The sequence below is a fragment of the Cupressus sempervirens genome, chromosome 4 (assembly GCF_028749045.1).
Source record: "Cupressus sempervirens isolate cs-2001-9-10 chromosome 4, ASM2874904v1, whole genome shotgun sequence".
Taxonomy (NCBI): Eukaryota; Viridiplantae; Streptophyta; class Pinopsida; order Cupressales; family Cupressaceae; genus Cupressus; species Cupressus sempervirens.
The window spans coordinates 697,751,311-697,823,399 of record NC_143121.1 but is presented as its reverse complement, the minus strand read 5'-3'; positions in this window follow the sequence as shown (position 1 = coordinate 697,823,399).

The following is a 72,089-nucleotide window of genomic DNA, read 5'->3' as shown; positions in this document are numbered from 1 at the left end:
AAACTTTCCCTAATGGACCAGCATAAGCCAATAGCATCCTTGCTTTATAGTTCCTAAAAATCCCTCCCCCTGCCTATCGCTCCTTTCTAGTAGCACCATCGGAAATAAGTTTGACCTAGTTATCTAGCGGGGGTTTTCATCAAGTTCTCTTTCTAGCCATAAGATTAGAGTTGTCAATCTCCATAATCCCATCCATCAACAACCAACACTTTGCAACATATTTTGACCAAAATTCATGCTTATCTTCAATTAATTCATGCTTCTAAAATTGTACCAAAAACTCATAACCTATGGTCATTTCAAATTTTTTTTTTAAACATAATTTCCCATTTTATTCCTATTTTATGATTGGTTTTAACTAATTTTATCAATCCGTTTAATTTTTAGTTGATAAATTAGAAAAATTAAAGAAATAGTAGAGATCATAGATAGATGGGATCATTATAATAGTTCACCTAGCTCCATGCATGTTGGTGTTATGTGGAAACCTTCATTTATATGATTTGGACTTTGTAATTATACAATCATGATAAATTTATATTAGGTTCAAACATTTTGACTTCATTGATTTTGTAGCGAAAACAACAAAGTTTGTTCTTGGATATTGGATAGGATTTGAACCTTGCCCATCTAGATCATCAATACCAAATGTAGAATGAGTGGGAACACACTGAGCAGTATATGGAATGAATGAAAACACACCAAGGAGTATATGAAGATGAAACTTTCATTCCACAACATGTCATTAATGGGTGGATTTCATTCATTATTTTTTTGAGGAACTAAGACTTCTTTCATTATTTCACTAATACATTTTGGAGGCATATGACATTGCTACAAGCTATTCTCTAAATCATCTAAAAGGCTAAAGATTACTAAATGGTTAGATTAAATAGAGGAGTGATGGAGGATTTTTATTTAGATTAAATAGAAGGCTTTTTCTTTTATGCAATGTCCTAGATGTGCTACAAGGGTCATTTACTTATATGTTTCTACTGCAATTAATATCTTGGCATAGTTGTAATCACATAGGTATGGGTTTATTAGTATATTGTGCTTTCTAGGTGTTGAATCAAATGCTTTTTGACCTATTTGTAGAGCATCCACAAGGTCTCTATTGAGAATTGTGTCTCAACCTTGCAAAACTTTTCTGGAAAGCTCTAGAAAATTTTAGCCAAAAAAGTCTAGAATTCTTTTAGAAAATTCTAGAATTTGTTTGTGGTAGTTTTCCACATCTTTATGAGTTGGAAAAAGGTGAATATTTTGTTAGAAATGTGTCTAGTCTCTGGAACAATGTAGAAGGACTATTTTCAGAGTGTAAACAACTCATATAAATTTTATGGGGGTTTAAACTAGAGGACAAAATTATGGATGAAAATGGTATTCTTCGAGTTAAAAATTACAAGTGGGTAATATGTGGCATGGTTGTTTTGCCCATGGTTTTGTAAAACCAAAAATAGTTTCTAAGTGGAAAAACACTATAAAAGGAAGGCTTGGGGAGTTGTTTGAATTGTTGAGTTCAGTTTGCAAGAATGGTGCTAGAAGGAGTGTCTTTGAGTTTGAGTCCAAGTTTGAGTTGTGGTGAAGACTCATGTAAGAAATTGCATTGTAAGTGTATCCTAATCTTCCAAATTTAAGAATACATTGTGTAGGTTTTGAAGGGTGGGGCTTTTCTCCTAGAAAGGTTTCCCCATGGTAATCAATGTGTTATGAATTCATTGTTATTTTGATTATGTTATTATGCATTTCTTGAGATCTTTGCAATAGTTAGTCAAATTTTCATAATCATCCTCTCAAAGATTAGTGTAGGACGTGATTAGGTGCACCTTTGCTTCCTCACAAGTGGTATCAAAGCTTGGCTAGTTTTGGTTCTATTTGTTGGGTACAATTTTTTTTGAGCTAATCAAGGTTTGAATAGGAGCTTGTGTAGAGGTTTTTATTTCTATGTTGCAATATTTCAAAGATGGAAAGCACGTTAGGGAGGATTGATGTAAAGAAGTTTTATGGCACAAACTTTGAAATGTGGAAGCTAAAGATGGAAGATCTATTGATTGATTAGAATCTGTGGGATGTAGTCGATGGAAAGAAGGCTAAGGTCCATAGATCTAACTTTAGCCATAGAGCATGATTTGAGAGATAATAAAGCTAAAAGTCTCATCATATTATCTTTTGAATACTCTATACTAATTAATGTCTAAAGAACCTACAACAAGGAAGCTTTGGAAGGAGCTAAGTGAGATCTATGAAGTGAAATCACTCGTGAACAAGATTTTCTTGAGGAAGAAATTGTATTCTTTGAGAATGGAAGAAGGTGGACAACTTTCTAAGCATCTTGAAAGTTTTAATATGTTGGTGACTCAATTGACCTCAGTTGGGGTGTGGATAGATGAAGAAGAAAGGTACCAAATGTTGTTATGTTCATTGCCAAACTCATGGGATAGCATTCTCATGGCCATAGGGAGAATTTTAGTTGTCTTGAAAATGGAGGACGTTGGTAGTTTTCTACTTTCTGAAAAGGTGAGAAGGAAGGTCTCTCTGAATGCCAAAGAGCCTCTGAGTGTTCAAGGAAGACTAGAGGAAAGAGGCAAGAATAAGAACTGACATATTTGTTCTATGTCCAAGGATAAGGGGAGATCAAAATCTTGTGGTAAGCCTAAGATGATTTGTTGGAATTATGACAAATTTTGACACTTCTAAAAGGACTGCAAAGAGGAAAAGAAAAAGAAGAAGCAAGATTTTGATTCTGAGACTGAGAAGGAAGATGGAGATGCTTTCATCACATCCTTGGCTACTCATGCAAGTAATAATGCATGGTTGATAGACTTAGGTACATCTTTTTACATTACCCCTAATAGAAATTGGTTTAATAAATATGAAAAGTTTGATGGTGGTAAGGTGTATTTGGGTAATAACTTAGTTCTTGATATTGTTAGTCATTGAAGTTTTCATGTAAAATTTTTTTATAGTAGAATTATAAGATTTCATGGTGTCTTGGCTATCCCAGGACTAGCAAGGAATTTGTTATATGTTACCAAACTAATAGATGTGGGTGTACATGTACAATTTTCTAAAGCAGGTGTGAAAATGGTGACATAATGTAGGGCACTACCCTTAATACCATGAACTCATAATAGAAACATAGAAACAATAGAAAATGTGAGAACATAATATGGACTTCGTATTTGCACTGTAAATGTAGAATTACAAAATTCATAAGTACAATGTGCTAACCCACATGGGTTACTTTAGTACAATAATCTACAAGATAGGCTGCAATCTATCACCGAGAGCTATCCTAGGCAATGTTTAGTTCTTTATTAAATAGGTAATTTTATGCCACCCAGGAAGGTTCTAGAAGCTCAAACATAATACTTAGTGCTGACAGACCCTAACAATACACATAGAGTTGGCCAAATACATCTTTGACCAATTATTTTAGAAATTTTGGTAGCCCAACTTCTAAAGCCCATAACTCATGAACAATTACTCTGATTGGATATTATAAACACTTTTTGAAAATTCCAACTCCTAATTTACAGGCTCAAAAACTATGCTAGCACCCTTCCATCAAGTTTTTGGACATCATTCGGGCACTCTTAGGCCTCCAACAATGAGCTTGAAGATTTTTCTGCAAACTTTTCCACCAAAAATCTATAATAACTTCTCTGATACTAATGCTTGAGAAATAAGATTTTTATAGTAGGTTTAAAACACTAAAATGAACCTTCCTATAGAAATTGAGAACATTTTGATATCATACGACAAGTATACTGAAAATGGCATGTTCCCATCAAAAGTAACCACCCTATCTACTAGTCCCTATTAAAATAGAAAAGACTGAAATATAATTTAAATTTTTTTGGGGCGATGCAAGATTGCTGTTACACCCAAGATGTTCCTACGTCATGAGGGTTTCTATGGTAATAGCAATAGGAAGTAGATTGGGTACACTATACTAGCTTGATGCATGCACAGTTGATTGCAATAGTACTTTTGATAAGATTGTGAAGAGAACTACTTTATTGGAGAAGGAGAAGGCTTCTCTTTCAACACATGGTCATGGTTTCTGGGTACCCAAGGGTGCTCTATCTATTGAATCAAAGTTACCTGCATAGAAGACTATGTTATGGCACTAGAGACTCAGCCACATAGGTGAGAAAGGTCTACAAACCTTAAAGAATAAAAATCTTGTTGATGGGTTTAATGACTGCAATCTTGATTTTTATTTTTGTGACCATTGTATCTATGTTAAAATAAACCACATTTAGTTTTACTCAAGTTCTCATAAGTCCTCATGTATTTTGGATCTAATCCATTTAGATGTATTTGGACTAGTAGATGTTCCTTCTATTAGTAGATCAGTTTATTATGTTTCCTTCATTGATGATTTTAATAGAAGAACATTGGTTTATTTTCTTAGAAGTAAAGCTAAAGTTTTTAGTCGCTTCAAAGAATTTAAAGCAATAGTTGAGTTGTAGACTAGAAAGAAGATAAAGCATTTGAGAACTAAAAATGGCAGTGAATATTGCTCTAATTATTTTGACACATTTTATAAAGATTTTGGTATTAAAAGAAACAAGACAACTCCATATTTTCCATAGCAGAATGGAGTTTTAGAAAGAATGAATAAGACCTTGATGGAGAAGGCTAGGAGCATGTTAAGTGGAGCTAGATTCGAACAAAATTTTTGGGCCAAAGCTATAACAATTGTCTGCTACCTGATAAGTAGGTCTCCCACATTAGCTCTTGTTGACAAAACATGTAATGATCCCATCTTTTAGCTCTCACATTCTCCAAAGTCTAAGTGGAGGATAAGAAGAAATTAAATTAATTTCTTATAATTTCATTCAATTAAAAATTAAAAGGTGACTTTGTATTTAATTAATTTAATTATTATTTACAAGGGAGTAGTTTCTAGGGTATGTATTAATTATTGGAAGGATGGAAGCCTCTCGTGATTTAATTAATTATTACCATGGAGGAATTTTGGGGGTATTCATTAATTATTGGAAGGAGAAGCTTCTAGCTCTTGCAATTAATTAATGTTTAGTTCCTTCCAAAAGGATGAAGAAAAGGATAAATAGGGCTGAAAGTTTCATTGTCGATCATGGGATGTTTATGACTTGCATTTGATAAGAGCTTGGATGTGTGAATCACACTCTTTTTTTGGCAATAGAGGACGTTCATTCTCTATTGTAACATTCTAGACGTCATTCCCTTAGGGTTTGGCCTTTGGATTACATCTCTTTGTAAGTGATTGCAACATTCTTAGCATTAATATAATTTCAGCCTTGGTTTAGCTCATGGGCAGTCCTGGGTGTCCATTACAGTGGTATTAGAGCTTTCTTGCAAAGTCTTTCATGAAGTTATAACTAGTGGCTGCCCATTATAGTGGTATGAGAGCTTTTTTTAGGGTAACCATTACAAAACACCGATGGAAGCATGTTCAAGCCATAAGCCTTCAATTAGACATCTAAGAGTTTTTGGTTAGGAGGTATATGTTCATGTGTCAAAGGAGAAGTGAACAAAACTAGAGAGCAAAGTTTTCAAATAAACCTTCATCAGATATAGTTATGCTGTGAAAGGATAAGAGCTTTGGGATCCTATTGCATAATACGTATACTCCAGAAGTGTTGTTTTTAAAGAAACTAAACCTTCTTCTATTACAGTGCAACATAAATAGATAAAAGAAAAGAAAGATGTGATTCAACTTCCTACTACACCTAGAAATTTAAATCAAGGCCCTTAGAAAGACAAGTTATTGAATAGAGCTCTATGAGTTCTTTGTCAACAAAGGAAGAGGGATAACTTGGTCATGAACCTAAACCGAAACCTAAACTAGATCTTGTTCGAAGGTTTAGTAGAAAGAGGAAAGCACTAGAAAGGTATGGATATTCTCTTGATAATTTGAGGTGTATATTTTATTTGAATACTAATATTGATGAACTGAAATCAGTAGAGAGGCTCTTTGTATGAATGACTGAAAGTCTTAGAAGATAGCCATAGAAGAAGAGTTGGCAACTCTTAAGAGGAATGACACATGGGATCTTGTACCATTGCCTAAAGGAAAAAAACCTATTATTTGCAAATTGGTGTTCAAGAGGAAGATTGGTTCAGATGGAAGCATTGAGAAGTATAAAGTATGTTTGATTGCAAAGGTTACTCCCAGGTTGTAGGAATTGATTATGGTGAAATTTTTTCTCCGGGAGCAAAACTGACATCCTTTCAATTTTTACCTTCTATTTTAGTAGCTTATGATCTAGAAGTTGAGCAAATGGATGTGAAGACAACTTTCCTTCATGGAGATTTGGATGAAAAAATTTATATGACATAGCCAAAGCACTTTGTGGTGAAAGGTAAAAGTCATTTGGTTTTTAAATTAAATAAATCCTTGTATGGTGTAAAATAAAGTCCTAGGATGTGGTACCAAAATTTTGATACATATATATCAAGTTTGGGACTTGTGTGATCCAAATATAATCATTGTATATACTACAAGTCTAATGGTTATTATTTCTTGGTTATCACCTTATATGTTGATGACATGTTGTCTATTAGTAAAGGAAACAGTTTGACTGCAGAATTAAAATCTCAGCTCTTAGCAAGGTTTGAACTGAAAGATCTTGGTACAATAAGGTACATGCTAGGAATGGAGGTTATAAGAGATAGGAAAAATGTAAAGCTTTGGTTAGGCTAGAGTAAGTATGTTTGTAGTATTCCAAGAAGATTCAATATGCAAGATTCCAAACCATTCATTGTTCTTTCTACTATATGAACAAAGCTTTCTAGCAAACTGTGTCCTTCATCCTCATTGGAGATGGAAGAGACTAGTCGAGTACCATATTAGAGTGTTATTAGAAGTTTGATGCATGTTATGGTCTGTACAAGACCAGACATTATTGTCTGAGAAGTGTGAGTACTTTCCCATTATATGTCTAATTCAGGAACATCACATTGGGATGTAGTAAAAAGAGTGTTTAGATACTTGCGGGGTACCTCAGAGTACTCTATGTATTTTTATGGAATATGAAATTAGCATTCCCTAGATATTCAAGGCTATGTGGATTTAGAATAGGCTAGTGATGTTGATAGTAGAAGATCCACTAGTGCATATGAGTTTTCATTATTCGTTGGTGCAATCAGTTGGATGAGCAAGTGACAAGTTGTGGTATTTTTGTCCACTATAGAGGTAGAGCATATGGTAGCTACGGATGCCTGTAAGGAAGCTATCTAGCTAAAGAGACTATGTTTAAATATAAAATTCAAATAGGGTACAGTGAAAATTTATAGTGATAGTTAGAGTATAATCTACCTCGTGAAGAACCTGCATGCTAGGACCAAGCACATTGATGTACAATATCATTTTGTGAGAGATGATTGAGGATGGCAAGATGAAGCTTGAAAAGGTGGAGACTTTGCTAAATGTTGTTGATACATTAACTACGCCTATGAGCACAGAGAAGTTCAAATGGTGTTTGAAGTCTGTGGGTCTCTCAGCCTGTAGCAATTAACTTCATGAAATTGTAGATCCCTTGACTCTTGCAAGGTGTTGAACAAGTGGAAGAATGTTGAGAATTGTGTCTCAATTGTGCAAGATTTTTTCAGAAAGCTCTAGATAATTTAGCTAGAAAACTCTAGAGAAAATTTAGAAAATTCTAGAATTTGTTTGTAGTAGTTATCCACGTGTTTATGAGTTGGAAAAAGGCGTATGAGTTGTTAAAAATTTGTCTAGTTTAGAGTGTAAACAACTCATTATATGACTTTTATGGGGGTCTAAACTAGAGGACAAAATTATGGATGAAAATGGTATTCTTGGAGTTATAAATTACAAGTGGGTAACATGTGACATTTGTTTTTGCTCATGGTTTTGTAAAATCACAAATATTTTCCAAGTGGCAAATCACTATAAAATGAGAGGTTGGGGAGGTGTTTGAATCATCAAGTTCAGTTTGCAAGATCAATGCTAGAAGGAGTCCCTAAGTCTGAGTCTGACTTTGAGTTGTGGTGATGTGCTCCTATATGAACTTTCATTATAAGTGTATTGTAATCTTCTAGATTTGAGAATACATTATGTGGGTTTTGGAGGGTGGGGTTTTTCTCCCAAAAGGATTTTCCCACAGTAATCATTGTGTTATGAGTTCATTTTTATTTTAATTATGTTATTATGTTTTTCTTCAAATCTCTGCAATAGTTAGTCAAATTTGCATAATCATCCTCTCAAAAGTTAGTGTAGGAAGTGATTCTGCACACCTTTACTTCCTTATAGTCTCTTTATGAGCCTCGTAAAAATTTTCTATATGTATAAACGTGTAAAAGAAACCACCGATCAAGGGAAATTACTCCACCTCATGTTATATTTTGATTTCTTGTACAACATAATGTCAAAAGTTTATAATGACTAATTAATCTTCAATGTAAATGCTAGATAGGAGAAAGATTTAAAATTAAAAGATCATAAATCTAACAAGGAAAGTTGCATTATGTTAATTTAGTGTAAAGTTTACAAAATGAAGGCTTCATATTTTTTTCTTTCTATTGAAAAAAACATTGCTTCACTCAAAAAAAAATTGGATCAAAAGGCTTCAAATTTAAGTGCATATGAAGTCTCTAAATTTAGTTTGAGCATGATGGAAGGCTACCATCTACAAAGGAATAATATGCACAAACCAGTCTTGTTGGATTCATCTTCATTTTGTTTAAAAAAACGTAGTGAAAATCTATATATTAATTCATCTATTCCCTTCCTTACCATTACTTTGATGTGCAAGACATAATAGCCGAGTGTGACTAATCAGTCGACTTGAAATATTGTTTATAGGTTTATGTCATGTAAATGTTCCCCTCCATTAGTGTTGAGTTTGGTGTTTACAAGGTGAAAGAAATAGGTTTCAGATTTGAAGGAAAATCATAGACATTTCGTAAGCAAAAATAAAAAGGAAGGATATATTCTTAGAGGAAGTTTCTAGCAGAGATGAATAGTTGCCATGAAATAGAGGATGTAAAGAACATGGAACCATTGTAAAGTGTCCAAGAAAATTTGATTATAACTAAACCACCTAATAGTAGACCAAGGGGGATGTACAAGAAAAAGAAAAATCTCATTTGATCGCTGCCCTTCCGTTATGGGTAATCCCAACACAAATTCTCGCCCTAGGATCATTGCACTTGGATACTTCTTAGCATGCTTAGGAGAATACACATTAAAATGATAATTTAACCAAGTGCCAAGCTTGCTTTATATCATCTAGCCCCACACCGTTAGATACACCGAGAAAATTATACAAGCTCTAAGATGGGTGCTCGCCATAGTTTATCTAGCAGGGGAACTTAAGTAATCTGATAAATAACTTTATGGAAATCAACAATGCAGTTCAGGCTGTATAACATGTTCGAAAGTTTGAATGCTTTTAATGCACCTTAGCGAATTCCCACTACCATTTCAGAAAATCGAAACCTATTTCTAGTGGCATCAAAATAGTTTCTCCTCCACCCATACATATTAATCATGCTGCAGGTACATACAGTTGTCAGGTGATTTGAAATGAAGGCAAAATAATGACATTCTAATTTGAGAGTGACAGAAAAATTATACTCTTCATTATTTTTGTCTTTAGTACTTCCCGATGCATGCACAAAATTTTCATTATTATTTCCTCACATAACCAAAAATAAGAAGAGGAGATTTAATTGGGCATTAATTTGTCACACTCGTGTATTGGGAAAATGTGTTAGCACACCCTTTGATTACAACTAGCTATATATACCTCTATATATATTACGCCGAGAGTAATCGTTCTCGAGGCGCCTATTTTTATTTAATCCCAAAGTTATTTTAATCGAAGTTGGGATTAATGAAAATAAAAATAGGCGCCTTAAGAACGATTACTCTCAGCGTAATATATATAGAGGTATATATAGCTAGTGGCAGTCGCGGCGCAATAAGAAAAATATTTACTTTTTATTTTTTATTTTGATAAGGTTACTATAAAATTGTTAATTAATTTTTAATTAGAGTTGTATGAAGTTAGTATAAAATTATGCTTCAAAATATTTTTAAAAATTTAATATAAGGAGTTTAATATAGATTAAAAATATATATTTTATTTTTGGGATATTGTAATGTAAAATGTTATAGTCATACATAGATATATGGTTAGGGACAAAGTTACCATTATAGTTAATGTTAACCTTAGGGATAGAATTAGGGTTAGGGTTAGCATTAGAGTTAGGGTTGGAGTTAGGGTTAGGGTTTGAGCTATGGTTAAGGTTAGGGATAGAGTTATGGTTATGGTTATTGTAAGAGTTATGGTTATGGTTTAGATTAGAGTTATGTTTATGGTTAAGGTTAGGGTTAATGTTATGGTCATGGTTAAGGTTAGGGTTAGAGTTATGGTTATGGTTATGATTAGGGTTAGTGTTAGGGTTATAGTAAGGCTAACGTTAGAGTTATGCTCATGGTTAAGGCTAGGGTTAGAGTTATGCTTATAGTTAGGGTTAGGGATAGGATTAGAGTCCAATTATGGTAGAGTTAGAATTAGGGTTAGAGTTAGGTGTAGAGTTATGTTTATGGTTAAGGTTAGGGTTAGAGTAATGCTCATGGTTAAGGTTATGGTTATGGTTAAGCTTTGAGTCAAATATTATTTTAAATTTAATATAAGGAGTTTAATTTAGATAAAAATATATTTTTTATTTTTGGGATATTGTAATGTAAAATGTTATAGTCATACGTAGATATATGGTTAGGGACAAAGTTAGGGTAAGGGTTTGAGCTAGGGTTAAGGTTAGGGTTAGGGTTAGATTCTAATTATGGTAGAGTTAGATTTATGGTTAGAGTTAGGGGTAGGGTTAAGGTTAGTGTTAGGATTAGAATTAGGGTTAAGATTAGGATTAGAGTTAGGGTTAGGATTAGGGTTATAGATAGGGTTAGGGTTAGGGTTAGGGTAAGGTTCTAGGTTAGGGTTAGGGCTAGGGTCAGGTTTAGGGTTAGAGTATGAGTTAGGGTTAGAGTTTGAGTTAGGGTTAGGGTTATAGTTTGAGTTAGGGGTAGACAGAGCATTATAATTTGGGTTAGGATTAGGGTTAGGTTTAGGGTTTGAGTTTGAGTTATGGTTAGAGTTAGGGTTAGAGCTAGAGCTAGAGTTAGAGTTAGGGTTAGAATTAGGGTTAGTTTTAGGGTTTGAGTTACCAATAGAATTAATTTTACAGTTGGGTTAATGTTAGAGTTAGGGTTAGGGTTAGAGTTTTGAGTCAAGGTTAGGGTTAGAGTTAGGGTTAGGGTTAAAATTAAAATCCAATTATGGTAGAGTTAGATTTACAGTTAGAGTTATGGGTAGGGGTAGGGTTACGCTTACAGTTAGGGTTAGAGTTAGATTTAGGGTTAGGGTTAGGGTTAGGGTTAGGTTTATATTTAGAGTTAGGGTTATATATAGAGAGAGTTATATCAATGTTAAGGTTAGGGTAAGGGGATTGAGTCAGGGTTAAGGTTAGAGTTAGGGTCAGGGTTAGGGATTCAGTCAGGATTAAAGTTAGGGTTAGGGTTAGAGTCTAATTATGGTAGAGTTAGATTTATAGAAAGAGTTAGATTTAGGGTTAGAGTTAGGGGTAGGGTTAGGGTTAGGGTTAGGGTTAAAGATAGGGGTAGACAAAGGGTTAGGCTTAGGCTTAGGGTTAGGGTTAGGGTCAAGGTTAGGGTTAGGTTTAGGGTTAGAATATGAGTTACGGTTAGAGTTTGAGGTATAGTTAGGGCTATAGTTTGAGTTAGGGGTAGACAGAGTATTAGAATCCTAGCTACAATTAGGGTTAGGTTTTGGGTTACGGTTATGGTTACGGTTAAGGTTAGAGTTAGGTTTAGGGTTATAGTTGTAGTTAGGGTTAAAGTCCAATTATGGTAGAGTTAGATTCAGGGTTACAGTTAGTGGTAGGGATAGGGTTACAATTATAGTTAGGGTTAGGGTTAGGATTAGAGTTAGAGGAAGGGTTATATTTAGAAGTTTTCTTATGGTCACAGTTATAGTTAGGAGGGGAGTAAGGGTTGGGATTTTAGATTATATTTATTATTATATAACGTGCCCTATATAATAATATGTATATTCCCACGCTCATGGATAAGGTTAGGGAAAGAAGTAGGACTGTGGTTATTAGTGTTACATTTAGAATTTCATTTAGGAGGGAATTGTGTGCTATTTTTTCCCCCTATTCAACCCATCACTGATGTCTGATCTGAGAGACCTTAAATGGGATAGGTTCTTTGCAGAGGGTTAACATCGCTAAAGTTGGTAGCTAACATTTTGTGTTGGCTCGATTTCTTCATTGACCACGCTAGATCATTTTTTCTTGGTCGGGTTGATTCATGCTGCGAGATTCGATAACTCTTATTTCTTCGCGAGCTATCTTCCCATCTTCCCAAAAGTGCAAGATGTTGCCATGCATTCCCATTCTAACGTTTCTTTATATGCTAGTGTCTTTGAAACACTCTAAAGCCTAGAATTGCACAAGATGTTGCCATGCATCTCCATTCTGATGCATCATCATGCTACATTGTTTCTTCAATTCTCTGAAGCCCAAAATTGCATCATGCTACCACGCATTGCCTTTCCAACATTTCCTCACTCCACAATGCTTTCATGAGTCTTTAAGACCCAAAATTGTGCCACATGGAGGGGGTTCACACCTTTTGTGCTATCTACTTCATTTGTTGGGAGGAATCTCTTCACTACATCTTAGTCATCCATTGGAAATAAAGCCAATCTTGATCGACGAATGTGACTTAATCCTTCATTGGGAGGAGTTTCCTCATTGCATCTCAGTCATCCTTTTTGAGGGGAGAATCTACATCGACGTTTGTGACTTAATCCTTCATTGGTGAGGATTCACGATGCATCTATGCCGTCTATTTCGAGAGGAAGACCTTCATCAATGACCATCATTCATTTTTGGGGAAACCAAATTCCCCTTTGGGATCAACCTTACATTTTTTGTGGGAGGTTAAGACATAATGTTATCTCTTTTCATAGTTTTTTGCCAGCGACATGAATGTCTTTCCTCTTCTTTCCATGAGTCTCCATTCTAGCGCCTCCTTAAGTTGCATTGTTTCTGCAATGCTCTAAAGCCCAAAATTGCATCATGCTACTACATGTCACCTTTATGACATTTCCTCACTCTATAGTGATTTTGCAAGGCTCCAAGACCTAGAATTGTGCCATGTAGCGGGGGTCCCCACCTTTCATGCTATGGTTACAATTTAGATTTAAGGGTTATGGTTAGAATCAAGGTCAATTCTAGAGTTTATAGAATATTTAGAGTTAAGATTAGGGATTAAATATACATGAGGGTTAGCATTGGGTTGTATGATAATTACAGTTAGGATTATAGTTAGATATATCATTTAGATTAGGTTTTAGTCAAGGTTTAATTAGACTTAAGATTAGGGTGAGGATCATGGTGAAGTCTATATTAGGGTTCATATCATGGTAGGATTCAAACTAATGTTAGGGTTAACATTGAAATTATGATTAAGGGTAAGGTGAAGATTTATATTTGGTCATGATTGTGGTTTGTGCTAGGATTAGGGTCTAAGCTATGATTAATTTTATGATTGTACCTTTAGGGTTAGGGTTTTGTTCAAGTTTATGATTATGGTTACAACTATGGTTTAAAGTTGGGAATGTGATTAGGATCAGGGATTAGTAAATTTTTTAAGAGTTCGGTTATAGGTTTACACCATGGTTAGGACCTTGGGACTGGATTTAGAGTTTAATATCATGGTTATCCATATAGGTAGGTTTAGGATTTTGATCAATATTTTGGAGTTTTTTTTTACATTATGGTTAAGGGTTAGATTTTAGGGTTAGGACTATAACCAATATTAGTGTGTAGGTTTTTGGTTTAGATTATGGTTTGGACTGAGATTTTCGTTATATCAATAGGGATATGTTTTAGTGCTATAATTATAGTTTAATGTTGGATTATAGTTATATTGTACATCATTGTTGGGGCTAGGGCTAAGGTAGGGGTTGTTGTTAGGGTTAACTAAGGATGACAATTAGGATGGTTTATCTTTTCAAGTAGAAAAAAAAACTCATATTGATTCAAAAACAAAGAAATTATACTTCGAAAATATTTTTCTATGTCATAATAGATTCATTTATTTTAATTATTGTATTACTTAATTAGTTGTTTGATGTTTCAAAGTAAACATGGCTTATTTTATTTAAATTTAAATAATATTATTGTTTTGAATTGAATTTAGCTTAATTGTTAATGATCATATTTATATTTCTAATATTAACTCCAATTTGATCAAAGACCAAATATATTTTTGGTATTTTTGTAAACGAACTTGCTTAACACTTCCCTATTTCAAAGTTAATAAAATATCATTTCTATTGTCTTAGATTTGACAGTAAGTATATTAAATAAGTAATAATAAATGAACATTACGATTAATATATTTCTAAAATAAAAATATATTACTTAAAAACTTGTTTACTTTAAATGAATAAAGTACTCATTTACTTGTAAATTTTAAAAATAGAAATTAATCTACATATATATAAAATATTTATTCTTTTTCCTATTTGCATACAAATTAATTAAAATCTAAACTTTAAACTACATCAATATTTTTAAAATATATATCCATCAATAATTAGTTTAGAATAAAGTAAAATCTAAAAATTAGACACATATAGAATCTTTTTAATTTCTAGATACATGTTTTTCTAATTTATTTCTACAAACATGCAACTGATATTTCTATTATCCATTTTTTTCCATTCTAAAAAAATCTAGATGTAAATAGAATTTTTTTAGATGCATGCAATCTTTCTAATTTTTTCTACATACATATATTAACATTTCTATTTTATATTTTGTTTTTACATTATGGTTATTTCAATCAAAATATCTAGATGTAAATAGAATTCTTTTCAATAAATCTAGATGTATATAGAATTCTTTTAATTTTTTACATACATAAAATCTTTCTAATTTTTTTCTACATACATAAAAGAATAATTTCTATTTTCTATTTTAAAAAAAAAGCTATCATAACGATTGATAAAAAAATTGATTGCATATGCATTCTTTAGTTTGTGCACTAAATGCACAAAATAAATTGTATAGATTAAAACTTCCCGTGCTGGGCACGGGAATATACAATAGAAATATCAGTTACCAAGAATAGTCGGCCATAAGCAATCAAATCTTAAACTCTGCAAAATATCTTGCAAGCAATCTTTGTTCTGTCTTCGGCTAAAAAGGAAAAAAAGAATTTCAGATCTGAGATTGTTTAGATTGCCCTATTCGATTCAAAAAGCCATGGAAGTCACCACAATTACATCTCCAAGAGGCCTAATGTGCCTTGATTTAGTACCCACATGCTTATCTCCACGAAAAACTCTGCACAGGTCCTCTAGTGGCCTCAATTTCGGTCATATGAACAGAATTCTAAATCTAAATGAAATTAATTAAAATTGAAATATAAATCAAAGTAGAATATTATAACTAATTTTGAATTTCAATTTACTTCTACATCTAAATCTAAATGAAAATGTAAATAAAAAATAGAAATCTCACCTGCAAAAATGTTACTCCAAAACTTCAATTTATTCTTATTCAAAAACTCCAATCTAATCCTCCAATAACCTCCACCTCTTCCTTCCTGCAAAAATATAAAATGAAAATGAAATGAGGAGCCTTGGTTTTATAACTTCTGAGAGGCTCCTCATATCCCCCAACAGACGTCTCTTCACATTCCACAAATTTTTTTCAAATTCCCCCACTCCCCACAAAAAAAAAGCATGAATGTGCATGCAAAATTATATTTAACAAAAAGAAAATCATATTGAAATTATTTCGCCCCTATTTTTTCGGGCCCTATTTTTTCGGGTCCTACTTTTTTGGGCCCTACTTTTTCGAGCCTATTATTTCGGCCTCCATTTGGCTTCCTATTATTTCGGCCAGCTATTATTTCGAGAATTCTTTTTTAATATTTAATTTGGAAGTTTGTAACTGCTCCCAATTCTTTTTTATTGACAAGGAATCTTGGCATATTCCCGTGCTGGGCATTTGTGCTGCCATTGTATAGAACGCCTCTCGGCGTAACAAGGCTTCAAGGCTGGCAAACATATGTACTATGTTTTTCATGACAATTTTCATATCATTAAAATGAATGCAAACTATCTGAATGCAGAATGACCCAAAATTTTGAATGCATGTGGATTTGTGTTGCTACGTGTTCAACTTGATCTGAGATTTTTTTTAATAAAAGACTTATAATGCAACAAATAATAAGTTATATAAATAATTTTTTTTCAAATTATATAAAGGCAATAATATTCCTCATAAGTCTTTTTTTACAGAATTTGTCAACTGAAAATTGTAATTCATGTGGATGATGTTTTATTTATTTTAAACAAATTAATCTTTGTTGGTTCCGATTGTCCCCGTCTCAGTCTTTTGGGGTTATTATTTGTGAGTGAACAAACCTTACAATTGAATTTTTTATTGTTTTGCATATTAAAGTTGCCATGATTATGATTAATGTTTCATACATATTTTATGTTTTAATTATAGATGATTATGTTCAATACTTTTGAATTTGTAGCAATATATTTTATTCTTTAATTAAAAAAATTTAAGTTTCTCTTCAAATTCTATTAGTTTTATCCAATCAAATATATTTAATTTTGAAGAAAAATTTTTTCTAAAGTTTTTAATTTAACTATATATTTTATATACCATCGAAATTATATGATTGGTTTAATAGTTTTAGTGTTATAAGAGCTTTCTTCGAAAGTATTTTAAATGGTGAGATTTTTGTTATATAGAGATTGTAATAAATAGTAATGAAATTAATCTATTATTCATTCTAATAAAAATTAAAATGTTTATTATTTATTATTTATTCAAAATTTTACTATAATTTTATTATAAAACATTAAATCTTAACAAACAATACTATTGAATGTATTGAACATCCTTCCACTCACTTTTTTTCTTATTCCCTTACTTATAAGGATCAAGATCTAGTGAGTCTTGATTACTCCCCTCTTAAAATGTGTCTTATTCAATGTTGACATTAAAAATAAATTTCTTCACTTGTGCAGATCCTACATGTTCTCACTAAGGTATGCAAGTATACCCTGACCACTCATTGCACTTTGATGACTATTTTTAAGAGTAGCACACTACAAAGAGATTGATTTTCAATACAAACTAGGGCACATTGCTCAAAAATAAATTTTAAGATATACAATACAAACTAGGGTAGGAAACTAATGGAATAATGAGGTTCCATATTAGTTACATAATCTAAAAATTTTAAGATATGCTACTGTTTGCAAAAGCAATATTAATTTACATGTTTTTTAGGAATTGAAAAATACGATTTTTAAAAAATTGTATTGGCTCATGATGAAAAAGGCAATAAAAAAATTCAATTTTCTTCTACAAAAATACAAATATTTTTTCTAGCACCTCTATTAATGAATGCATTAATTGCAACTTCATCTTTTCTACATTTGTGACAATTGGATAAATTTAAAAAAAAAACAATTATTTTTCTAACACCCCTATTAACGACTGCATTAATTGTACCTTTACCTTTTTCACATCTGTGACAAGTGGATAAACTTTAAAAAAGAATCAGTTTTATCTTCCATCTCACAAATATGTTTAATCAATATTAATTATTCCTATTTATTTTCTTTACTAAGTTCAAATACAAACTTCAATAATTTATATTTCTTATTTTTGTTGAGAAACATGTGTCTCAACCTTGCAATCTTTTCTTGGAAAATTCCAGAATTAGTTTGTGGGAGTTTTTCACTTGTTTATGGATTGGAAAGTGGTTAGTGAGTTGTTAAATGAGTCTTGTCCTTAGTAGAATATAGGTAGGCTATTTTTAGAGCCTTGATGACTCATTTTGTGACTTTTATGGGGGTCTAGACTAAGAGACAAAATTGTGGACGGGATTACTATTTTTTAACCTGGTTGTTTTTCCATATTGGAAATGTAAATGTCAAAAATGGGTGACATGTCGCATGGTAGTTTTGCTCATGGTTTTGTAAAACCATAAGTAGTTTCCAGGTTGTAAAATCACTATAAAAGGAGGGCTTGGGGAGGTGTTTGTGTAATTGAGTTTAGTTTGCAAGACTTGTGCTAGAAGGAGTCTCTCTAAGTTCAAGTTGTGGTGATGCACTCCTATAAGAACTTCATTGCAAGTGTATTGTAATCATCTTGGTTTGATAATACATTGTGTGAGTTTTGGAGGGTGGGGTTTTTCTCCCGAAAGGGCTTCCCCATGGTAATCATTGTGTTGTTTATTTTTTGTTATTTTGATTATGTTATTATACATTTCTTGAGATCTTTGCAATAGTTAATTGAATTTGCATAATCATCCTCTCAAAGATTAGTGTAGGAAGCGATTTCATGCACCTTTGCTTCCTAACAAGTGGTAGCAGAGCCTGGCCATTTTTGGTTCTATTTGTGGGTACATGGTTTTTTGAGCTAATCAAGATTTGAGTGGGCGCTTGTGCAGAGCATTTCATTTCTGTGTTGCAGGATTGAAATGATGGCAAGCATGTCAGGGAGAATTGATGTTGAAAAGTTGTTTGGCACAAACTTTGAGATGTGGAAGCTGAAGATGGAAGATCTATTGATTGATCGGGATCTATGGGATGCGAATGATGAGAACAAGCCGAGGCCCACAGATCCAACATTAGCTGCACAATATGATGTGAATGATAGAAAAGCTAAAGGTCTCATTAGATTGTGTCTTGCAGACTTGATTTTGATTAATGTCCATGAAGAACCTATCGCGAAGAAACTTTGGAAAAAGCTTAGTGAGATCTATCAAGCGAAATCACTTGTGAATAAGATTTTCTTGAGGAAGAAGTTGTGTTCCTTGAGAATGGAAGAAGGTGGACAAATTTTTGAGCATCTGGAAAGGTTTAATATGTTGGTGACTCAGTTGACCTCAGTAGGGGTGCCAATGGATGAAGAAGAAAGGTGTCAAATCTTCTTATGTTCATTGCCAGACTCATGGGATAGTCTTGTGATGGCTATAGGGAGCACTTCAGTTGTCTTGAAGATAGAGGACGTTGTTGGTTCTCTACTTTCTGAGGAGATGAGAAGGAAGGTCTCTCTGAATGCCAAAGAGGCTTTGAGTGTTCATGGAAGACCAAAAGAAAGAGACAAGAATGAAAAGTAGCATGGCCATTCTAAGTCCAAAATTAAGGGGAGATCAAAATCCCCTAGTAAGTCCAAGGCAATTTGTTGGAATTGCGAAAAACCTGGACACTTCTGAAAGGACTGCAAAGAGGAGGAGAAGAAGAAGAAGAAGAAGAAGCAAGATTTTTATTCTGAGTCCGAGAAGGAAGATGGAGATGCTTTCATTACAGCTTTGGCCACTCATGTAGGTGAAAATGCATGGTTAATAGATTCAGGTGCATCTTTCCACATGACTCCTAATAGGAACTGGTTTAGTAAGTATGAAAATTTTGATGGTGGTAAGGTGTATTTGGGTGATAATTTAGTACTTGATATTGTTGGTCATGGAAGTATTCATGTGAAATTTTTTGATGGTAGAATTAGAAGATTTGATGGTGTCTTGTATATCCCTGGACTAGCAAGGAATTTGTTATCTGTTAGTAAGCTAATAGATGCAGGTGTGCATGTACAATTTTCTGAAGCACGTGTAAAAATGGTGAGAGGCGCTATGGTAATAGCAAGAGGAAGTAGATTGGGTACATTGTACCAACTTGATGCATGCACAGTCGAGTGTAATAGTACTTCTGATAAGATTGTGGAAAAGACTACTCAGTTGAAGAAGGAGAGAGTTTCTCTTTCAACAAATGGTCATGGTTTTTGGGTACCCAAGAGTGCCCTGTCTACTGAATCAAAGTTGTCTATAGAGAAGACTATGTTATGGCACCAAAGACTCGGCCACATAGGTGAGAAGGGTCTATGGACCTTGAAAAATAAGAACCTTGTTGATGGGTTGAATGACTGCAATCTTGAGTTTGATTTTTGTGAGCATTGTATCTATGGTAAACAAAACCGCATTCAGTTTTACTCGAGTTCTCATAAGTCTTCATGTATTTTGGATCTAATTCATTCAAATGTATTTGGTCCAGTTGATGTTCCTTCTATTGGTAGATTAGTTTATTATGTTTCTTTCATTGATGATTTTAGTAGAAGAACATGGGTTTATTTCCTTAGGAGTAAAGTTGAAGTTTTCAGTCGTTTCAAAGAATTTAAAGCAATGGTTGAATTGCAGACTAGAAAGAAAATAAAATGCTTGAGAACTGATAATGGTGGTGAATTTTGCTCCAATATCTTTGACACATTTTTTAAAGATTGTGGTATTAAAAGAGAGAAGACAACTCCGTATTCTCCAAAGAAAAATGGAGTTGCAGAAAGAATGAACAGGACCTTGATGGAGAAGGCTAGGAGTATGCTGAGTGGTGTTGGACTAGAACAAAAGTTTTGGGCTAAAGCTATAGCCACTGCCTGCTACTTGATAAACAGGTCTCCTACATCAGCTCTTGTTGATAAGATGCCAATGGAAGCGTGGTCGGGCCACAAGCCTTCACTTAGACATCTGAGAGTGTTTGGTTGTGAGGCATATGCTCATGTGCCAAAGGAGAAGCGAACAAAATTGGACAGTAAAGCTATCAAATGTATCTTCATCGGATATAGTTATGGTGTGAAAGGATACAAGCTCTGGGATCCTGTTGCACAAAAGGTATTTTATTCCACAAGTGTTATTTTTAGAGAAACTAAGCCTTCTTCTGTTACAGTGCAACCAAAACAAATTAAAGAAAAGAAATATGTGATTCAACTTCCTGCTACACCTGAGAAAGTTGAATCAAGGCTCTTAGAAAGATATGATGTTGAAGAGAGCTCTACGGGTTCTGAATCATCAGAGGAAGAGGGAGAACCTAATCACGAACCTAAACCTCCTGAACCTGAACCAGATCTTGTTCAAAGATCTACTAGACAAAGGAAACCACCTAAAAGGCATGGGTATTCTCCTGATGATTGGAGGTGCATATTTGCATTGAATGCTAACATTAATAAACCAAGATCTGTAGAAGAGGCTCTTGGTATGAATGATTTAGAGTCCTGGAAAATAGCCATGGATGAAGAAATGGCAGCTCTTAAGAGGAATTGAATGTGGGACCTTGTACCATTGCCTGAAGGACGGAAGCCTGTTGGTTGTAAATGGGTGTTCAAAAAGAAGATGGGTTCAGATGGAAGCATTGAGAAGTATAAAGCACGTTTGGTTGCAAAAGGTTACTCTCAAGTTGAGGGAGTAGATTATGGTGACATTTTTTCTCCAGTAGCCAAAATGACATCCATTAATTTTTGCTTTCTATTGCAGCAACTTATGATCTAGAGATCGAGCAAATGGATGTGAAAACTGCTTTCCTTCATGGAGATTTGGAGGAAGAAATTTACATGTCACAGCCAGAGAACTATGTGGTGAAAGGTAAAAGTCATTTGGTTTGTAAATTGAAGAAATCCTTGTATGGTTTAAAACAGAGTCCTAGGATGTGGTACCAGAAGTTTGATACATATGTGTTGAGTTTGGGATTTGTGTGATCTAAATCTGATCATTGTATATATTTCAAATCTGATGGTGATGGTTTTCTGGTTATTGCCTTATATGTCAATGACATGTTATTTATTGGAAAAGGAAAAGGTTTGATTGTAGAGTTAAAATCTCAACTCTCAATAAAGTTTGAAATGAAGGATCTTGGTGCAGCTAGGCACATTCTGGGAATGGAGATTATAAGAGATAAATGGAACAGAAAGCTTTGGCTAGGCCAAAGTAAGTATGTTGGTACTATTTTGAAAAGATTCAATATGTAGGATTCAAGACCATTGAATGTTCTGGTTACTATGGGAACAAAAATTTCTAGCTCACAGTGTCCTACATCCCCATTGGAGATGGAAGAGATGAGTCAAGTACCATATCAGAGTGTTGTTGGAAGTTTGATGTATGCTATGGTTTGTACAAGAACAGACATTGCCCAAGCAGTGGGAGTACTTTCCCGTTATATGTCGAATCAAAGAAGAGCACATTGAGATGCAGTAAAAAGATTTTTTAGATACTTACGGGGTACCTCAGTGTACTCAATATGTTTTCATGGAACAGGAAGTGAGCATTCCTTAGATATTCAAGGCTATGTGGATTCAGACTGGGCTGGTGATGTTGATAGAAGAAGATCCACAAGTGCATATGTGTTTACATTATTTAGTGGTGCAATAAGTTGGATGAGTAAGTGATAGGTTGTGGTCACTTTGTCCACTACTAAGGAAGAGTATATGGCAGCTACTCATGCTTGCAAAGAAGCCATTTGGATAAAGAGATTGTGTTCAAATATAGAGTTCAAACAGGGTGCAGTGAAAATTTATAGTGACAGCCAGAGTGCAATTTGCCTAGCGAAGAACCTGACTTTTCATGCGAGGACCAAGCACATTGATGTACAATATCATTTTGTGAGAGATATGGTCGAGGATGGCAAGGTGAAGCTGGAAAAGGTAGAGACTTTGGCGAATGTTGCTGATGCATTAACTAAGCCCGTGAGCATAGAGAAATTCAGATGGTTTTCAGAGTCTATGGGTCTCTCAGCCCCTAGCAATTAAGTCCATGATATTTTAGATCCCCTGACTCTTGCAAGGTGTTTGACAAGTGGGAGAATGTTGAGAAACATGTGTCTCAACCTTGCAATCTTTTCTTGGAAAATTCCAGAATTAGTTTGTGGGAGTTTTCCACTTGTTTATGCATTGGAAAGTGGTTAGTGAGTTGTTAAATGAGTCTTGTCCTTAGTAGAATATAGGTAGGCTATTTTTAGAGCCTTGATGACTCATTTTGTGACATTTATGGGGGTCTAGACTAAGAGACAAAATTGTGGACGAGATTACTATTTTTAACCTGGTTGTTTTTCCATATTGGAAATGTAAATGTCAAAAATGGGTAACATGTGGCATGGTAGTTTTGCTCCTGGTTTTGTAAAACCATAAGTGGTTTCCAGGTTGTAAAATCACTATAAAAGGAGGGCTTAGGGAGGTGTTTGTGTAATTGAGTTTAGTTTGCAAGACTGGTGCTAGAAGGAGTCTCTCTAAGTTCGAGTTGTGGTGATGCACTCCTATAAGAACTTGCATTGCAAGTGTATTTTAATCATCTTGGTTTGATAATACATTGTGCGAGTTTTGGAGGGTGGGGTTTTTCTCCCGAAACGGTTTCCCCACAGTAATCATTGTGTTGTGTGTTTTTTGTTATTTTGATTATGTTATTATGCATTTCTTGAGATCTTTGCAATAGTTACTTGAATTTGCATAATCGTCCTCTCAAAGATTAGCGTAGGAAGCGATTCCACGCACCTTTGCTTCCTTACAATTTTAAATATATTTATTACTAGTTTTGCATTAATATTTAGTTTTGTAATTTGTAAAATGTTATTCAAATATAGATATTTTAATCAGAGTTAAATATATTTCTTATTTTAAACACATTTATTATTTATGATAGTTAATGGAGAAGAACTCATATGAATTTAATTGGTAGAAATTTAGTTCATACATCATTATTTGTATTACTCATACACAACACAATTAAATAAATAATAATAATAAATATTACTTTCTTTTGAAATCTACAAATATTTATCAATTTATTTATAATTCAAAATTTTAACCATGTTATTAGACTTATCCAGTCATATAAAGAAATTCATTAATCTCATATTTTTAGGTGGTTATACATTTTTCTTTAAATTTAAATATTTCATAGAAATTTAAAATATCACTCGACTAGTGAAAATATAGGTAAAAGTATCAAATTTATATTATTGAACTTAAGGATAAAGTAAAAAAAAATACATAGTTATCATGAAAATTAAATATTTTGTCATCACATCACTGCATTTAATTATATCATTAATAACATTTAATGTTATTAAATGAGCATGTTGTCCTTAATATCTTGATGAAATCTAGGCATTTGGTCACAATTTCTAGTTAAATAGAGGGGTTTAAATAAATAGGACTAAATTTGTAGTTTATCTATGACAAGTGGATTAACTTTTTGAAAAAAACAATCATTTTTATCTTCCACCTCAATGTCTAATCAATATTAATTATCCCTATCTATTTTCCTTACTAATTTCAAATATAGAGTTAAATGTTTTATATTTCTTATTTTAAATATATTTATTATTAGTTTTACATTGATGTTTAGTTTTTGTGATTTGTAAAATGTTATTCAAATATAGAGTTAAATGTTTTATATTTCTTATTTTAAACACATTTATTATTTAAGATATTTTAGGAAGAAGTCATATGAATTTATAGAGTTAAATGTTTTTAAAGTTGTATAATTTAGATACTTTAATCAATGAATGTCTAATCAATATTAATTATCACAATTTCAAATATAAAGTTAAATATTTGATATTTCCTATTTTAAATATATTTATTAGTTTTACATTAATGTTTATTTTTGTCAATTGTAAAATATTATTTCTTTAAGTTTACACTATGTTTTACTAGTCACTAGTTTACAATCTTGCTCTAATAACTACCACTCAAACTTACTAAAGATTTTGGTAGTTTGAATAAATTAATAAAAAAAATATTTTTTAAAATTAAATATTTCAACTTATAATTGAATTGGTAGAAATCAGTTTTTCATTCATATAATATAATTTCTATTCTTATTTATATCCCTATCTATTTTCATTACCATGTTCAAATATAAAGTTAAATGTTTTATATTCTTATTTTAAATATATTTATTATTAGTTTTACATTGATGTTTATTTTTGTAATCTATAAAATGTTATTCGAATATAGATATTTTAATCAAATATATAGTTAAATGTTTTATACTTCTTATTTTAAATACATTTATTATTTAAAATAGATTATGGAGAAGAAGTCATATGAATTTATATAGTTAAATGCTTTTTAAGTTGTATAATTTACATATTTTAATCAAATATATAGTTAAATGTTTTATATTTCTCATTTTAAATATATTTATTATTAGTTTTACATTGATGTTTATATATATATATATATATATATATATATATTTCTTATTACTTTTACATTGAATGTTTGTTTTTTACAATTGTAAAATGTTATTTTTTTTTAATTTACACTATGTTTTACTAGCTACTATTTTACAATTTTGCTCAATTTTTTTATACCATTAATACTACCCCTTAAAGTTACTACATATTTTCTTACTTTGATTTAAGTAATCAATTTTTTTTTTTTTTAATTAAATATTTCAACTTATAATTGAATTGTCAAAGAAGAGTAGTTCATTCATATAATATAATTTTTATTGTTATTTATATAATTTTTAAAATAATCAAATAATTAATATTTTTCCTTATAATATTATATCATTCTCTTGGGCATAGCTACCATTCGGGAGGCTTCCAATATTTGCAAGGTGCTGGATGTTTATCTTGTTGCTTCAGACCAATTAATTAATGAAGGTAACTCTTGCATTTTTTCTTCAACACTCCATAGTCTATTCAGCTAAGAGTCACTCATATTCTCAAATTCCAAATTGGGAGTCTTCCTTTGCTCTACCTTGAGATTCCTATCTCAGATGGTAGGCAATCAAGGGATTCTTGTCAAGTCATACTGGATAAGTTTCATGTCAAAGTCACTCTTTGGACCCATCACTAGTTATCCTTTGCTGGTAGGGTCCAACTGCTACAATTTGTTGTACAGGCTCTTCCTCTCTATAAGAGCATGATTCAGGTGGTGCCAAAGAGCTTTGTTAGGAATCTCGACTCCTTAGCAAGATAATTTTAATGGGCTAGTAATTTATCTTCAACTAAGTGGAGCCTTATCAAATGGGAGGTTGTATATAGCCCAAAACAATTTGGTGGTCTTGGATTACAGTAGTCAATGCTAACTAGTACTACTCTAGCAACCAAATTGTATTGGCAATGGTGTGTGGAACAGGATTAGGTATGGGCCAAAATTATAACTTAGAAGTACTTTCTAGGGATCCCCTAGAAAGGTATCCCTAGGTATGGCTTGAATGAGAAAGGATTGGTGATTTGTAATACTCTCAACAAAGGTGTTCCACTCATTAAGGGTGGCCTTTTCTAGATTTGCAAGGGTGGGTCAGAGGCTCATTTCTAGCATGATGCTTAGGACAGCTACCCTCCCATGATTTTTCAATATCTTCATTTGGGTATATTGTCCCAAAGGTTTTTGAAGCTGGATAGACCAGGGTGCATGACTTTAAGTCATTTTCCCCCTAAGGGCAATTGGTAGAGGCAAGATGGAAGAACCTAGAGGAATGGCCTATTTTTAGTTTGGAAGTGGAGTGTGCGGAGCTCCAGTATATTCTTTCTATCGAAAACTATAGTGTTCTTATGGATGATGATGTGTTGGCCTAGTCCCCTAAACCCAAGTGTGCTTACACTATTTCTTTCGAGTATCAGGAGCTACTCTCCCAACAAATTGTTGGCGGGGGGGGGGGGGCGCTTCAATGGTGGAAGAAAGTATGGAATAAGTTTTCTTGGCCAAAGTGTAATTGCTTCATTTGGACTTTGGTCTACAAAAGATGCTTAACTTGGGACAATATTCGAAAGAGGGGTTTTTCTGGACCTTCGAGTTATGTTCTTTGTTCTAGTGGGGAGGAAGACTCTCTGCATTTGTTCTTCCACTATCCTTTTACCCTTCAACTATGACATTTCTGGTAGGATGTTTGGAAGTCCCCATGCACTCATGACTCATCCCTGTTGGACTTTTGGATGCATCTATGGAGGCCCCCTTCCTTAGCTTCCTTCCTCTAGGATGTTTAGTATGTTGGACCTAACTTTCTGCTATGGCAAGTTTATTTGGAATAGAATCAAAGAATTTTTTGGGGGGGAGAGGGGGGGGTGGGGGGGAATTGGGGATTCAACAGGTTTGGCTTAGAATTTTGAGAATGATTCAAGATGCTATCATAGCTATGAGTGAGGTTGTGTTGCCGCTCGAGAAAGGTGATGCTGAGATGGTTGATAGGTTTGGAATATAGGGGATATCTCCAGCCTTAGCTTGTGTTAGGAGAGGCAGATGTGTGAAGCAAAAAGTTCAAAGGATGGGGAGATGGACGTCCCCTCCTGCTAGTTTTTTTTAAATTACTATGGATGGCTCTTCCAGGGGAAATCTAGGTTTTGCTAGGATAGGTGGGATTGGAAGGGATTCTTTTGGATCAATGGTTTTTATTTTCTCAGCTAACAAAGGGTTGTAGATTGTTAATAGGATGGAAGGTTTGGCTATCCTATATGCTTTGAAGCAGGCTTATGCTCTAGGGTAGCATAAGGTGATTTGTGAATTTGACTCTCAAGTTCTAGTTAATCTTCTCCTTGAGAGGAAGATTTCAAATGTTAGCTGATAGTTGTCTGCAATAGTGCAATAGATTTTACAAGTTAGCTCATTGATTGACTTTGTGCCTTATGCCCATATTCCAAGGGAATGGAACAGGGCAGCTGATAGTCTGGCAAAATGGGCATCTAGGAATATAGATGGCGGGAAGATTGATGAATGGGTGCAGATGCCCCACGAGTTATGTTAGGACTTCGAGAGGATTCTTGCAGAGGATGTAAGTGGAGTTAGGGAATGATGTTCTAGTCCTTGTCTTTTTATTGGTCTCTGGGGGTTTCCTGGGATTTGGCCCTTTGTTTTTTTGCAATTTCTTGTTCTAAAGTTCAATAAAGTTTTTACCCCTCTTTTTTCAAAAAAAAAAGCATATCATTCTCTCTTTTAAATCTCTCTTCATATAGCATTATATCCCATGGGCCATAGGCATCTTTGATATCAACACTAGCTTAGTTGTATATATAGGGAAAAATATTATGAACGTTTCCATTTTAAAAGACACTTCAACATTTTGCTTTAGTTCCTCACTAAACACAAAAAACTAATCTTGAGCCATAAGTTTCCATTAGTAAAACACAAAGGCATTGACAAGATAAAGATCATTGCAAAAGGTACTCCAGTCAACTATAAAAACATGAAGACAGGAGCTTTGGCGCATGCGCCCCTTGTATAATAGGCAAGTACTATAATCTATATAAAAGGAAATGATGAGTGCATATACTCCAAAAAAATCAATCTACATTTGTATTGTTTCAAACAAAGAAATCTTATTTTCGAAATTCAGAGAATCTTGATGATATTTATTAGTAAGGTTTTACCATTTTCAAAACTAAAATATAAAAAATTGATGTCTTATGAATACAGCACGTGGTCTATTTAAGGAGAGGGGATGTTCAACCTTCCACATTAAAACATTAAAAATAATCTAAATTTTAAAATTTAAATGACTATTTATTGATAAAGCCAGAACAAATATAATATTAGTGACATACCGTAAATGAAATGAAATTAAACGTGCAATTTAAGGAAATGTAGGACTTCTTAGTCTCGGTCAATCTATATATGCCTCAGCAATGACAAAAGACAAACTTGTAAGTGGGTAGACGCTTCCAGTCATAAACCAAGAAAAACTCAATGAAGATTCATTGCATCTTTCTACATTCACAAAGAAAAACTTAGAAAGACTCAGGGAGGCTTCACTGCATCTTTCTTTTAAAGCGGTCACTCGTCATATTCTTGCCTTGATCTCGCCAAAGGTATTCCCTTTCTGTCTCCCATGAAATCTACAGATAAGATGGAATCGGGTAGGGACAACACAGTGCTTGGCGCCGCCAAGCATTCTCACACATGTAAAATCTACTCTGCATTGATTTCAAGCACTAGAGTTATCCCCGTCATTCGAACCGTACAAATTCCTTCTCCAAAGTATTATAAAACTGATGCTGCCAATTTTCCTGCCCTAGTCCAGAAACTTACCGGCAAGCGACCGGCGGCGGAGAAACAGATCGGTACAACCGGTTCAAAGATGAAGAAGAAGACTATAGTTGATGAGTATTCTTTCCCAAAGCAGTTAACTGAAAAGGAATACCCAGAATCTACAGCAATCGAGAGGGATTCATGGGATTTCGAGGAAGGCGGAGTGCAAACGTGTGATGGTTTTTTTGAACTCCTTGGTGGACTAGACAACTTGGACTTCTTGAATACTCTCAGAAATCCATCGTCAACGCTACCTGAGTAGAATCACAGAAATCACAGTAGAATCTTTTAGACGACAAAAAGTGGTATATTAGGTCAGATTTGGCAACGGTGGACATTGAGTAGTTGTTTTGGATTTCCAGCAGGAGCCTTCCACGATGTGGGCATATATATATATATATATATATATATATATATATATATAGAACTGGTCCGCACTTAAATATAAGATATATCCTTTGTCTTTTACTTTCTCTGTTTTCCATCCAAGTCAGTATATGAACACAGCTTTGGTTTCAAACTGTGGCCCATTCGATTGAAATTTTAGTTACTGTGTCAACGTGTATTATACGGTTTGACTAAAACTAATTGCTTCCGTCAACAAGGTTTCACTGAATTAGATTTAATCTATTGTCGGAATAAGTGGATTCAAAGTGGAAAACATTCAAAACGACTAAGGAATAATGCTCTCACTAAGGCGATTCCTCTCTTCAATTTTATAATTAACATCTACTGAAATGTGACACGTACACTTGCATTAATGAGTTATTAGTATTTCCGGATATTGCAATGAGCATTTTTAACTACCAAACTCATTTCAGGCAATTAAAATTTTGTATTTGATTTTTAAAAAGTTTTGAAATTTGTTTGTAATGTAACATGCCAAAATTTTAATAATAAAATGATCAAAATTATTTATGTTGATAATTAAGCATAGAGGTGAAGGAGGTGGATAGAGTGGATTAAAGGCAAACATGAATGCAACGATAAACATTCAAATCAATAAGCAAAACACAAAGACATCAAGTTGTGCTACAACACTTCATATTCATTAACATAACTAAAATCTATTATGAGTCCTTAGAATGCTACAACATTCTATCCACTCATGATCCACAATGAGAAACCCAAAATGGGCTCTGTTGATCATAGGTCCAATCCATGATATTCATAAGCAAATGCATATTTTATGTTGTAGAAAAGAGTTGGCAATACAATTAATACTGGACGGTGAGGCTGGTGTGTTGAAGGACCATTAATTACGGCTGCTTGTCTGCTACTTTTGGTTGTTTGTCTATGGTTGTGGATGGCGGATAGGTGGGAGAAATTACTCCACCAAAACTCCCCCTTAATTTCTTCCACTAATGCTACTACATTTATATTGTTTTCCCTCATCATAATCACTCTGGGTTTTATGACTTCGCCCTTACAAATTGAATACAAATGGTTTCTAGCTGACCAAAAAAATTGCATTTGAATGATTTTGGCTAACGACAAATCTCAAAATATAGTCGTTACAATTGACCACCAAACATTACGAATACTTTCAGATTACCACAAACTTACATGATGTAGAAATATCACAAATGGTTTTAGATTACCAAAAACTCACATGATCGGAAAACTATCATCACTTCAGCTTTTCTCCTTCTTGACTTGCATCAAACTAGCTGTTGAGTCCATATAAAAATAAATCCATCTACTGAGATACATGGGTGCAAGCCGTTGTACTCGCTAGTTCTATAGGAATCCTTTTCAAGTACATGGTTCATCAATATGTCAAACCAAAAACCTTTGGGGTGTTGGGCACAACTAATAATGCACCCCATACATTCACATAGCCCATTCACAATCATCACTAATTCAATTTTCATCACTTGGTTGGGGTATATCAATGCAACCAACTTCTATTACGTGACCACTATCAAGAACATCATATCCTTCACAATTAGACAATTAGACAAACAAATTCTCATTTCCAATCCCGTCACTTTTATCCAATCAACACACACATAGACCTTTGAATCATGATAACCAACTCACCACCAACACAACCTACTTTTACTTATTGCAACCACAACTAACTTCAATAACTATTCAATAACTTCAATAACTATTCAAAGACAAACACGAATCCAACGATAAACATTCAAATCAATAAGTAAAACACAAAGACATCAAGCTTTGCTACAACACTTCATACTCATTAACATAACTAAAATCTATTCCAAGTCATTAGAATGCTACAACATTCTATCCACTCGTGATCGACAACGAGAAACCCAAAATGGGCTCTATTGATAACAAGCCCAATCCATGATATTTATAAGAAAATACATATTTAATGCTATAGGAAAGAGTTGGCAATACAATTAATGCTGGATTGTGACGCTGGTGTGTTGGCTGGTGCTTAGATGACTGAGGACTGTTAATGATGGCTACTTGTCTGTTGTTTTTGGTTGTTTGTCTATCGTTGTGGATGGTGGGTAGGTGGGAGAAATTACTCCGCCAACAAGAGGCTTCCACCAGTTGTATACAAGTTGTATATGGAGATGAACCATACTTGTAGACAAACTTTAGGATCAAATTTTGAATCTCCATCGTTCAATAAATAACTATCATACAAACCTAACCATTTCGATTTTATTATAACAAAATTATTTTGATCTTTTAAACTTTTATAATTTATGTGTAAAATAACTATGACCCCCACAACTCTATATATGCCATTCTAATTTTTTATGATTTTGAGCATTGTATTTATTAACTACTCTAATTATTGTCATTCTTGTTTGATACAATCGTAACTAAATTGTAAATACAAGCCTCAATCAAGTTTAATTGAATATTCATTGAATTGTAGTCTTATACCAAATAGAAGTAAAAACCTTAGTAAAATTAAACATTAAACTTATCTATAATATTGACAAAATCCTCACAAAAAGTGATAACCTTAAGCCTAATAAAATACTAAACAAGAATGAAATGTAAACCTAGCACCACATTAAATTGAACCCTAGCCTTAACTTACATGTAATAAAATACTAAAGAAGAATGAACCCTAAACCCAACACTACATTAAATTGAAACCTAGCCTTAATATTAAACTAATTTGGACCCTGGCTCTAAAGCTAAATAAAATCAAATATCCACTAAGTGAAATCAAATTATAAGCATAAACTAAATTTAAAATTAGTTCAAATTATATTATGAAACATAATTGAACAATAAGTCTTCCACAAAATCAAATTGAATGAAAATACAAAATCAAAAAATATAACCCTAATCCAAATTGAATACTAAACTATATTCAGCCATAAGCCATACTTTCAATTAGGTTTAATATTTTAATATCAAACCTAATTGATACTCTATATAATCTAACACAAAATTAAAATGAACCATAACTCAAAATTTAGTTGAATTATGATTAGGAAAAATCCTATTTCGACCTAATCATATAAAAAAACTAAGTAAACTTGTCCCTAAAACAAATAGAACCAAAACCATTTTTAATATTGAACCAAACTACCCCAACCCCAACCCAAAACTTATATTATAAAATTAGTGTACTAATATAACATTATATAATAAATATTAGAATTTTATTAATACAATGTCCAATGCTTATATATATATATATATATATATATATATATATATAATTAAAATATCATATAAAAACTGTTTAGAAAACTATAATTTGTTGATGAAAATTTTAATTAATAATATATTAATTTAATTCAATCATACAAATTATATTGGGTGAAGAAAATCATTCAAAAGCCATTCAAATTATAACAATGGTTTACATATTCTGTGTTGGCATATTTATTTACCCTTCATTTAACAGAGTAGTTTAAACATCATGCACTAAGCTTCATTCTAATAAATAGTTAAAAGTTGATTGATTTTTTCCAAGCTTAATTCTCTTCTTAATATGTAATAACTGACTCCAATTAACTACATAAAGTCTATTGTTTCACCGATTTTATAGATTGTACAAAGTTCAACTTTCCCTCTGTAAAGCTAATTTGATTGATAGCACTTGGAACTAATCAAAATCTCGGACTGATAATCTCTATGCAGGAATTCCTATTTTGTCCTCTTACAAATCCTCTCACACAGCAACTTGGCCTTCTTTGTATTATGGACAAATACTCTAATCTCTGTAGGAGGAAAAATTCAGTGCAACTGCATATGCTACAAAAGAAAATCTACAGTTTTTCGAAATAAAGAAATATTACTTTCCAAAATCAATGCATGCTGATGACAATGAGCGTTGGCATTCTAGATTCTGAAATCCAAATTCATATAATATATAGGATTTTCTGCCCTATTAATGCCTGCACGTGGTCGATTAACAGAGAGGGAATCTGGAATCTTCGATCAGCGATGGACTCTTAGACAAATGCAGATGAATATATCCATATTCATATGATACATTTTCTTCCTAGTTCTAGAGCAACATGTTTAGTCTTCAACCACCTTAAAAAAAGAGCAAGAACATTATCCAAAAGAAGAATTTATAAAATGAAAACAAAGTATTTAAACATAAAACTCCCTAAATCTTAAGATATAAATAATTAATAATTGATAAAACATTAAAGAAATAACATAATAAAATATAATTTTAGTGATATAGTACCAAAAAAGAATAAAGAATGTCCAATTTAGGGAAATTTAGACCACCTATTTCATGGTCAATTTATACAGGCCCTACATTGTCACAATTGCTACAGTTCCAAACCAGAAACGCGGTTTAAATAAATTGGTTTAATATAATCAATGATTTCGTGAGTGGAATGGAAGTAATGATAAAAGTCAAATTTGCGTGGTGCATACAAGTTTCCACGCAGTAACCAAGCAAAACTCACGGAAATCGAAACGAAGCAACTGCGAATATTCACTGAACTTCTCTTATGAGCAATGTCTATAAAGAAGATTTGTTCTGAGCCGTCACTCATCATATTCTTGCCTTGATCTCGTCTCAATATGAAATCTACAGATAAGATGGAATCGGACAGGCAGAACACAATGCTTGGCGCCGCCAAGCATTCTCACACAATATCTAAAATCAACTCTGCATCAATTTCAAGCACTAGAGTTATCCCCGTCATTCGAATGGTAGAAATTTCTTCTCCACAGTATTTCAAAACTGATGCTGCCAATTTTGCAGCCCTAGTCCAGAAACTTACCGGCAAGCAACCGGAGGCGAAGAAGCCGACCGGTGCAGCCGGTTCAAAGGAGAAGAAGACTATTGTCGGATCTCAATCTGCTGGCAAGACTATAGTTGATGAGTATTCTTTGTCAAAGCAGGTAATCGAAGACGAATACCCTGTATCTGAAGCGATCGAGAGGGATTCATGTGATTTGGAGGAAGGCGGAGTGCAAATGTGTGATGGTTTTTTTGAACTCTTTGGTGGACTAGACAACTTGGATTTCTTGAATATTCTAAGAAATCCATCGTCAACGCTACCTGAATTTCGTATGAGTTATGACAGTAGAATCTTTTAGACGATAAACAGTGGCAGATTAGGTCAGATTTGGCAATAGTGGCCATTGAGCAGTTGTTTGAATTGTTTGAATAGGAGCCTTGCAGAAAGTAGGCACTTAAAAATAAGGTATTCCTCGTCTTTTGTTTTCTCTGTGTTTCCATCGAAGATATTAGCAGTACAGAGTAATGGTTCTACTTTAGGCCATTTGAATGGGACATTGTTATCTGTTTGAATGTGTGTCAATTTTCCAACTATTAATGTTAACATATCTGTAAATCTTTCTTCGAACGGGATAAACAAAAAATTGTTTTGCATCGAACAAAGAGACCAATCTAATGTCGGCCAATCATTTGAAAAAACGACTTGTAGAAATGAAATACTAAAATCGTTTGATAAACGGCTTGTTGAAATGAGAAACTAAACTCATAGGTGCTATATCATTTGACTGAAATTAGAGCAATTTGTTGAATTGGAATTAACCCTTTTTTAACCAATTAAGTGGATTTCTACCGAAACACAGGAAAAAACAGGAAGGATGAATATTCTGATAATGAAGGTAATTGATTTCTAAAATTTAGTAAATTATTTTTTTAAATATTGACAATAAAAGGTTTGAACTAATGACCTCCGTGAAGAAAGGGATGCCAATACACCACCGTATCACTTAATTTCTTAAATGTATTTCTTAATTTTCTAATTTAACCAGTTTAATTTTCGTACTTATAAGTTAAAATAGTTTGGAGGCATAAACATGTTGCTTTGTTAGAAACATAAAGAAATATGATGAATCTATTAAAGAAGCAATCATTATAAGTTAGCACGGAGGCATGAGGCTTTAAAGAACATTAATGGGAGGCACATATTTTGGATAATTTAGGCAGTTATTCTCATAAAGCTTGGCAGTACTTAGAGTGTTCCGCTTTTTGAAGAAGAGGCGAAAGGATTTCAGAACAGCAATGGGAGGTGAATCAAAGAGGCAAGACCTGAGTTCTTGTAAGCAATGGAGAGACACATCACAGGTTTGAGATCAACTTGTGAATGGAGGTGTTTTTCAGATTACGGAAGCAGTACAATTCTTCTATATATGGAGTCTCTTTCCGGAAGCAGTACAATTCTTCTATATACAGAGTCTCTTTCCTGTTTAATACTTTCGTTTCTGAAAGTACTGGTCTGCCTTGTGAGGGTCTAAATTTCTAATAGGAGAGGAAGGTCACTAAGGAGGCTCTCGAGAATTATTTCAAGGATGATGCTGATCAAGATGGGTAATTTTTTTTTCTAACAATCTATTTGGAATCATGTCCTGAGTTGTGTTAGGGCCTATTTTACTTTAGATGGCAGACAAAAGACATTATACTATTTTAGTTTTGTCTTCCTTGATCATTTCTAATATGGAGACAAAATTTATTTTCCCTATTGTATTCTAATGTCTTTGAATTGCAGTGTGGTTAATCATAAGAAAAAGTATTCTGGTCCCATTCTCCATGAAGGAGTAATCCTTCTAGTTGTGGAGTATTGTAAGGCTAGAATTCCCAAGTGGGGTCTGAAAATTAACAAGGATGGAGTTCTGGGAGTAAGAGAAAAATGCTAGGGTGTGGTAAAGGTTAAAAAATTGCTGATTGTTATGACTCTGGGATGTGCATGGGAATGAAGAGGAAGTCTTTTCATAGTCAATCATTGGAACCTATGTGAAGACAATGCGAAAGGTATGAAAATGGGAGTAAGAGAATAACCATAGGGTCTGGTAAAGGTTTAAAAAATGCTGATTATTATGACTTTGGGATGAGCATGGGGGATGAAGGGGCCATATTTTTGATTGAATCATAACATGATAGGGAATCATTAGAACCTTGGGAAGACAATGCGAAAGGTATGAAAATAGAAGATGACATTAAGGAGAATATCTCTACTAAAAAGAAGGAAAATTATCCCACCACTATCAAATCTAACAAGAGTAGAGATGTTTTTGTGGTCTTCAACATTATTGGGTACATTGCCTCTGACTTTGAGGAGCTGCATCTTCTAAATGACAAGAAAACTTCTATAGTTCCAGACCTTAAGTTTTCTTTGAACCTGTTGGATTTACTTACTAGAGACAATGAAAAATATGATTTATCCTTAGCTACTAATAGTAGGGTCTACAGCGGAGTTCTTTCCATAAAAAATAAGATGAAAACTTGGATGAAAAATTATAGAATAAAATGGAGGAAAGGAAAAGAAAGGATGGTCTCTATGACAATATTGAGGTCCAAATGAAGGAATGAGAGGGTAGAATTAATAAAAACCTAAAGGAGAATGATAAAAGGGCCCCTCCTGGAAATCTAGAGATCTGAAATAACAAAGGTAGGATGGACTTCTAGGGCATTGGACTTAATGTTGACCTCACTAGCAAAGATAAAGATTAATGAGGGATAGACTCAACAAGAAGATGGTTTCAATTGCTTTGAAAGCTTCTAAAGATCCTAATTTTGAGGGAGATTCAAGGGTTACTTGAGTAGCTAGTTTAAGTTAGGGTTCTTCTCTCCCTATGGTTTTGAGTGAGTTTTACTAGTTAATTTTTTTAAATTCTAGTATAGTTTTTCTTTTGAACTTTTTCATAAATCATTTGTAAGCTGATACTTTTTGTATTTTGGGTCCTGTAAAATTTATCATGACCTTAGCCCAAAAATACTAAAATTTTGAGGCACATCATTGTATATGTTGTCACATTAAGCATATTGTTTGCATTTTTTTCTAAGGAGAACCTAAATTGTAGCTATTATAACATTTGAGTAAAATTAATTGTTTGCTTCAAGAATATTTTCTTCAATTATAAATAATCTTTTTTAAGAATCAAATAAATTTATATTTCAATATGTTCAAAAGGAAGTAAAGGTGGATTCTTTCACAAAGACAACTATTTTTATTTTGAATGGGCTTTTTGAATATTAGAATTCCCTAATTTTTAAGAATTTTTTTTGACAAATTTATTGTATATAACTAACATTTTGAGAGGAAATTTGCAACATTAGAATATTTCATACAAATGTGTCCAAAGTAAAATAGTTTAGCTATGAACAAATTAACTAAATTTACCTAGTTTGTAATGAACGAGTTTTTGATATATAAAGGAAAAATCTATTATAATTTTTTTTTCTATTACGAGAAGAAAATTTTCATGTGGAAGACAAGGGGAAGTGGAAAATACAATTAGTTAAAGGAAAGGTTTAGTGGTGATTTGGATTACCTCCCTTTTGTCAGGTAATTGGTAAAAAATTGTTATTGTTACAATATAAACAAACAGAAAACAAGATCATTTAAAAAATATATAGTGCATGACTACAAAATATGTTCAATAATGGTTTTTTGAAATAATATTTGGAACTTTGAAGAAAATTCAATTTTAGCAGGTTTCACAAACATGCAATTTTCTCACCATTAGTTCTAATATGGAATGGTGCAAATATCAAACTGTGGTAGCATACAACAATTTATAATTGATCAAGATAAAATATGAATGAAAGAAATACTATATTTGCATTCTCTTATTAATGCAGTGCAAGGTAGGAGAATCGCCAAAGGAGATGTCCTAGCCCCAACAAATAACAACATAGTGGAAGCAAAATAACAGTGCAAGATCTGATACCAAATTAGACTAATTTATTCATTGATATAATTGATTACATGCAATGTGTTGGGTTGTAAATCCTTCCTGGTAAATTCAGTTAATATTTTGATAGGTAGTCCAGATCCAGACTCTAGTAAAAACTTCCAAGGAAGATCTCAACTTGTGCTCGCAAGCCCTCCAAGCAATTTTCTTGTTTCCCAAGCCTCAACTATTAGCTCTCTTCAAAATTTGCTCCTCTAACACCTTCTCTTCTCCAAGGTGGGTGAAAAAAATGACTAAAGACTTCACCAAAACCCCTATTTATACCAATCTAAGCCACTTGTTGGCTCATAACACAAATGAAATACCCATACATAAATTAAATTCCAAAAGTCAACCTCCAACAAAAATTAAATGTACAATAATTGATACCCAAGAAAAATAGTGATATCTCCTAGTTCTGATTGAATTAGAACTTGTGCTTTCAACTAAAGGTAGTAATTTAGGTCCTCTATAATGCTTGAAATGTGCAAAGGCTTATTCATTAAGGATATTTTCATTTCCATCATGAAAGTCATGCACAAAAACTTGCTACAGAAATTGCACAAAATTGATACTCTAGGAGAATTACCATATCTCTCAACTTATAAAGAATTAGGACTTGCGTCTTTAATTACAGATATTAGTATAGGCCCGCTTGAATTCATAAATGTTTAATCATCTAAATCATTAGATAAAATTAGTTACATGGCTCACAATAGGCACACAAAAACCAAAAAAATAGAGTTGTAGCAGCAAGGTAAAACAACTCAAACTTTAACATGATAACTCAAATCTTTATGCGCACATAGGACAAGGTTCCTCAATGTAACAAAAACACATCCCTAACCATGGAAAGCATAACTCCACTAAATCCAAGCTTAATTCTTTTGCATAAGACTCCCTAGGTAAATAGAAAAGTATCTCCCATGCTTTGATGCCCAAAGAAAGATATGCAACCAAGTCACTAGAAAAAATATGAAAATTGACTATCTATGCTTCATCCATTGAAGCATCAAAATCAAATATATATCAGCAATCCAATTGGCATTATCACACCCAAGAACAAACTAAACAAAATACTTTAGCAAAATCCCTTAACTATGCAAGATATCCAACTACCCTAGGATGCTCCTACATTAGGCTTCCTAGGTGTGAAAAATATGTTCTCAGTAGTTGGAAGAATATCTTCTAGGATGCAACATGTAAGTCCTAAACTAGTTGTTCACATACATGTCTTCCAAGTCTTCAACTTGCACACTCTTTCCCTTGTTTTTCTTCTTCTTCTCCACATCCACCATAGGTGTTCCATAGGTCTACTTTCCATGCTAATCTCTAACCTTCTCAAAATATACCAACTCAAATCTACTACCAATACTCAAGCTCCTCCTACCAAGCTCTTCATTCTACAAAGGAATCATGAAAAACTTACTACCACTTTTCTTAATAGTAAACACATTCTTTACACAATCATGCACAACCCTGCAATCATACCGCCAAGATCTATTCAAAACCACATGAAAATTGTTCATGTCCGTAATATCACGCAACACTTGATCCTTATACTACCCAATCTAGAAATGAACAAGGCACTGCTTCCTTACTTGCAAAGCATGCTCACCTTGCAAGTAGCCAATTCAATTAGGATAAGGATGTGTCACTCTCTTCAAACCAAGCTTCTAAACCATCTCTTCAACAACATGACTATTAGTACTACCACCATCCACAATCACCTTGCAGATTTTTCCACCAGACTTGCAACAAGTCCTGAACAAACTAGTCCTCTAACAAGAATCTAATGCCCTCTCACCAACTAGTACTCACCAAGCTAGCAAACTTTCTCCTTTCTTGGGTAGACTATCTTATACTTTAGCCTCACTCACAATAGTAACTATCCTACCAATTAGACATTCAAAGCATCAATGCCCTTAATTTTGACATTTAAAACAATTACTTCTAAACCTATCTCTGCCTATCCTTCCTTTTTTTTCAACAGATTTTGGTTCACCTTCTACATTTGGTTTAACTTGTGCCGAGCTTCTCCTTCCCTTAGTAACTACCTTGATTCTTCCTCTTTAGGTTCTCCTCTACTCCCAAAGCACACTACTAAACATCCTCAAATGATGAAATATTCAACATACCAACCAAATCCTAAATACTAAATCTCAAACCATTAATATACCACACTAACTTCTCCTTTTACAATTCTCTATGCCCAGATTGAATAGTCAACTTGTAGAACTCCTCATATAATATTTCATAGTCATATCCTTCGACTTCATATTCTACAAACTCTTAAATAACTCAAATTCATAATCAATAGGAATAAAATTAGCCTTAAACTTAGTGACCATTAATCTCCACCTAGTGATATTCATTTCACCTTCCTCTTCTCTATCCCTTTGTAGTTCCTTCCATCATAGAGCAGCATGTCCCTTTAGCTTAGTTTTTGCCAACCTTACTCTGAGTGGATCCTCAATATCCTCAAGCTCAAATTAGTCTTCCAATTAACCAATCCAATCAATCATGTCTTCAAGATTCAAAGTACCCGAAAATTTAGAAACCTCCATCCTATGCTTCAACTTCAATTGAGATCTAGGTCTAGCAAATTGACTAACCCTATTTACCATAGGTCTCTCCAAACAATCAATTTTGGCCTCATGACTTGATCTAGAAAATTCAAATTATTTTGTAGCTTCCTCCTAACCATCATCAATACCCATATGCCAAGATATACCACCTATAGCAATTATGACCTTAGTGATCATATCACTCTTCATCAATGCCATTTTAGATTTGAAAGTGCCTTTAACCTACTCTATTTTAGATCTAAAATATGCTTTAACCCTCTTTGAGATCCTTTCTTCCACAACATCAGTAAGATCATCAATCTCCCTAGGGTGAAATATCCTCGGAGGCATCTTCCAAGATTTTTGCGAACCCTAATTAGTCCACTTCACAAAACCCTAGTACAAACTACCTCAACTTTGATGGTTGGTCTACACACTCAAGAAAAACATTTTGTCTAATAATAATTGATGTAGTGAAAGGTAAGATAATCCCCAAAGGAGATTTCCTAGCCCCCAAAAAAATAGCCACATAGTGGAAATAAAATAACAATGCAAGATCTGATACCAAGTTACAATAATTTATTCCTAGATATATAACAAATTACATGCAATGTGCTAGGTTGTAAAACCTTCCCAGTTATAACCAAATATTAAAAAAGTAATAGTTTTGCAGGATATCTCAATATCCAATCCAAACTATAGCTCATCTAGATCCACACTCTTGTAGAAACCTCTAAGGAAGATCTCAACTTGTGATCGCAAGCCCTGCAAGAAATCTCCTTGTTTCCTAAGCCTCAAGAATTCATCAAAACCCCTACTTATACCAATCTAAGCCACAAGTCAGCCTAAAACATAAATTAAATATCTATAAATTGTTACCCAAGAAAAAATGTGATATCTCCTAGCTCTAATTGAACTAGAACTCATGCTTCAAATTAAGGTAGTAATTTAGGTCCTCCACAACCCTTGAAATTTACAAAGGGTGATTCATTAATGATATCAGTGCATCCATCCTAAAAGTGATGCATAGAAACCTATCACAGAAATTTCTAGAATTCAATACTCTAGGAGAATTGCCATATCTCCCAACTTATAAATAATTAGAACTTGTGCCTTTAAAAAGAGATATTACCATAGGCCCTCTTTTTAGAAGTTTCATCCTCTAAATAATTGTGAAAAATTAGTTACATGTCCTACAACATGCACCCAGAAACCAAAAAAGCACAATTCTAGTAGCAAGGTAAAATAGCTCAAACTTTAACATGATAACTCCAATCTCTATGCGCACATAGTACAAGGTTAGCTAATGTTTCTCCAACACATCCATAACCATAAAAATCATATCTCTACCAAATCCAAGCTTGATGCTCCTGCATCAGAATCCCTAGGTAAATAGAAAATTATGTCCCATACTTTGATGCCCAAAGAAAGATTTGCAACCAACTTCATCTTTACCAAAGGCTTCCACTTCATCAGAGTCAATAGAGAAAATCTAAAAAAAACTATCTATGCTTCATCCACTAAAACATTAGGATCAAATACATATCAACAACATAATCGGCATGCTCACACCCAAGAACAAATTGAATAAAATGCTTCAACAAAATCCCTTAATTATGTAGGATATCCAACTACCATGGGATGCTCCTACATCACTTATGTGCTATATTTTTGTGTGTTTTAAATTTTTCAATTGGTATTAGAGTTGTAAGGAATTATCCTAGACATGAATGTCATAGAAGGTTTATGAAAGAAAGTTGTACCATTGATTATATTCTGAAAGTATGAATTCATGGAAGGGAGACATATTTATGCAAGGTGCATGTGTTCCAAATCATTGAAAAGAAGATCTTGTAGAAGATTAAGCCCTCAGCATTTGAAATGTCATCATTGGTGGGCTTACCACCTTAGAACAACATGAGAAATGAGATGTAGGCCACTGTTGAAGTAGTGACTAGAGAAAATCACTTGTACCATTCATAGGGGCAGCTAGTGGAGAATTCAATGTAGATCACTAGATCAAAGAGAGTAAAGAAGTTTGTTTGCCCATTTTGCACCTTGGATATTTTCAAGGAAAGCATATAAGAAGGATATTTTTGCAAAATAGAAAGTTTCGATAAAGAATTACAAAAAAATAGAAAAAAAAAAAAGATGAGCTGAAAGAAATGTTAATCTTGTTTGATGAAGTAAAAAGAAGAATTTTGATTTGGGTAAGACCATAACTATTTTGGAAAGAGATATTGAGATCTTGAAATCAAAGCTATTAGTTTGTGATGTTTCTTGTAGCACAAAAGATTTGGTTTGTTCTCCTATTCCATTAGGTTAAGTGAAGCTAAGAAAAAATTTGATAGATAAAATATTTTATGATGAAATGCAATAGATATTTTTAAAATAATATTGGTTTAAAGAATATATAGGAAAGGGGTTCTAGAGGAAACATATAAGAAAAATATGGGCAAAGTATGAAGGAACCCATTTGGCCAATTTGGAGGCCAAAGTATGAAGGCCTAGGATTTTCTAAAAGAGAGATCTAATGTTTCTAGTGATAGATTTGATGTTACAAGTACCAAAATTTTAGAGAAATAAGTTAAAAGAAAATATTTTTCTCATTTTCATAGGGAAGGACATTGTGATGATAAATTTTGTGATCTTCACCCTTGTCAAGTTATGGGTTGAAGAGTCATGGTGAAAAGACTTGTTGGAATAAAGATTGTGAGGAAAGTTGTATGTAAATCAATTAAGGATCGATGGATGAATGCTTTTGACAAAAGGTGAAAAGGATGTTAAGGATGTTATAGAAACCTCCTAGCTTGCATGTCAAAAGTTATAGTGGTGGATTATGGTTCCAATGTATGACTAAAGTGGTTGATGAATTCTTATTGGAGGAGAACATCCAACCTTGTATTCTCTCATGAAAGAGAGAAATTTAAAAAAAGATATAGTTAATTTATAATAGAAGTAATATTTAATTCTTAATGAATCTGGTGATGAGAAGTTCCAATGAATCGTATTAGATCAAATTGTGAGTCTTGATATCAAGGAGGACTATTGAGATAAGTGATGCTGAACTTCAATTCTACCGTGCATGATAATCTCCTTATTTCTCCACTACACATGAGCAATTAATCAAGGAATGCGGAATAATGTACATTTTTTCACATGCAACATTCACAGTTAGTTCATTTATAATTTGTGTTGCAGTTTATATAGTTTATTTAGGCTTAGATTTGTCATGGAAATTTATCTAATGATAACATGCAATAAAAAGTGCAATTGATATACTTGTAAACTATTGTTACAAGCAACAAACTCAAGCTTCAAGCACCACAGGTCTTAATTTTCTTTTATTATTAAGTTCATTATATAAATGATTGTAAGATATAACTATTGATATAGAATGTTGCATAGTATCAAAGTGCACTAGCTTGCAACAATGTGCAATTGATCATCATCAAATATGAATAAAAGAAATATTATATTTGTCTTCCATATTTTTTTGTGTATTTGTAATTGATCAACATAAAATATGAATGAAAGAAATATTGTGTTTTTTTTCTATTCTACCCTATTTTCTTTACGTTTTTCAATTATGAATATTTGCTAGGGCATAAAGCTAATAAGTGAAATTGGTTATTGGAGCTATCAATAAAATAAAAGAAATAAAATCTATTGTATGCTATATGTAAAATTCTTAATATCATTAGTTGAAAATATGTAAAATTCTTAATATCATTAGTTAAGACTATTATCAATTGTAATATTGTTATTAGGATTCATTTCTATAGTTTTTGAGTCAAATTTATTGACTTACATTTTATGAAAAGTGGATTCATCTCTTATCAAAATGAATAGAGCATTTAGTACTCATTGGATAAGCTTGAAGGTGCTTAAGTATGATTTTTCCTGCATAATTGAATAAAGTAAATATACATGCAATCCCTTTTACTACCAAACTATGAAAGCGCCCTTTTAACTCATCAATTAAAAATTTGAAGTAAAAGATAATATAAATCTATAGAAAAATTCAATTTAATGTTTTGAAAACTAAAAAATAAGAAGGAATAGTTTACTTCATACTATAAACACAAAATTTAAAAAATAATGGCAAAAAAAAGCAATATGGAAAGCTTTGGCAACTCATAAACATTGGAAACAAGGGCTGCTCATAGTTGAGGTCCCTCCTTTAGGTCATAGTAGAAATGAATACTAAAAATATTGTATGCAATTTAGTGAAAACAGAGTTAGAATCTATGAAGTAATTATTTTTCTCATTCTATATGATTTTTAGGAAGTCTAGAGTTCAAAATTTCATATTTGTATGGATGGTAAAAGTATAATGCAAATTGCAAATTCCATATTTGTATAGATGGTAAAACTGCAATGCAAATGCCCATGTCTAATCTTCTACAAGCCTTCCATTTTTGCAATCTTTTAAATGTCTTTCTTCCATTTATGTAATCACTCTTAAAATGTAATGTTCAATGTAGAAAGATTACAAAAGATAGGATTGATGTAGTTTAAAGGGAAACTATCCATCTAAAAGCTGAGTTGCATGCTTTGGTTTGATGGATGGGTAGAGGAAAAATAACAAAAAATAAAAAACAATACAAGGTGTTGTTGCACAATAAAATATATTATATTTCATTCACCATGATCTCAAATGAGCACATATCGCCTTTTTATAGGAAAGCATACAATATTTTAAAGAAATATAGCATTAGCGAGAAGACAAAATATCTACAAACTTCTAGAAAATATTACAGCTGACTCAAACTTCTAGAAAATATTTTAACCGACACACCGTAAACCTAAACTTAATAATCTAGAAATATAGTTTACAAAATGAGAGGTCTAGAATGCTCCATGAGAAGACACCAATGAATAAAGTGGTTGGAGTAAGTAAAAGGGCAAGGGAGATTAAAAAGGATAGGCTGGAAGCCTATGTCACCAACAATTCCCCTTAATCTTCATTGCCATGTACACTTGTAATACCAATACTTTCTCGAAGATGTTCAAGAACTTTTTTTTTCAAGAGGCTTTGTGAAAATGTTTTCCAATTTTTCTTTGGACCTACAAAATTTAAGACATATTTCAACATTCTTCACTAATTCATGAATATAATGATATCTTATATCTATATGTTTACTACATTGATGAAGATATGATTTTTTGATAAAGCAATTGTAGAATTATTATCGCAATATATTCTTGTAGGTTCTTCTTGTGGATGCTTCAAGTCTAAAAGTACTCTTCTCATTCGCGTTCCTTGACAAACTGCTGATGTTGCTGCAACATATTCTTCTTCAACTGATGATAATGTCACAATTGGTTACTTGTTTGATGCCCAAAAAATAGCTTCTAATCCTAGATGAAAGATATGTCCTAAAGTGCTTCTATTATCATCTAAGCTACCTGCCCAGTCACTATCTATATAGCCAATTAGCTTGTAATGATCTGAATGCACATATAAGATCCCAAAGTTCTTTGTTCTAGCTATATACCTCAAAATCCTCTTTCCAACTTTCTAATGAGTTTCTTTTGGTTTGTCCATGAATTTAGAAATGAAGCTAACTCCATGTATTATATTTGGTCTTGTAGCTATCAAATATAAAAGGCTGTCAACTAATCTTTTGAGTAAAGTTGTGTCTACATTAGGACTTTCATTGTTCTTGCTAAGTTTTAAACCCAATGCAGCTAGTGTAGGGGTTGAATTCACATTTGTCATTTTAAATATTTTCAACAAATCAATAGCATACTTACTTTGATAAATGAAAATGCCTTGATTATTTTGATTTACTTGTATCTCAAGAAAATATCTCATGAGTCCCATATCAATCATATCAAATTCAATTTAAATGGCTGCCTTGAAATTGTTAATTTCCATATTACCAATAAATATCAAATCATCTACATATAAGCAAACTATTAATATCTCTCCTTCATTGCTGACTTTGACATACAAAGTTGGTTAATAGCCACACTTACTAAAACCATTATTCACAAATTAAGAGTCTATTCTACTGTACCAAGATCTAGAAGCTTGTTTCAAGCCATATAGTGTCTTCTTTAGCTTGTATACCTTATGTTCTTCTCCCAAAATTTTATATCTCAATGGTTGTTTTATATAGACTTTTTCTTCTAAAATGCCATTCAAGAATGTTGATTTCACATCCATTTGATAAACCTTCCAATTATTTTGGGCTACTATAGCTAAAATCATTCTAATATTGTCTAATCTTGCCATGGGTGCAAATGTCTCATTATCGTCTATACCTAGTTGTTGTGTGAAGCCTTTGGCTACAAGTCTTGCCTTGTGTTTCTCTACTTTTCCATCAGCTTTATATTTTTTTTTGTATACCCACTTAAATCCAATCACACCATTGCCTTTAGGAAGATCTATTAAGTCCCAAGTATCATTCTTTTCTATTGACTGAATTTCTTCATTCATGGCTGAAATCCATTTGTCATCTTCAATAGCTTCTTCAAAATAAATTGGCTTGGCATGTGCTAAGAGTGTAAAAGTAATTCATAAATCATCATTTTTAGCCTCTTTTAATTCATCATATATGTCTCTAAGACTTTCTATGTTCCTTGAAGTATTTATAGACCTTGATCTTAATTATGCAAGTGTAGGAATAGATGATTCACTACTATTAGTGCTTGCTAAAGTAGTAGTGTTTTGAGTGGTAGGTAACCTTGTAGGTGTTTTAGGAACATTTGTTTGTGTTGTAGAATGCACATCTTGAGTTTAATTTTTTTCATTTTCTTGTGGAACACTAACCTCAACCGTAGTTGACTTATCCAAGCTACCATCCCATGCTTCTTCTTCTACACACTCAACATCATGACTTATTATTAACTTTTTTGTGATGGGATTGTATAGCCTATATTCCTTGGATCGTTCACTATATCCCACAAATATGCATTTCTCTCCTCTATCATCCAATTTTTGTCTCTCTTCTTGAGGTACCAATGAGTACGCCACACAACCAAATATTCTCAAATGTGTTATATTGTGCTTTCTTTTGCTCCAAGCTTCTTCTGGTGTTTTATTTATTATTTTTTTTGTTGGACATCTATTTAGTATGTATGCTAAACATGCAAGTGCTTCAGCCCAATACTCATTTGATAAGTGTTTCTCTTTTAACATGCTCCTTGTCATCTCTATAATTGTTTTATTTTTTCTTTCTTCTACTCCATGTTGTTGTGGAGTGTACCTTTTTGTAAATTGTTTCTATATGCCATTTTCTTTGCAAAAATTTAAAAAATAATTTGATATGTATTCTCCACCTTGATTGGTTCTTAATGTTTTAATAGAGTATCCACTTTCTTGTTCAACTTTTTCCTTGAATTCTTTAAAGATAGCAAATACATCTGATTTATAATTCACAAAATAAACCCAAAAATTTTTGCTAAACCCATCAATAAATGTCAAGACATAAATTTTTCTGCTTAAGGATAGTGTTTGCATTGGCCCACAAAGATCTAAATGGACTATCTCAAGTGGATGTTTTTCTCTATAAGACTTTCCAATTGGAAAATTTTTCTGTGTTGCTTTGCAAAAATGCAACTCTCACATGGTGTCTTAAGTGGCTCTATTGATGGCAACCCATAAACCATTCATTTCTTATATAAGAGTTTTAATCCTATAAAGTCTAAATGACCAAATCTTAAATGCCATAGCCAAGATTCATTTTTGTGTAAAGCTTTGAATGTACATTCAACTACTTTTTGCAATTCATTTGGCTCTAAGAATAATTCACTTTCGATTTTAAGTGGGAACATTCTCTTTTGACTCATTTCAACTTTTGCAATCAGCCAACTGCTTGGTCTTTTATCTAGAATCACACATTCACCTTTTCCAAAATGTATTCTATATCCCTTTTGTACTAGTTGTCCAATGCTTATGAGATTGTGTTGCAATCCAAGAACATAATATACATTAGGAATTTTCTTTTCTTCACCTTTCTTAGTTCTTATGCTAATTGATCCTTTTCCCATGACTAAAATTTGATGATCATTCCCCAACTTAACCTCTGATTTTATTGATTTATCTATTGTTGAGAATATCTCCTTAGACCCACTCATATGGTTGCTACAACCACTATCTAAGAACCATAATTCTTTAGAACTCTCTTGTGCAACATTGCATGTTATCAAAATGGTCTTTTGTTCACTAGTGTTAGGCTGACTTTCATTTGTAAAATGTATCTTTTGCCTATTCATGTCATATTGTCTTTTTCTGCACTCGGATGCAAAATGCCCAAATTTATTACAATAATGGCATTGGATGTTAGATTTTACATACCTTTCTCCTTGATGATGATTGTGAGGATGGTTTCTCCTCCTTCCTCTTGTTGATGTGAAATAGGATTGTGAGCTTGATGCTAGTCTTCTACTCTCAAACTATGGATTTTCTCTTCCTTCTTTTGGTGTAAAACATCTTCTGCATTTGCTATAATTTGATCTTCCTCTTGTTCTTCCAAATGAAGGTTGAGTCTTGAAAGAATTCTCCAATGATGTTCTCGAATGATTCAACCTTTTTTCATGTAATAAGAGAGAACCCATTAACTCACCTATTGATAGCAGGAATAGATCCCTAGATTCCTTGATGGCTACAACCCTTGAATCAAACTTATTTGGTAGACTTCTAAGTATTTTCTCTACAACTTGTTGATCCCCAAGGGTTTCTCCATAAGATCTAATTTGATTTACTATCCCCATTGCTTGAGTGAAGATTGAGTCTATTGAATTTGAATATTTCATTTGTAAATTTTCAAAATCTCTTCAAAGATTTTGTAACTTTGAACTTTTTACCTTTCCTGTGCCTTGGTATGTTGATTGCAAGTTTTCCCATGCTTGTTTTGAGCTTGTGAGAGCAACTACCTTTTGAAATATTGCTTCCTCCACTGCCTACTAAATAAAAAACAATGCCTTAGCATCCTTTTTACTATTTTCCTTTAATAAATATTTTTCAACTTGTTAAAGAGCTTGATATGCTTGCTGGTTTACTGGTTCGGGGAACCCACTTTCAACTAAATCCCATACATCCTAAGAATGAAAAAAGAGTTTTCATTTTGATGCTCCAATAGTCATAATTTTTGCCATTAAAAGTTGGAATTTGTGACTGTGAAATACTTCCATTGGTTCCTGCCATGATTAAATAGTAAAAATTTCTCTCTTGTAACAACTACAAACCCTTTCTCTTCCTTGCTCACATAGCAACTATGATCTCTTCCTTAGATCTTCAGCTTTGCTCTCAATTGTCCTTCACCCACAATGACATCTGCCCATAAAAAAAAGCTCAGATTTTCTACAGCTCTAATACCAATCTGATGGATGGGTAGAGGAAAAATAACAAAAAATACAGAACAACACAATGTGCTGTTGCACAATATAATATATTATATTTCATTCACTGTGATCCCAAATGAGTACATAGTGTCTTTTTATAGGCAAGCATATAATATTCTAGAGAAATCTAGAATTAGTCGAGAAGACAAAATATTTACAAACTTCTCGAAAATACTTTAGCCAACAAACCCTAAACCTAAACCTAATAATCTAGAAGTATAGTTTACAAAATGAGAGGTCTAAAATTCTCCATGAGAAGACAGCACTAAATAAAGTAGTTGGAGTAAGTAAAAAGATATGGGAGATAAAAATGGAGAGGCTGGAAGCCTACATCACCAACATTTGGAACAAAAGCAAGATGAGGCAAGACAGGGTCAGTTGGAGAAAGTTGACTCTAATATTACCTTTCTTTTAAATAGTTGCTTTGAATTATATATGCAACCATTAAAGAAAATTATTTTAAAAACATCATTCCCGTTAAATGTCCAAATCCATTAAACTCTAAATAAAGATACATAAAGAGAATAGAATCATAGATAGATATAAAACAAATATAACGGTAACCAAGATTCATATACTCTCATGAAATCTACATAATAGAATTTTCTCCATGTCATATGATTTATTAATTAAATATTAACAAATTCTATTAGTAATAATTCTTAGAACAAGTCAACACTAAAATTTGATCACAAAATAACATTTCTCCATTTAGTAATGTTCTGGATTTAGGGATGAAAGCTATCTAAGACTGATACTGTTATGAAAAGACTATACAAACGACAGACTAGAACATTTTATCTCAGCGAAAATTCAATCACTGCTGGAGGTAGTATTTCAAAGGCTTAAATTCTCTAACTCTTTTCGCCGCATTCTTCACAGCGATGATTTATGCTTACTGTTTATAGTTCTTCATTTTCCTCTCTTAGCACCTCGTTTTTCTCTCTTAACCACTCCGAATCCACTCTTAGCACCTCGTAAAATCTCTTCCCCACTTTATGCTCTGACTTGTTCCTAAATTTTTCGTTGAAATAAATCAACCCTCTAATAATTATAAAAACAATACATGTAATCGAATGGACTACTATACGGAGGATTATTACCTATTCCTCATAGTAGTCTAAAACGAAACTTGAACATGTCGAGGCTTGATGTTTAGCTATTTAGCAAGAGTTATATCTTGGTCTTCAAACAAAAATAAAAATTATGTCCATAGGTAATCGAAAATCTCTATTTAAAAACCGTAGAAACTGTTAATAAGTATGGCCATAGGTAGTTGAGAATTTCTATTTAATAACTTACAAATAAATGCTTACTAATTATTAGTCGCTGTCTTTATATAAGACATGGAACTAATGTTCCCGTTAAACCCCCTCCCCCCTCGACTAACATATATTTTTTCCATACAGAAATACATCGTTCCACTAAGGTTTTAGACAATAGTATTTTTTAATTGATTTGCAAACATTTTAATTTCTGAATTCTCATTGGCCAGAGGCCAATATCCTGGGCTTAAATCATATTTTTGGTAATGAAGAAAGGCAGAAAAATAATGTATTAAATATCTGTTAAGTGTCTTAAATATTTGTAAGAGATATTGCATGTCAAATTAAAACCAAATAATTTTCCAACAAAAGGCAAGCATGATACCTACCATTGCCTATGGTTACCCCGCTTACCAGTGCACATCCTATCACCTATCACGAAAACAAGATTATTGGTAAGGTTTAGGCAAACAGTTTAAATAACATTTTAATTTTTTATCACATAATTCAAGAATTTAGTTCATATACTCATCGTTCGAATTTTTAAATATATTATTGTTATTATATTGGGTGTCTTTATTCTAGATGAGTGGAGCTTCTTTGCTAATAATTAAAGTAATATTAATTGTATCTATATTTAAATTAAAACTTTAATTAAATAATATTAGCTTCACAAACTTTTTTTACATTTGGAAAAAATATTAAGAATATTTTTATTAAGTTTTACTAATAATTTATTTAATTTTCGATGCCATAATGAATTAATCTATTAACAGTAATTATTTATTTAAAAGCTATTTATATGTATTATCTTTTCAATTTTAACTATTTTAATAAACATAATATTTGAATACACAGTAATATTAATCATATTCAATTAAACTTTTTGTAATTTTTTTTATTAAACTTCTATACAATAAAAAATTGAGCTATAGCACAACATAACTAATTTGATAAATAATTTATTAGAGGTCAATATTTTTTTTGAATAAATTTTAACTTTATATTTTAACAATAATATATTTTAGTTTTTTAATTTTTCTTATTTGAAGTTTGTGTATTATATTATATTTTTTTAAAATAACTTAACAACTAAAATCAAATATATTGAAATCAACAAAGACTCAATTTACACACTTAAAAATTGAATTCATGTGAAAATGCACCATAAGCTAGTAGTATTGATTTCATTTTTGAAAAAACAAGTGCCTGTCTAATCTCTTTCCCATAAGGTAGGGACTTTAGCTCAAACAGAGCTCTTGTTATGTACTATCTATTGAATATGTTGTATTTCTATCCTAATTTAATAGAGTAAATCTTAAAGAAATAAATTTTGGAGAAAACTAATAATTATGTTACAAGCATAATCGTAAAAAAGAAATACTCTAGTTAAATAGTAAAAAATACACATATTTGTTCTATTTGAATCTTTCCTACAAAAGAGGAGATTAGCATCAAGTCGTCATACTTATTGTAAGATCTTTGAAATTTCAAATAGATAAGAAAAATAAGGTTCACTCAAGATAAGAAAGTGCATAATGGATGTCAACTATTTTTTATCACTATAATTGAAATGGCTATTAGGTCAACTTTGATTGAAATGGCTATTGTGAAAGTTCTATTTTTTATCACTATAATTGAAATGGCTATTAATTCAACTTTGACTAAAATGGCTATTATGAAAGTTCTATTTTTTTATCACTATAATTGAAATGTCTATTAAGTCAACTTTGAGTGAAATTGCTATTAAGTCAACTTTGGCTCCTTGTTTAAGAAAAATATAGAAAACATTAAAGTTGAGCAAGTAAAGTTGAGGACAAGCTCAAGCTCCTCCTACATCAATGGAAAATATTCATAGTCCATCCATCAGATCACATATGTATTGAAATTGTCTAAATTAGACATTGTGCCTTGGTAGGCTATAAAAGGAAATAAAAATCTATCTCTTTCATATTGACTTCTGATAGTACTACATGCAAATTCAACAATATGAGTATGATACGTATAGCACTAGAAATTCTAGGTTGAGAGTATACTATAAATTTTGGGATTGCAATAGTGAAGGTACTTCTTATTAGACCTAATAGCATAAATGGCCATAACTTGAGAAATACAAAATGATAGATCAAAATATTTGTTTGGCTTTTGAAAGGGTATTATTAGTCCAAAGAAATTGAATTATACATGTCCAATTTTATGAAAAATCTTTAAGACTAAGGAGTTGAAAGAACCATATGTTTTAGACTACTCATAGAGTGGAGACAAAATTGCTCTGTGATTTTCACAAACAAAAATGTATGCCACATTTTCTATGAACTAGAATTAGATTTATAGCTTAATCAAAATCCTTTCCATTATTTTCTACATCTTGATTAATGTTTAAATAATTAAATGAAAGAAGAAACTAAACTTTTATATCTTCAACATAATCCAATAGACTATAGAACATAGATAGGTTTATCTTACGAACACTAAAATAGATTATAGAACATAGACGAAGCACTCACGATAGGAAAAGAAATAGTGAAACCATAGATAGGATGCAATCTATGTAGACAAGATGTTTGACTACAAAAGTAGACATCCAAAACAAAGTTGTCATTATTGTCAATGGAACTCTCCCTGCATGAATAATTAAAAATGTGAAAGGTCATTGAAGACAAGTGGCACCCATCCTCAACTAGATGTTCCCTTACCAATCCATGCATACTTCAAATTGTTAAAGTAGGAATCAACCATGTACATGAGTCACATAATGACACGTCAATAACACTTTTTTTTGCCAAATTTTGTAGATGAGAAAATCAAAATACCACTGGAAAAAATTATGAAGGCCAAAAACAAAATAGGAATTCAAATTAAATTTTTTTAGTGGAGAATATTACATAGACTTTAGAAAAAGTGAAACATTTTGCTAAATTTCACCATTTTCAAAGCACCTAGTAATAGCAAATTTTAGCTTGAAAGTGTTAGTCCTTGCCATAAAGGGGGGACTAATAAGTGATTAAGTGTAGTTAAAATAAAATGCATATTAGTTGGTAATTATTTACCTTGTCAAAACACATGGAGCATGAAGACATGAAAATTGATGGGAAGAATGATCTCAATTAATTTTGGGTTAAGCTTTTGATATCATTCATTATAAGAAATGGTTTTAGTGAACAATGGTTTGCAGTTAGTTAGAGTATTACTAATATGGTATGCATGGAACCCTGTCACATACTAGCTTAGCTTCCCTAGTTATATATAGTAAACCTAAAATCTATTTGACCTCGATTTGAGTAGGAAGCAAGATTTTCAAGGCTAAACCATGGCTGCATTCTAAATGATGAATAGAATTTCATTATCATTGCATGCATATCTTTTGAGTAAAATCATACTTTAACAATCTGCCACAAAATGAAAATAAAATGATAGCTTATTATTCTTGAACAAAATTTTTTTTTAGCCATTTTGGATTACCTATATCAGTACAATAGAATTATTGATAGAGAACTTTTGAGTTGGGTGTATTTTAGAAGATATTTGTAGCTCAATGATGTTAATGAAGTACATAAATTGGTTGATGAATTAGGCATTCAAGTTCTCAAAGATGCTAATGTTTCCAATAATCTGAATGGTACATTCTTGAATTTGCATGTGACAACTGAAAATAACCCTTAGGTTCATATTTTGTGTGAAATTTATAGCTAAAAAAATAGAAAAGAAAGCTTAGAATACTATCTACCACTGAGAAATTAGTAATATTTAACTCATAAGTTATATTAAATGGAGAATATTGAATAATGAGGAATTTTGTGGGAATGTTTAGGATGTATTCTCTATTTTCAAGACTTAATTAATTGAAAAGAATAAATTGAGGTAGGAGATAAAATTTTTGAAGAGATTTTTCCTTGGCAATAATCTTATAAATGGCATCTTGGGTATGCTTCAAGCTTTAGGTTTCGGTCCCAATTTTCTTCAGTCTATGGAGATGATTTTTGGAGATGCTAATGATTGTATTACTATCAATAGCTCTCAATCTGAAGCCTTTAGCCTCATTTACTCTCTCCAACAAGGTTTCCCTCTTGCTCTAGCTTTATATGTTCTTGCACCTAAAGGGTTTCATTACTTTCTAGCTCACTCTATTTCTTCTGGTTTGGGTCATGGCATCTCCTTGCCAAATTCCTCTTCTTAGTTGGCCAATGGGCACTTTGCTAATGATTTCTTTATCACTCTTTTGGAGGATGAGGAAAACATCACTAATGCCTTGCAATGCCTAGACACCTTTCGTCAAGCTTGTAGTTTTTCTATTCAATTGCAAAAAATGCTCTACTATAGGCAATCTATTCTTCTAGCTCTCACATGCCTTGACTAGTTTGAATGGAAATGGGTCACACACGAGGATATTTTTTTCTTTCTAGGCATTCCCTTTAGCTTTCAAGCTTCTCTAGTATATTTGTGGGATGTCGTGATTGTAAAAATTAAAAAGAAGCTTGACTGTTGGCTTACTAAACCCCTTTTTACCTAGTGGCTATGCATGTATATTATTCTTTCTATTGAGCTTCTTCCAAAGCTTCATATATGAAATTAGAATGATTTCTCTATGACATTCTTTGGGCTTCTAGTTTTAACCATCATGGCTTTCATAGAGTGGCCTAAGATTTTTGTTGTCTCCCCAAAGAGTTTGGAAGCCTTGGCCTTCCTTTTAAATAGAAGAAAGGCCTTACACTTTGTGCTAAGTAGATTATATGTGTCATTACTGGAGATGAACCTTGTAAGTTTTATGTTCAATATTGCATTTCTTTTGGTTTTCCTATTAATAGGTTAGAATGGAAGGGGATTGGCTTTCAAACCCTTCTCATCATGCAAGAACTTGTGCATATTTAGGGCTCTTTTTATATCAAGAGCACAAGAAAAGCTTGCAAAGCTATCAAACCTTGGCTTTTCTAGTAAAGTGATGGGTTCCGTGATGGGCTCTCTTTGAGTCAACAAAACATTTGGTGGTCTACGATATTTTTCATTCAAGGTGTTTCTCTCACCAAGATGAAGGTTCTTGTGCTTTGCATTTTTTCAAACATGGCATCAAGACCCATAAGGACCTCTTTTCTAGGGTCTCGATCAGTATTATATCTTTGGAAGATATGCAAGTCAAGTTCCATCTTTACCATTCAAATCGACAAAGTTTTTTCTTTTTCTTTCTATAATTCTAGATCACTTAATTCACAAGGTGGGTATTCGGTTTGTTTGACCTTGGTGGATAGACTAGAAGTGGTATCCTACCATTCCCTTCACCAGCTATAGACCAAGTTTGGGGTATCAATAAATTTCTTCTCATTTGCCAATGGTGGATACCATCAACTAGTACTCACATCTATAGTCTTCACCTTCTCAATGGAGAAATAATTTCAACACTATTTGGAGTGCCATTATTGAGCCTAAAATTTCTCATTTCTCTTTATGCCATAGAGTCAAGTCCAAGCCAATAAGGTAGCTCTAGAGGTGGCTGACCTTAAGGAGCTACTCAATCATTGTGGTAATGCTCCCTATATGGTTGCCTAAGTGCCTCCTGATGCCTTAGCTAATCAAACACCTTCTTTTTTCCACCACTCTCATGTACCATGCTTGTAGACTTCTTGCCATCTCTCTATTAGTGGTGGCACTAGTAGTTGGTAATGCCACTTGGCTTCTCCTCCTTGTCATGGCTTAGGCTGGTCCCTAGTACTAGTGGCTCCCCCTCTTGGCACTTTTTTTTTTCCATCAAATGAGTTTTTTGCATGGAGTTGGCTATTTCTCTCCTACAAGTTGATGCAAAAGATGAAGACCATGCCCTTGATGATGTTGTTGATGACTAGACTATTTCTAGCCTGCCTACCAATCCCAGGGATGACTGAGGTTTCCATGATTTTGAGGCATTGCTTAAAGGATTTTTGTGATGAATAGTTGTTGACTCTGGCTTGGGTCATGTGAACTCTCATGGGGTGATCTTGTATCTCAGCCTTTATATGTGAATTATAACTAGTATATTATTTATTAATAAAAAATACTATTCATCAAAATAGACATAAGATAGTATTCCCAAGTGCACAACTAACCCTCTATCAAGTTTTTCAATGATAGGAAAGGGTTTGCAATTAAGACCATTGTATTTCACTATTTTAATAGTTTTAAAATTTTATCGATGCTCCACCAAGCAAGAGTCAAGATATCGCCCTAGCCAAAGAGAATTTGAATAACGGAAATGCTCTAGGAAAGCCTAAACTTGCAAAGGGAGGATCTTCTCAAAAGTGATGTAGTGCAAGAGAGGAGAATCCCCAAAAGGAGATGTCCTAGCCCCTAGTAAATAACCACGTAGTGGAAGCATAATAGAAAGAAGAAATAATGCATGATCTAATACCAAATTATAATAATTTATTCATAAAATAACTGTTATGTACAATGTGCCAAGTTGTAAGTCATTCCTGGCTATGACCAAATACAAAGCAATTAAAATAACAATTCTACAAGATCCCTCAAGGTCCAACCCAAACACTAGCTAGTCCAAATCCACACTCTAGTAGAAATCTCAAAGGATGATCTCAACTTGTGCTCACAAGCCCTCCAAGAAATCTTCTTATTTTCAAAGCTGCAACTACTAGCCCTTCTCAAACTTTATCCATGATCCAAGTGTAAACTGCCTCACATTCAACACTATATTCACACACTCTAGAAATCATCTCTCACTTAGCTACTCCATCTTCCTTTCTCTTCTCCAAGCTAGATGATAATCACAATCCTTTTGTAAACTACCTCACATATGGTGCTTTGTCCATAGACTTAGGAAAACTTGCTCTTCAGCTAGTCTCCACACTCACTTAGATCCAAATGAATGAATTATCCCTAAATACTTCACCACAACCCTTACTTATACTAATCTAAGCCACAAGTTGGCCTAGAATGCTAAAACTAAATAAACATAACATTAAATAATTGAAGAGCCATAAAGTGGCCTCCAACAGAAATTAAATATCCAAAAAAATTGATACCCAAGCGAAATCGTGATATCTCCTAGCGCTAATTGAATTAGAACTTGTGCTTCAAACTAAAGGTAGCAGTTTAAGTCCTCTACAACAAAAATTTATTTAATTCTCTAACTCATTGCACAAAATTAGTTACATGGCCCACAATAGGCACCAGAAAGCTAGAAAACACATCTCCAACAACAAGGTAAAAATGACTCAAGCTTTAACATGTTAACTCCAATCTCTATGTGCACATAGGACAAGGTTCCCCAATGTATCTCCAACACATCTCTAACCATGAAAGGCATAAATACACCAAAATCCAAGCTCTATTCTCCTACATCATACTCTCTAGGTAAATAGAAAAGTACGTCCCATACTTTGATGCCCAAAGAAAGATCTACAACCAACTTCATTTATCAAAGACTTCCACTTCATCAAAGTGAATTAAAAAAATCTAAAAATCAACCATCTATGCTTCATCCACTAAACATTAGAATGAAATACATATAAGTAACCCAATTAGCATGGTCACACGAAAGAACAAACTAAACATAATGCTTCATCAACAAACACTCATCCACATCAACAACTAGTGAATCCACACTAGTAGCAACAAACTCCAAATCAATAGCAATATGAATATCTTTGTCAAAACATGCCAAACTCACAACATTAGAAATCTCATTTCTTAGAAAAAGATGCTTCACGACATACAAGTCACTACCAACAACAATTAGATTATCCATCACCAAGTATTCTACAACATACAAGTCATGACCAATAGCAACTGGATCATCCATGATTAAGTACTCTATAATTTCAATCTTAGACCCAACTGACTAATCATGAAAACCAATGTCCATCCCAACATCAACAAGGCTAGGAATATCCTTAGCAACAACCTCTAGTTGCTCTGTAGGTTCTATATTAGGCTCCATAAATTGATCAACAAAATGAACCTCTTCCACCTCGACCTTGCTATGCAATCTTCTCTCTCCAACAAGTCTTCTAACCAACTAGAAAATTCTCTTCTAGATTGGAAAAATCCAACTCCATAAACATTTATGGAGTGCCTTCCTCATTCTATCCTTATCTCAATTAAATGAACTAGTTTTAAATAGGGCAACGACCTCCTTAGCTCTATTAGCCAAACTAGCTTCAAACCAAGTAGACATCTCAAAAAGCCTCCTCTCCACCACATCATGAATATTTGTAATCATCCTAGGGTCCAATCCTCTTAGAGATATCTTATAAAAAAATTTCAAACCCTTCACAACAAATCACCAATAGGAAAATATTCTTGAACAAGATCAACCTTCCATCTTTGCAACCATAGATCCATCTGCATGTCCTCCCAAGGTCCTGGTGCAAACTGCCTCAACTTTTGTGATCCATCTACACTCTCAGGAAAAACCTTATCTTTGATAACACTAGATGTAGTGCAAGGTAGGAGAATCACCAAATTAGATTTCCTAGTCCCCAACAGATAACCATGTAGTGGAAGCACGACAATAACAAACAATAATGCAAGATCTGATACCAAATTACAATAATTTATTCATTTATAACTATTACATGCAATGTGTCAGGCTGTAAGGCCTTCTTAGTTATAGCCAAATACAAAGAAATTACAATAATAGTTCTACAATATCCCTCAAGATCCAACACAAACACTAGCCTTTTCAGATCCACACTTTGTTAGAAACCTCTAAGGAAGTTCTCAACTTGTGCTTGCAAGCCCTCCAAGAAATCTCCTTGTTTTCCAAGCCGCAACTACTAGCCCATACAAATTAATTACAATAATAGGTCTACAAGATCCCTCAAGATCTAACCCAAACACTAGCTAGTCCAGATCCATACTCTAGTAGAAATCTTCAAGGAAGATCTCAACTTGTACTCTCAAGCCCAACAAGCAATGTCCTTATTTTCCAAGTCGTAGCTACTAGCTCTTCTCAAATTTTATCCAAGATCCAAGTGTAAAATGCCTCACATCCTGTGCTCTATTAACACACATTGGAAATCTTCTCTCACTTAACTACTCCATCTTCCATGCTCTTCTTCAAGCTAGATGATAATTACAATCCTGTAGTAAACTACCTCACATTTAGTGCTCTGTCCACAAACTCAAGAAAATTTGTTCTTGAGCTACTCTCCACACTCAATCCTCTAAATGAATGAATCATCCCTAAAGAGTTTACCACAACCCCTACATATACCAATCTAAGCCACAAGTCAACCTAGAATGCTAAAACTAAATAAACCTAACATTAGATACTTGAAGAGCCATAAGTAGGCCTCAAATAGAAATTAAATATCCAAAAAAGTTGATACCTAAGAAAAATCGTAATATCTCTTAACCTTGATTGAATTAGAAGTTGTGCTTTGAACTAGAGCTAAAAATTTAGGTCCTCTAAAATAAATAAAAAATTTATCATCTAACTCATTGTACTAAATTAGTTACACGGCTCACAATTGTCACCCAGAAACCAAAAATCACATTTCTAGTAGCAAGGTAAAATCAACTCAAGCTTCAACATGATAACTCAAATCTCAATGCACACATAGGAAAAGGTTCCCTAATGTGTCTCCAAAACATCCCTAACCATGAAAAGAATAACTCCACAAAAATTCAAGCTCGATGCTCCTCGATTAGAAAGAATAATGGAAAAAATAATCTCCCTTCAGCTTTTGTAGATGGGAGACCCTAGAAAATTTCATGAAGTAAAAAAGAACAAAATTACTTATCTACTTATCAAATTGTGAAGCTTTTTGAAAGTGTAAATTAGAAAGAATAGATTAGAAAAGAAAATAAGAAATACAAACACACAATTTTATGATGGTTCACCATAAATTGTCGCTATGTCCACACTATAGGGAAAATATCTATTAATGTAAATGTTTGAACTTTACATGATAGTTGTAGCTTCAACTCTTTGAATACAATGCATAATAATGACTCTCCACTATATATATATATAGCGAGAGAGCAAGAGAGAGAGAGAGAGAGAGAGAGAGAGAGAGAGAGAGAGAGAGAGAGAGAGAGAGAGAGAGAGAGTCTTAAAGAAAATGAAGAGACACAAAATTGAAGGGAAAAGAATAATAAAAAATGTATAATAAATTGAAGATTTTTGGCTTTACATATACACCAAACAAACCCCCACTTGTAGTCCAACTGCTATAATGTAAAAGTCTCTCATGAATTCCCCTACTATTATTTCTTTACAATGCTAAGAGAAACTCGGTAGAACACTAACTTCTCTCATGGAATAACCTTTGTAAGTGCATCAGTTGGGTTCTCCTTGGTGTTAATCTTCAAGACCTAAATTTTTCCCTCATGAAGTTTACTTCAAGTGAACTGATACACTACCTCAATATGCTTAATCCTGTTATGAAACACTACATTTTTTTGCTAAGTCAATGGCACTTTTACTATCACAATTTAATGCTAATCCTTCTTGAGGAAAATAAAAATAACCAAATATACATTGCAACTAAATCAACTCTTTTGCTCCTTCAATAAGAGCAATATTTTTAGCCTTAGTAGTAGAAAGTGAGACATCTTGTTGCAACTTTGATGCCTAATTGATCACTGATGTAGTAAAGGTAAACACATAACTAGTAGTAGATCTTCTATTATCTAAATTCCCAATCATATCTAAGTTAGTATAATCTCTTAGTAAAGTTTCTTTGCCACCAAAAAAAATACAAAATTAGGAGTGCCCTTAAGATATCTTTAGATCCACTTAACTACATCCCAATGTTGTTTACCTAGATTATTCATAAATTTGCTTACAACCCCCACTGCTTGGGCAATATCTAGATGAGTGCAAACCATTGCATACATAAGATTACCAAATGATGAAGAATATGGGATGTTTTTCATGTTGGATTAACCGCCAGCCTTCCCCTTAAGGATTCATGACATGATTTAACCACCTCTTGTGTTCTATAAGTCTAGTGTTTGTATTAGGCATAGGTTGATCTACTAGTGCAACACCAACTCTAGCTTGTAACAAGTGGTATCAAATCTTGGTCATAGGTTTAAATCTCCTTGGGTAATGCCAAGGGGAAAATTGTTGGACTAATCACCAGCCTTCCCCTTTGGGATTCATGACACAGTTTAACTATCTCCTATGTTCTATAAGTCTAGTGGTTGTATTGGGTATTAACATGTCAATCTTTTGGTGAAAAAAAAACTCTATCTTGTAATACTTCATGTATTTTTCTTGTTCTTATGTCTTGGGACACATGGCTAAAGATAATCTAAAATAATTAGCACGAGGAGTGTTGATCAGTTTGGCATCTGCCATGCCAAATCTTTCTAGTACCTTGAGAACATAATGTTCTCAAGAAAGCTTTATTTCCCTCATGTCTATCACAGATAATATCCATGCCAAGTATTCATTTTTCTAGCACTAAGTCTTTCATGGAAAACCTTTCTGACATCTTTTTTTTTCAATTTTCAAATCAGCTTCATAGATGAGCTGGTGACAAGCATGTCATCAACATAGAGCAATAAAAGAATAAAGGAACCATCAAGTAACTTCTTGTAGTAGACATATGGATTAGATTCACACCAAAAGAAGGTTTTTTTAGTCATGAATTGATTGAACTTGAGGTACCATGGCCTTAGAGCTTGCTTGAGACCATACAAGCTTTTCCTCAATTTGAAATATAAGTTTTCTTTACCATGTTTAATGAATCCCTCAAGTTGCATCATGCAGATTTATTCATTTAGATCACCATGGAGAAATGTAGTTTTGACATCCAACTATTCAAGTTCAAAATCATGAGCAACAACTAAACCAAGAAGAGCTCAAATTTTAGTCATCTTGACTATGAGTGAGAAGATTTCATTAAAATATATGCCCTTTTGTTGATCAAAACCTTTAACAACTAGCCTAGTTTTCTATTGCTTCTAATTTTTTCCTTCATCTTTCAACTGATAAATCCATGAATTTTTGAGTGCTTTCTCATTTGGTGGAAAAGGAATGAAATGCCAAGTTTTATTTCGCAACAAGAAATCCATCTCTTCCTGCATCGCTGCCTCCTATTTGTGAGAATCTAATTCTTTGTGAGCTTCTTTGAATCTTATTGGTTTAACTTGGTCTGAAAGAAAAAGTTCTAGCTCTACTTCTTTTGAGTACAAGAGCTCATAATTAGAGAATTGGGTAGGAATCCTTCTCTACCTTGTAGATTTCCTCCACCCCTAAACATTCTTGTTATGATCAGAATGTCCATTTTCTTTATCTAGAGAGTTTTATGTTTAGAGTTAAAACTCACTGCATTTTGAAGATGTTTAATAACTCTTCTTAGGATTAGATTTATTAATATTTGTAAGCACAATTCCCATATTTGAATCACTGACGTGTGAGTGATTTTTCTTACTTGTAAATTAAGCCCTGGCATCAAGCTAACTCATCGGTGGACTTGATCTAGTATGCAAATCATCCAATTCTCCTACAGGTCTGATAATAATATCACCTAATTCATGCTAGATTGGAACAATATGATAATGGGGAACTTGTGGTTGAGTGTTACTATGGCCTTGGTCAAAGAGACCACGATGTAGGGAGTTGAAACCATGGCATTCATCCGTGTCTCTGCCAAGAATAGTCCTCATGGTATTATGAAAAAATGTATCAAGTTTTGTTATTAGACCCACATGGGGACCATATTGATAGAGATGTCAATGAACCTACTACTATTCATTTGAATCATTCCTATCAATAATTTCCACCATAGGAAGGCTTAGCACAACCACTTGAACATTTTGTCAATGATTGGTATGTTTATTCCCTATGTGGTCTATGCGATCTTCTCATGTGTGACCAACTATAGATGTGAATGGTATACCATGATGGAGTCTGTGCCCAAGGTTGGCTCCTTGCATGGTGTGATGTAGGGAAGAGCATGGGTGAGGCTTCTGTGTGGATTCTAACTCACCCCTAAGTGGCATGTGCACATCCTTAAAATGTTTGTGACTAAAAGCATCAGTAGGGAGTGTATCTTCATCAGTATATTTTACATTTTCTCTATATTCAGACAGAGTATTATCATTTCTATTCTAATTTAAATTTGAAACTAGAGTTTCATGACTGTGACTATCTAATTCCTCAATACTCTATTTACCATTGTTATTGTAACGACTCCACATGCTAGTGGATGAAGGGGAAAGAGAGGCATGAGTTAGAACTAAATTTGGAGATAAAATGCTAGAAAAAAATCTATTTTATTCTCTATCAACATTAGAGTTATTATCAAAAAAAAAGAAAGGGGCATATTCACATACTATATTTTCTTCCTTGTGTAATGTTGGAAATGCCTTCTCATTGAAGTTGACATCTCTACTTTTGATATTCTTCCCAATTGAATCCCATATTCTGAAACTAAACTGGTCTTCACCATAGCCCATGCAAATGCCTCTTTGTGATTTTGGATCAAGCTTCTCTCCTATCTCTTTTAGAGCATGTACATAAGCTTCACATCCAAACACCCAGATGTGAGAATTTGAGATTCTTTCCTAGCCACTCTTCTTTAGGTATGCCAAAATCTAATCAAGAAGAGGGACTTTGATTGATTAATTATATAGTTTTATTACAAGCCTCTACCTAAAACTCCTTGCCTAAACTGACATTAGAAAACATACAATGAGATTTCTCAAGGATTGTTCTATTCATCCTCTCTACTACTCCATTTTCTTATAGAGTGAATGGAACAATCTTGATTCTATGAATACCATTATCCACATAGAATGAATCAAACTCCATTGTGCAAAACTCTCTGCGATTATCTATCTGCAAGCACTTTATTTTGTGACCAATCTAATTCTCAACTAAAGCCTTAAAGATTTTAAGTTTTCTAAAAATGTCAGATTTCTTATGCAATATGTAAATCCATACCTTTCTTGTGTAATCATCAAGGAAAATGAGGAAGAATTTTGCTCCTCCAAAAGAGATTTCCTTGGTGGGTCTGAACACATCAAAATAGACAAGTGCCAAAGGAGTTTTTGGAATATTCAAATGTGGAAAGAGTACTTATGAGAGGGGGGGGGGGTGAATCATACGTATCACACTTTAGACAATAAAACTTTCAACTGAAAGTAAATTGCATGCATGTAAATACATTAAATAAACATGTAACAAAACTCATGCATCAATAACTCTTAACACTGGAATTTGGTAACCCAAAAACCCTCTAGGAATAACAAGGTAAAACTGGGGTGGGGATGATACCCACACAAATTTACTATAGCAATATTGTTCAACCACTTCTGATGGTTTGCCCTGTTAAAGGCTTTACACTGTATTAATAGTGACCTAGTTAGAGGATTTACAAACACTTAACATGAAGTGTCACCCTGTTAAAGGATTTTAATCACCTAATTAAAACGATTTATAGAATAGCTGTAAAGTTAACCTATCACCATAGGATTTTCATTCTAATACAATTGCTAGAGAGTATTAGATACAATAAACCTGATAGATTAGAATCCTTGATTGCTGAATGCAGGCTCCTTTTTTCGCCTTCTCTTGATCTTGATCCTTTGTGATCTGATAACCCTTGCTTCTGAAAAAAAATTTCCTTATGCACCCTTGTATGTCCTTTTCATATATTTACAATGAAATTTTGTCTTCCTTATAAAGACTTCAAAGACTTAGGGTTTGATTTGGATCTACGATCCATATTGAATCTCAATTTCCCACTCAATACTTATCTTTTATTGATTGGTTGCATGCCTTTATCATTTTTCTTATTGGCTGCATGTGGATTGCACGGAAAAAATAAAAGATTCAATTTTATCATTGAATCCCTCGAAGTTTACCTTATGTTGGCTGCAAAAACTGTTTGCATCATAGTTTGTGCAATTTCAAACTTTTATGCTGATCTACTGAGTTACTCGGCTCCTAAAGTATTGTTGATACTTGGCACATGCTATTTTTTGGATAGCTCGGCACCTAAACAAAACTGTATCACTCGACACCTATTACACTCAGCACTTGTTAACACTCAGCACCTGTTATACTCGGCACTTGTTAACACTCTACACCTATTATACTCGGCACTTACTCTTGATATTGGTTAAGAGTATTGAGACTCAATTGTCAAAGTTATTCTTTAAGCTAATAGGAGTGCCTTTCTTTTTGTTTTTTTGTCGTCAAGAAGATGACCTACTTCTATGTTCACAAAATTGTAAGTCAACTAATTTCAGCCCTAGTAATTGCTCGCTTTTATACATAATAGCAAGGCACTTTTTACTCATGTGATAGAGCCTTTGATGCTACAATTCTGAATTTCTATCTTTAACTATCATGGTAGCCCCCACTTCACCGATATTTTCTACAATATATAAACTCCCAATCTTGTCTCCTTTTGCAACTAACATTGATCCTTTTTGTCACTTTCCATGAATCGGTTAGAGAAGTGATAAAACCTTGTTCATATAGCTAACTTATAGAAATCAAATTTCACTTTAGTTTTGGAGCATGACGCACATCTTTTAATAGCCATTTAACATCTCCTTTTAAAGATAATAAAATATCTCGTATGCCTACTATTTCACATGCTTTATTATCACCCAAGCATACTTCACTAAACTTACCTTCTTGATAATTCAAGAATTATTCCATACATTAAGTGGCATGAAATGATGTGCCCAAATCCAAAATCCATAAGGTTGAAGTAGTCTCAGTTGTAAATAAAATGAGCACACTATCATCTTTGTCATAGATGGTGTTGGCTTGACTTTTGTACACTCATTCTTGTGCTCTCATATAACATCTACAATCCTTTTTCATGTGACCACTTTTTCCACAAAACCAATAGTCTCCTCCTTTCCTTTCCCTTGATTTCAAGTGCCTAGAAGATTTTGATCTTCTATGAAAATTGTTTCTTCCTCTATTTTTGATGTTGAATTCCATCAAGGCTTCACTAGATGATGATTCTTTGTTTCTTCTTTGCATATCCTCAATAAGTAGAGTTGTCATAACTTCATTATAGACCAGATTTCTCTTTGAGGAGTTAGAAGTACTAAATTTTGTAACAATGAGATCCCAACTATCAAGTAATGAACACAACAATATGATAGCTTTAGATTTATCATCTTGTGTCATGAACCCTAATGTTGCTTGACATAGTAAAACATTCAAATCATTTATGTGATTTGACCTCACAGTCCCATCATTCATTTCGTACATACTTTGAAGTTTATCTCAAACTTCCTTGGTCATATATTCATTGTGTACATTGAATAAAATATTTTGTGATTAAGAAAGAAATAATATTTCTATTGCTTTATCATCAGTTTTAACCTAGAATTCATCCTTCATTGTAGCTGGTTTCTTTTCTTTTCCATGAATTTCTATTGTCATATATTACTTGACTAGCAACAAATGCATTTGAACTTTCCACAAACTAAAATTATATCTAGAGAATTTTTGCATTCAAAACTCTTCCAGGATTCTAGATTTTCAAATGTCAAAATCTATTCTAGTGTCTATGCCAAGCTCTGATACCAATTCTGAAGTTTGCTAAAAGTGAAAATAAGAAACAACAAAGAAAAAAAGAAAAAAAGAAATATAGACACATGATTATATCATGGTGATTCGTGGTTCACTAAAAATTGTAGCTACGTCCACACTATAGGAAAGATCTCTATTAATGTAAATGTTTGAACTTTGCATCATAGTTGTAGCTCTAACTCTTTGAATATAATGCATAATAATGAACCTCCAATACAAACACACACACACACACACACACACACACACACACACACACACACACACACACACACACACACACACACACATGTATGTATGTATGTATGTATGTATGTATGTATATGAATGTATACATACATACATACATATATACATATAGATAGATAGATAGATAGATAGATAGATAGTCTCAAAGAAAATGAAAAGATGAACAATTGGAGGGAAAATAAATAATTGAAAGGAGATAATAAATTGAAGATTGTTGGGATTCACATATACACCCAATAAAAATAAATGGACTATGATGCAAAATTTATCAAAATAAAGAAAAAAAACATTTTGAACATAGAAGAGAATGAATAATGAAAGGATAAATCCCACAAATAAATATGGGCAAGAGGTAGGTACCGGTGCTAACAAAATATCTTTGAGAAAGCCCAAAAGGGTTTCAAGTAAGGATAATGGCTCATATCCAAACAAGGAAAAAGGTAGAATGGGTAAAATGTGTAAAATGTTTCATAAATACACTTGTAGTTTACTATTGTGATAAATAATTTTATGAATAATAATTTTTTCAACCGTAGGAAATATAGTGAGATAACTAATGTAGAAAATATTTATTAAAGTGTATATTTCAATTAGAAAGTTGAAAAAGTTGAAATGTTGATGGAACAAGTAGAAAACACTAACCCTAAAACCATAATTATGAAGAAACAATGGCTTACAATCAATAATACAAGTCATGGTGAGAAGAATGAAAATGATTTCAATAAAAACCTCTTGAGTGATAAATGATAGAAGATGCAATTTCTTTATGCATCACATTATCTCATAGTTCAACACCGAATAAAAGGATTTCACTTGCATACTATTCACATAGCTATCTCCAACTACGAATCTTGAAATAAGGAAATTTTCACAAAGTGTTTCTAGTGGTTGTGGTGAATGATTATTTCTTTGTGTTAGTTATAATTTAAGTTAATAAAATAATGACTTCACATGTATTTGATTCAAATTCAGAATTTCACTCCACAAATGGATCAACTTTAGTTAAAAGTGTTTCATGCATCTAGTGACAGTCAAAGTTATATCCAAATACTCTATATTGTATTTTATTAATTGATTGTAATCTGATTGTAGAAGCTTCTTCACAAGTTTTATTAATAAGTAGAACTTTATATATTTATGTAATAAGAATTATATGTAGTAATTAATAAAAATATCAAAGATTTTATTTATCTATGTTGTTGTAGTGTATAGGAAGTTACTAGTTTTTATTTATGTTTTTTTATTTTATTTTATCTTACTAATACTAAATATATAGAATGCTTCCCCCATCATTTAGGCTTCAGTGGATTTCTTAGCCTTTCATTCTTTAAAGGCTAAGTGAAGAAATAAGGAGAAATAAATTAAATTAAATTCAATAAATAATTAAATCTAAATTTTAATTTATATTTAACTAATTTAATTTTTTTTAAGCACAACTAATTAGTATTGGAAAAGGGGAAGCTTTTAGATACTGTATTTTCTAGTAACACAACTAATTATTGTATGGAGCACAATTAAATAATATTTTATTTCCTTCTAGAAGGGTGAAGGAAAAGAATAAATAGAGGTGATAGCGTCATCGATAGGCATCTACTATTTTCTTATTTGATTACTGAATTCTTTGATCTCTTAGGGTTTCAACTTTTTCCACTAGAGAATAAAGTTCTTTTTGGTGCATCCATTTGAGCTAGTGAAATGCCTAGTGAGTTTGGTATTGGGAGGACATCATATAGGTGTTCTATTTGAGCATATTTGTGAAAGTGCTTTTGAAGGGTTGCAACAATTAGATAAGACAAATTAATTTTTCTATTGTGCCAAATTTGTGGCCTAGGGCCAAATTGTGGACTGAACTTGAAGGAATAAGTCAAATATTGCTACAATGATTTGTTACACTATTAACACTATTACATAAAAAAAATATTTCGTTAGTGGTTTTCAAGCTCTTGTGCATTTCATTTTTGCATTGCATGGAGGATAGGTTTGAATATCTTTGGGCATTTGTAATAATTTAGAAATCAATTGTGAGGTATTGTAATATGATTTATATATGAGTTTTACATCAAAATTTGTTATAAGGGATTAGCATATCATTGAACATCATAGCAGGCATTGCCTTAATGTCTTATTGTTGTAGATACATATTTTCTCATTTGTATTTGATGCTTATATATTTCAAAGAAAACCAAAAAAAGGTTGCATCTTCATTGTTAGATATTTTGTAGTTCTTTGCAAGCAGATTTATTAAAGTTTATCCTTTAGAAAGAAACTAGAATTTAGATCTACAATATCCCTTGTGTGCAAAGTGTTTGAAAAAAATTCTCAAGTTAAGGAATCAAAAAAATTAATTCATAATTGAAAAGGATACTACATTGGTATCAGAACTAAATCCTACCATCCTGAGGGCTTAGTAATCACATGCATCAGTCTGAGGTTGGCTGTCATAGATTTTACACTTTTGGTGAAGCTTTGTTTGACAAGGAAGAAGAATTTTATAGGAAATTGTATAACATGGGTGATAGGAAAGAGGGTAGGGCACCAAGACACAATAGGAATGAGGATTAGAAAAAATATGAATTTTTAAGAGAAGTGGCTACATGACAAGAGCAAAAGGATCAAACTTTGTAGGAATTATCCACTATAGTTGAGCACATAAACCAACATAATAGACAAATTAAAGAGAAACTAGATAATTGGAGTGTAGTGGGTTCATATAGAGCTCATAGGATGCACTTCAAGACATTAGAAAGACATACTTGTCCTACTTTCATGAAAGATAAGCCTAACATAACACCTACAAAAGAAGGAGAGGACAAATTCATAGATATCAACATGGATATGAATTTAAAATGGGATTTTTTAGCTCCACAAGTGCAAGAGAGGATGCTATTTGAGTAGTTTGATAACATGAGAATAGAGCATTACAAGGCAATGAGACCACATAGGAGACCTCGTGGCAAGGATACAGAATTAAAGCTTGCTACAAAGAATCTTTCCTTGATTGCATTTTATGATAGTACATTTGATGGTAGTAGACAAATGAAAATGCAAGCTTAGAGGCACAATCTTGGTACCTTCTTAGTAGTAACATCTATCATTAAAGTGGAGGCTATAAAATATGCCACACAAAATTTACAAGGAGTTACACATGATTGGTCTAGTACAATGGGATGGTTACCATTCAAAATGACTGGGTGACTTCATATTAGGACTTTATGGACATGTTGGTTGACAAGTTTGATAACAAGCATCCAAAAGTATACTTTAGGGAGTTGGCATAGTTGAGACAAATAGATAGAATAAAGTATTTCATTAGTTGTGCCAGATATCTCAGATAAGAGATTGGTTGTTTTGTTCATTGAAGCATTATCTGAACCACTAAAGGGTTTGGTATAATCCATTGATCCATTCAATTTGAAAGAAGCAATTAAGAAGGCTATAAGTATAGAAAAACTAGCCCCAAAAAATAAATTTCAATTAAATTGTGTATCATCTAGTAAAGACAATAAACCATTCTTTAAGAAAATTGAAAGGAATAAATATAAGATGGAAAATAAAGACAAATCATTTGCTCCCTTGGATGGAGATAAGTTGAATTATTTAAGGAAGCAAAAAATTAATTTGATTGCAAATGACCCTATGAAATGAACCATGACTATCCTTTGAGACCAAATGGGAAAGACAATAGGGTTATGTGGTCTTATTATGAGGATTCCAATTCTAAAAATTTGGACTAGCAATCTAAAAATGAGGAATCAATTGAAGAAAAGGAAGGCACAAATGATGAAAAGTTAAATAAAATGGCTATAGGTGATGAGAATACTAAGGATAGAATTAAGGAGGCTTGTCTCACTAGTGTACAAGAAGAGGGATTGTTTAGGTTGAGAGGGGTATTGGATGGTCAGTGAGTTATCGCTTTTCTTAATACTAATGCTACTCAAGAATTTATGGGTGATAGGTTAATTGAGAGGCGTGGGATATAGAAAAATAATTTTGAGGGTTTGAGAATGATGGTTACTGATGGATACATCATCAAATGGGATAGGTATTTTTTTATGTCGTTTACATGGGTGATACATATTTAGTTCTTTGCATTACTTGGCTACATGAAATTGAATAGTTCACACTCAATTTGAGAGATATAGA